Source organism: Miscanthus floridulus, chromosome 12, assembly GCF_019320115.1.
Source record: "Miscanthus floridulus cultivar M001 chromosome 12, ASM1932011v1, whole genome shotgun sequence".
Classification (NCBI taxonomy): Eukaryota; Viridiplantae; Streptophyta; class Magnoliopsida; order Poales; family Poaceae; genus Miscanthus; species Miscanthus floridulus.
In genome coordinates this window covers 38,711,313-38,783,401 of record NC_089591.1, presented here as the reverse complement: position 1 = coordinate 38,783,401, position 72,089 = coordinate 38,711,313, and the positions used below count along the sequence as shown (strand labels likewise).

Here is a 72,089-nt window from a genome sequence, read left to right as displayed (position 1 = left end):
TAGCCAATGATTACTACGAAACTATTAATCTATGGCAGTCGCCAATGAGGTACTTCCTCAATAGTTTACAATGTGATGAGACTTGTTTAGCTCCAATAATTGCTGTTACGTGGTTGACCCAGTGCAGATCCTATGTACATTATACTTTGGTCTTGATTCATTGTACTTTAACTGACAAGTCAGCTGTCAGCACGTAGAACGAATGAAACTGACTCGATATCATGGCTGGCTCCGACGACTAGGAATCCAATTGGTCATAGGATGCATAGACAAATTGGGGGCCATATATACACACATAATTGCACCTATAACAACTTGGCAAAGAACACATTATTCTGAGAACCTTCACATGCCTGTCAAGGCTGGCTCCGACGACTAGGAATCCAATTGGTCATAGGATGCATAGACAAATTGGGGGCCATATATACACACATAATTGCACCTATAACAACTTGGCAAAGAACACATTATTCTGAGAACCTTCACATGCCTTCAAGGCTTCAATAAACATAAAACATATATTTGCAGCCTACGGGCCTTTCTATCAGATGGTTGTTGGTGCACTTTGGAAAAGAAAATTTTAATGTTAGATCAAGATAATAAAAAAGAGGCACACACAGATATCTTAGAGCTAGTCTTGCCACTTGTCTTGTTTGGCATAGAGCCAAATAGTTGTGGCTCCTTGTTACAGTGCATGGAGGAGCCAGAGTTGGTGAAGCCAAAAATAGTGATTTTACTAACTTTTGAGATGAGAGAGAAAAATAGCTCCTTGCTACCATGCACAGAGGAGTCCGAGCCAGAGCCATCCGGAGCTCTAACAAAAGGGCCATAATCATAAGGTTTTAAATTTCAACCAATCTCCATGCAGAGTTAATTATTATGCAAGGGTACACATGTGTACAATTTTACTTTCCTAGACCTCACCTTGTGTGGGAGCTTTTGGCATTGGTTATGCTCTTTTAGTCTTTTTAATGTTGTTTGTACTGTGTTCACCCATCGATTTCAAAAAAACTATAGATTTTATGACAACTTGTTAGGGGAATGCCCCTCGTGCCACCACTACGCCTCCCCCTTGGCTGGGACGTGGCCCTCGCCAGCGCTAGTCACCAAGGATTCCCGATCACAACACCATGCCACCAAGCAGAGAGACCCTCGTTGCCCTCGCTTTCTGACCCATCACTACAACCTCCACCAGCAGTGGCCCAGAGGGCTCGAGCCTCCGAATACCTTCGCTAGGCTTGCTTGTGCCCTCACCCAGACCTCCTCGGTGAGGGTATTATGTCTCTTATATATCTTGCAAGACATAGGGATGACTGCGAAGCCATTCGGCGACAGTAACCCTCGGCGCTGACTATGACGTCCCTTGAGAAGCCCCATTGACGAGATCCTAACATAGGGGTATGTTAAGCCTCGAGATTAAAGGTTCCCAACCAAGAAACCCCCGATCGATCCCTCCAGGATCGCTCGGGGGCTCCGAGGGCTACACCCCTCAAGTGTGCTCGCATGCACCTTCCGGTTAAGGATTGGGCCGAGTTCGAGCACGCCCTCAGCGTCTGCTCAGGACTCGGGGACTCATCCGAGCCTCAGGCTCCCGATCGACCGGAGTCTGAACCCGATCCTTGGCCCCCTCCCGGCCTTTAGTGCTAGCCATGGCCCGAGCTAGAGATAGGCGCCCTAAGCATCCAAGGCTCGGGGGCTCCCCAGCGTTGCCCAACGGATGCGGCGCTGTCAACCACTCCTCCGACAAGGTCACGCACAGGGCATGACACAAAGGGACAAATCCCCTCGCTAGCTTTAGAGGTTCGGGGGCTTCTGGGCCCGCTCGTCGGCCCCTCAAGCTAGATGCCTTCACCGCCAAAAACCCTCCATAAGGTGCACCTGGTGGAGGCCGGTCCAAGCCGACAGAGCCTAACACTCAGTGTGTTAGAACAGAGGAGTCGGACGACACCCAGAGCTTCTTCGGCTCCACGACAATGCCAAGGTCCATCCACGCCGCTACAAGACCCTCCTGGACTCCGGTGCATGTAGACCATACACTAAACTCCCCTAAACCACCATGTACCCGACCTACCTCGATATATAAGGGGAGGTCGGATCCTAGAGAGGGGGAGGATGATTCTGATAAGATCATCGAGTCCTCACCGAACAACTCGAGCTTTGCACCGAGAGTAGAGAAACCTCGAGAGGAGTACCGAGAGCTCCTCCACTCTTCCATCGTCTTCCTCCTCTCTGACAAGGGGGACACCTCACTGTCACACCCAATATTTTAGTCTTTTGAAATAAGAAAATTCGATTTAATTATGTTATTATGTGAGCATTGAAATATAGGAAAGAAATAAATTTTGTGAAAATAAAATCAAATATAAGGTTAGTAACATGTTGATGCATTCATGTTGCTGCACATTTGTTTTTGTAATGATTGACTTTGACTAGAATTTGAATTGAATTCAAATTCCACTTGAAAATGAGATTGGAAAATGTATTTGGAAAAAAGAAAAGGAATTCTTTTCCCTCCCCTTCTTTTCTCCACTTTCGGCCCAGCACAGTTTTTCTCCCCGAGCCGGCCCGCTTGTTTTCCCCTTTCTTTCCCTGGCTTTTGGGCCCACAAGGCTTCTCCCTCCCGCTGGCCCAACCGGCTGCTGGCCCAACTCCTCCGCGCCAGCCAGCCTCGCGCGGCCCAGCAACACGTCGGGCAGCTCCGCAGCAACCACTGCCGCGCCTCCGCCCCGCGCCCAGCCGCTGCCATCCCGGCCCCGCCCGTCAGAGCCGCCCCCAACCTCCCGCTCGCCCCGCGCCCGGTCCAACGGGTCAAGCTGCGCCGAGGATCGCCAGGATCCGCTGTCCGCCCTCCGCGCATACCGCCGTCGACCCCATTTCTCCCCGCTGTGAGCCTCGCCGTACTCCCCTCTCTCCTCCCGTGCATTTTATTTCACGTTTCATGGCGTCTAGAGCCTTAGCCGCGTGCGCCAGTGTGCTCTTGCCGCCGGCCATGGCGACCACCGCGCCAACCGCGCCCTCCGGCCGCCTTCTCGGCCTGGACAGGTTCACGAGAACCCCTGCTACTCCCCGGTGCCCTCGGTTCTTCGAACCATGGCCCGTAGGCCCCTAACCGCGCGCGCCGGTGATCTCCACGCCGCCAGCCATGGAGCTTGCCGCCGGTGTCACTGTGCCGGCCGGACCCCCCCTTCTCTTCCTTCCCCAGAGCCGATCCAAGCCGTCCATCTCCAGATCAGCGGCCAGGATTAGAAGATACCCTTTCGCGTGTAAATTTGCTAAAGAGTCCCTCGGTTTCGGATGAATTGAACCCGCCGTCCCTAGCATAGTTTCCAGAGTACGCTTTCTCATTTTGAAAACGTAAAGTACACTGTTTTAGTCCAAAATACGTTTTCAGTATTTACAGAAATGCCACTAGAATTGTTTTGCTCATAAAAACTTTGTTTTAGCTCCGAATTGATCCGTTCAAATTGCGTTAGCTTTGTAATTTCATAATCTACGTGTTAGTACCACTGTTAATCAATTTTGCAACTTTTAAATTTTATGGTTAGGTTTAATTAAATAAAGTGCGATAGGAAACCCCGTTTAATTCATAACTTTCGTGTTTTAGCTCCGATTTTTGTGAACTTCGCGTTGACGTGATCGTAGTGAGACGTAGATTATTTTCATAAACATTTTATCTTGTTTTCTATACTGTTGGTGTACTATTCTAATTGTAGGATTGTTTGCTTTGCATGAATGTTCCTGGAATGTTGTGTGTTGCCGTGTTGGTCGTGTTCAGACGGTGAGGAGAACGTTGGAGACCAAGAGTTCTTCGACGACCAGCAGGGCCAGCAAGAGTTTGTGAACCAAGGCAAGTATAGCATGGGCCTACCTTGATGTCCTATTCACTTTAATCATTTACTCATGTGCATGTGTCTAATTTTGATAACCATAAGGACATTCTAGTCATTTGATGACTTGTTCCCTTGACTCCTATGGGTTAATTGCATATGGGTAGATTGCTAGTGCTCTAACTGAACATGATCTATACGATGGTGAATGGTTCTATGGAACTAAAAGTATAACATGATTTATAACAACTGATCCATAGGGCGATGGTGCAAATGACTTTTGATCATGTTGCTCCTGGCCCTCCATAACGACTTATCTGTCGGCAAAAGCTGGGACTGACAGTGCAACCGTGAGAGTCATATGGCTCTGACTTTAACTCAGTAATAGGACCTTTTCTAGCTTGTTAGAGGTTACCTTTATGGCGCAAGAGGGGCTTGCCACGTTGGGTATAGGGCTGCCTCTGTTCCTATGTGTATAGCCGCGATGGATATGTGCCATAGGAAAGGGGGGGTTCCTACATCTGCCTGCCGAGGAAACCTAGCGGCCCTAACTTGTTAGAGAAACCTATGAAATGGCTTCATAGTGTACCCTGCCCGCTCACCTTGGCAGTGACATGGGAGTAATTAACCCGGGCATATGGGAATCACGACTCGCGGTGAATGTGCACCACCTCTGTAGAGGATAACAAACTGTTATAACAGCCGTGCTCACGGTCACGAGCAGCCTAGAAAACTCACAGAATAATTGGATACTTATTGTGGTTCATTTACGATGGTATACAATGATAATATGATGCAAATGATTCTGATATCTGATTATGTGGGTATAAATGGGAGCTTAAGCATAACTTGATAATAATTGGTAATAAAATCCTGACTTACTAAAAGTGCTAACTGCAGTAAACCAGTGTCGTCCTTTTTGAGCTACATAACCCCATGTTATCTTGTTAAGTACGGGAAGTACTTACGCTTGTTTATTTTCTTTCACTACAAGAAATTTGGCTTTACGTGACGGTTTAATTGTGACCTAACAAATCATCACAGAATGTAGTCATCTATGACGGTCCAAATCCAAGGTGATGGATGTATGACGATTGGTTAAATTATCGTCATAACTGGACGTCACGGATCATTTTAGTCATCCATGACGGACTTATTGGAAGGTCATAGATACAACATCCAACGTGTCATTGTGATGTGAGCGTCCACATCGTTCCTACATGTCATGCTGAGTGGTAGGGGGGCTGGTGGGACCTACCTGTCGGTGAGAGATGTAAATCGGGAAGGTGGGAGGAAGGTAAATGGGGAAAAAATGCCGCTGCTAGGAATTGAACCTTGGACCTGTCGATCACAATAGCAGGACCTAACCACTTGGATACTGATTCATGTGTGTATACTAGTGATATGTTTATTCTTTTGGCCGGTGGCAAACAAATTAGGATAGTTCTGAAACAAATTAGAGACCGTGTCCAGGTCTCCGGACCACGCGACCGTGTCCAGACCACGACCCTGTCCTCGCCGGCCACCGGCCGCGCACCGCCCGCCGCCCCTGTCCTCGCCGGCCATCCCTCTCCGCGCGGGCTGCCCCTATCCTCGCCAGCCGCCGCTGTTAGTGCCAGCCTTGTGGTCCCTGTCCGTGCCGGCTGCCCCTATCCACGCCGGTCGTCCCGGTTGCTGTCAGCGGTGGCGCGGTGGCCGCGGTGAAGGCGATACCGAGAAGCAGCCACGGCGGTGGCTCCGTCAAGCCCCCCAGCAGGGGATCCATCGCCGCCCACCTCCAGAGATCTTGCCTCAACTGATTTCGATTGGTACGGATCTGACACTATTTTATTATTTCGATAGCTAAGAAAAAAATAACAGAAGAAAAAAAAGAGGCACCCTGAACAGAGGCGCGCGCCCTGGAAAAATTACGCGCGCGCTCTGAAAATTTCGCGGCGAGCGGCCTTCCCACCTCCAATATTTGGCTACGAATTTACCATTATGCCCCGCCATCCGTGCATCCCGCAAATGAAACGATGGGGATATTTTGGTAATATTGCAGCGCCATATATAATCTGGCTCCACCGTCTCGCAGGCAACGGCGCCACCAAATCCCCCCAAATCCTCCAATTCGCCCAGCCAACGCCGCCACCATCCCCCCAATCCATCCTGCAGCCTCCACCATCCCGCAGCTCCGCCGTCCATCAGCCCCGCTCCACTATCCCGCAGCCTCCAGATCCACCGATTCCTCCACCGCCGCTTCGCCATCCCGCTCCGCCGTCCAGCAGCCTACAAGCGCGGCCTCGATGGTGAAGGTGACGAGCGCGTCGAGCGCGACTGCCGCCATCCCGCAGGCACCACCGATGTCGCCGAAGAAGAGGGGCGGAAACCAGCGAAGGGGCCAGACGGGGAGAGCATGTTGAAGGTGAATGTCTCTCCTGCACCTTCTATTTTGGGCGATTTAATTTTGGCGGAGGGGGATGTGGTCGCATGTGCCCCATGAGATGGAGCTATCCCTCCTCTTCTCCGTGTTTCGGTGACGTACATTGCTGTAGAGTCAGTGTGCTATTGGGGCAGGGATGGACATATAGGAAATGGTTCACCACTGGCTAAACTCTTTCTGTACATTAGCGAAAATTGGGGGAAATCAGGGGAGGGATGTTTGCTAGGTTACCTCACTAGTATTTTCTCCTCTTGGTTTATTATGTGGAATTGTGGATGTGCTTGAAAAGCTTGGGATTGATGCCCTGAACTAAATTGCGACAAGATCCTCGTCAATTTCTGCTGCTACTACTAGCAGTGCCTTCTCAGAGTGATAACATTTGTGGGGTTCTTTAACCTGAACTGTTAATTTGTTATAGGTGCTGCTGCTGTGAATTCGAAAAGGCCACGGTAGGAAACCCAATTGAAGGTAAAGTGTCTCATGCAGCTTCTATTTTGGGTAAAGTGTCTCTCATGCAGCTTCTATTTTGGGTGATCTCTGTTTCTGGGAATCACCACTGTTTACTGTTCTGCACGAGAATATTTGATTGCAGTATCCTAAGGGTCACTACGGGACTTGGATCTACAGTATAAATTTGTATGATAATAGTAAAAGGATGGACAAGTCTACAGTAGTTTAAAAGCATCCCTAAGTTCCTATGCTGAAGGCCCTGCTTAATAAGAACAAAATTTAGAAAAGATAAATGGATCAATCAATCCTCAACTATGGAGAAAATGCTAAAACCTTCAGTTTATTCTTTGGTATAAATTATATGCACTATACCATAACAGAGGAGCACTGTAGCAGATATCTTAAGCTGTAACCACACCAGAAAGCAAAGATACCTTTTTCCTGTCCCCTATTTCTTTCAGGTCCTCGTCAATTAAATCATCAATATTTTTTTTCACTAGACTCTTTTGGTTTATTAGTGGACTCCTTTAGTTCATCAGCAGTTTCTTTTTGCACGGTCTGCTCAGAAACTGGAGGATCTTCCACACGTTGCTTCTTTTCTTTCGGTTCATCAGCAGTGACTGCTTGTTCCTCATTGTCCTTGCCCGCGGTAGAGGTATCAAGTACCTCCTGTTGGTTCTAAGATGGAGTGGTATTGTCCTTACTCGCGGTATTAGAGGTATCAAGCACCTCCTGTTGCTTCTTAGATGGAGCGGTTTCACCTTTCTCCACATCATTCCCAATCCCATTGTCGGCTTCCTCACCAGAGTGGTCTTCATCCTCATCATCTGAAGAATCAGAGTCCTCAAACTTTATCTTTTTGTTCAGTGGCTTGTCTGGAATGTTTTTAGGCTTCTCATCCGATCCTTTCCCATCAACCAGGTCTTCGTAGAACTTTAGAAACAACAATGCAACAAAAATCTGCTGTTGGTTGCTTGGTTTTCAAAATTATATCACTGCATACTAAACTTGGGGCTGCAAAATTAGTTATGCCACTAACACTAGAAAATCTAGAAAATGTTCTAACTTAGTTTGTTTAATGCCTTTTATCTGTGTTAGTAATACATAGAATCAGCAACAGTTTTTTAGAGTGTCCTTTTCTATTTTTTTCAGGCGGACAAGTACAAAAATGAACCACCAAATGCACTGGAACTATTGAAAGAGATACACTACAGCAAAAAGAAAGGATTTGCTCCTGCAGTTCAATCTCTTATTGTAAGGAAAATCATACTTAGTTCACAATCTGATGATACATTAGGTTCATATATCATGATCATTGACATATCTATGTCTCTTATGCTGCTAGGCTGAAATAGAGGAGAAGCTGAATGAACCTGTAGATGATGGTCTTCAACCAAAGGATGTGACTGATGTGGTCTCTCAGGCTCTTGTTCAGAAAACTAAGAAGAACAGGTTTCTTGTAAATGTCGGGCTCCAAAGCAATGCCACACGTGTTAGTGCTGAGCATGACCTAGAAGAGGAACTGGTGGTGGAGAAACAAACATCAAGTGATCTTAGGGAGGTTGTCAAGGCTCAACAACAGCAAATGGAAGAAATGATGAAGAAATTCTAGGAGGCAGAAGCAGCTAGGGCTAAGCAAGAAGAGGAGTTGAAGAAAAGGCAAGATGACATTGATGCACTGATCAAGACTTTGATGTCCATGGTTCCAGGATGCCAAGCAACACAGTAAGGTTGTCTTGGGTTATCGGCTGGTGCACTTTGCTGTTGGTTGCTTATTTTGGTGATGGATGCTGCGCTGTGAACAAGTGGATGCGTCTTTTGGTTGAATTGATGCATGGCTGTGAACTTATGTGCCTGTGAACGACTGCAGCATGGTCTTTGACCTGTGCATGCATGGCTTTTGGTGATGGATGTATGTTCTGTGAACTATATTTAGATGTATGTGTGAACTGCAGCTGTTCTGTGAACTACAGCATGGTCTTTGACCTGATGCATGCTTTGTTGTGCCAAACTTCATATGTAACTATATTTAGATGTATGTGTGACGATGGGACCTTGGCATATTTATGTTTATATGTGATGATATGTGGTCATCTATGGCGATGTGAATCATGTGAATTTAAATTTGAATGTGTCATCAATTTAAATGTGAAATTGATGTCCATTTAAATTTGAATTTGGTGTAATTTAAATTTGAATTTTTGCTGATATGTTATGGGCCACAATGGGCCAATTTTACTATGCAATTGGGCTAGCCCAATAGTGTGTACTAAAATATGGGCCCAACTAAATCTAAAAAAATACACAAAACATGGGCCTAATTGAAGAAAATAGGCCATAAAAAGCCTACTGATGATGTGGCAAGGTGGCAGCCTAATGACATGGCAACAGCTGAAGTGGCAGCAAAACCATGACGGTTCAGTTCATCACCATAGCCTCTTCCTATAGTTGCCCTCCGGTTTATCCATGACGATCCAAAAAACCAACCTGTGACGTTCTATTTTGGTCCAAAAAAATGTATGACGCGGGATAGGTGACGTTTCACTGGACCGTCATCGATAGTTAACTGTGACGCGTTTTCACTTGTCTGTGACTAAATCAAAACGTCACGTAAAGCCAAAATTTTTGTAGTGATAGCCGATTCCAGTATATTCATGAGAATTAGTCAGTTAGAGCTCATGGGGTCGTGTGAAGAGAATCTGTTATCATTCAGGATAAACATCATTTGAATGAATATTAATCAAGGGCAATAAGATATCAACGGTGATCGGTTCGTACTGAGCCCATGATTGTTAGTAACCAAACTCCTCTTTGTATAAAGAAACAATTCAACATCACTTAACCATTTAATAAGGATAAATATAATGAACATGTTAGATCTCATCTATCACCATAACAAGTGGGGCATGAGGCAGAATCATGCAGGCCGTAGAAACAACAATAGACTCGACGACCCTAACTCATTACTAATATCAGTGGGGCATGAGGCAGAATCATGCAGGCCGTAATACAATAATAAGATCATGGGGCTAACACATCTTTCAACTTATCTCTACTTCAATGGTCTCATGATGTGAACTGTTCGTGAAAGCATTCGATATCGGCTAAACAGTCAATTCAGGCATAGCGCACAGTTAAGGTCATGTCTTCTCAGGAACGGGTCTATCAACCAACGATCCCCACTCCACGGTGCCAACAGTGGGGTGAGAGGCAGAATCCCACAGGCCGTGATGACAGGCCATGAAACGGTTCTCGCTAACCGATAGATCTACTCAAGATCGAACATGCCTTAACCGCATGCTATGCACGATTAAGATTGACGCAAAACAACCGATAAAACATAACTCATCATTTAAGATGTAGATTAGATCAGTTTTAGATTAGCAAACAATGAGTTAAACAAGATATAAGGCCGATCCAGATCAATCTCAATCGGGCAGAGTGATATTGCTGTAATTAGATAAACAATAAAAGCAATAAGCAATATCGGTAACTTAATGAATCTACCAAAGACTGCCATACTAAGGTAGAGCCGATAACTTGACCTTGATCTAATTCAAGTAGTGGGGTGTGGGGCAGAATCACACAGGCCATACTTGAATTAGGCAAGAGTCGATAACTAGCTTATACTAGAGCCGCAGTGGGGGTCGACCGGATCGTTGCAGCTATACAAACATAGGTATAAACCATGACAGTACTTACAATAAGTAGTGGAGGTCGACCGGATCGATGTAGCCGTACTTGCCGAAGAACTCGTCGAGATCTACTCTACTCCTACTCCTAAGGGGTGGTCGGAGCCGAAAAAAGTAATTGACTTGTATTTGATTGATTGGTTGATCCCTTACAATAGCCGGGGTTTGGTATTTATACCCGGAGCCTAAACATGAATCCTACTCGAGCACGATTTGTTACAAACTTTGGCATAAAATGAAAACATTCCTAATTTAAGATAACTTGGACTCTAATCTTTCCCTCTTTTGTAGAGTCCGACATGTTTTCTTCCTGGCGTCGAGCGTAGCCTCTGTCGTTATCTGCTGGTGCTGTCCGAAGAAAGCCGATTCCTAGATTTTGCATCTAAATCAGCTATTTCCGATCTGCACGCAATTGATCCCTTGATGATACGATCCTGGGAGCTTTTGGGTCCCTGTGACTCTCCTTCCAAATTTTGGTGTAAACACATGCCCCCAATTTTGGGACAAAAGAAATTTTGTTCCAAAATTACCATGTCCATGCTCCCGATAGGCCCATGGTCATGGGTAAGGAATCTTGATCTAGGGTCTACTATTCGTCGCCGTCCATATCAACCCATGAGCCCATGCTTCAAAACTTTTTCAGAGCATTATTGCTTCTCGGGCATTTGGATTCATCCTTCCAAGCTGGCTATAAAAATGGCTATCCGACCCTGGTGAGAGCAAACTCAACAATTCAGCCATGTTTTGCTTTTATCTGCCTCCTCGGGTGTCCCCGATCCCACTGAATCCTCCATGGTTTATCCCTTTGCTATGTAGATCCTGAGCGGTTAGGAGAATTCTTGTGCATAAGGTGATTGTGTCGCTCATTCTAGCGCCTTGTCGAGCAAGAGAATCAGCTACTGCGGCTAGAAGAAGTCTTGTGATATCACCTGCGTCTTCTCACCATGCTCGCAGAGCTGTTCTAGTGTTTGCAAGGGCTAAAATGTGTGGACACCTTTCCCTCGTCCGTTCCGCTAAATGCTCACCAGGAAAGCTACCGGCTTCTTCCCCATAGTTTCCCGATTTACCGAGAAATCGGTTGATCACATGATGGGCGAGCGGTTTTCCCTCTTCTTGGGCACAACGGGCCGATGTTGATTCATGTCATGATGACCTTCGGCCCTACAGGGTTTAGGCTCCCTTCAATCCATAGAAGCCTTGATAGGTTGATCTCTGGTCAATCTTTGAATCTATTTCTGATATTTCGCAATTTTAGGGGAGCAATGGGTCTGAGTCTGCTATCTCTTCGTTATCCATCCCCTAAATTCCTAGGGGTGCCATTCTAGTGATTCGCTTGCATGACATTCCGGATCGCGTTAGGGAGGTCGCCCTCCATGGCGTTCGTCACGGTGCAGCTACAGCGTTGGTTGCTGCCCAAGTCAGTTCGGGCCAAGATCGCCGGGTCCTTCCCCATGACTTTCTGGATGCAGCGTATCCTGGGGAACATGAGCGCTTGGTTGAGGATTTTATGAATGTAGTTAATTCTGTAGCTTTCAATACTCTGGCTGATGATATAGTAAGCAAAGTATTCTCTGGCCCATAGCTTGTAATAGGCGATGTTTAGCAAATAACTTCCCCGTCTTGAGTGATTTTCTTTTGCTTCGTGATTTGTATACATCGCTCTGTCTATGTTTGCCTCGCTTCTATAGGCGATACATCGTATCGGCTCTTACCCCCTTGGGTCCATTTTTGTGCTGGAGGCGATACCATTCGACATCGGCTATTAAAAGTCATTGACCGAATCAAATCTCTTGTTAATTATTGATCCAAATGCTAGGATAATATTTCTTCAAATATTTCCCATTGATTGCTTGGCCAAATTCTTCCTTTCCTTTCAGTGTTTCCAAAATGTAAGCATTACTAGGCGCACAATGTTTGATTTGATAAGGTCCTTCCTAGTTGGGCGACCATTTGCCGAATTTATTATCCTTTGACCCGATCGACAATTTCACTTTCCAGACCAAGTCTTCTTTAGAGAATTGCTTAACCTTAACCTTTTTATTGTAATATTTTGCAACCCTCAACTTATTGGCTTCGATGTTTTCGAGAGCGCGCATCCGAAGGCAACTCAAGTCCTCCAAGTTGTCTATCATGAGATTCTTGTGTACTTCTGTCGACAAATCATTCTGTAGTGTGACGCGCCTTGATCCCGTCCAAACTTCCCAAGGAAGAACTGCATTATGGCCATACACAAGTTTGTAGGGTGATGCTTTAATTGACCCGTGGCAGGCCATCCTATATGCCCACAACACCTCACTTAGCGTCAAATGCCACTTCCTTGGCTCTTCCTCAATCGTCTTCTTGATCAACTTGATCATAATCTGGTTGGATGCCTCTACCTGGCCATTAGCCTGAGCATAGTAAGAGGAATTTAGTAGCTTGATACCCATACTGGTAGCAAAATCCCTGAATTCTTCTGATGTGAACATTGTCCCTTGATCGGTAGTTATAGTTTGAGGGATCCCAAAACGATATACAACGTGTTCCCTGACAAAATTGATCATGTCCTTTGAGGTTACCATCTTCAAAGGAATTGCCTCGACCCATTTGGAGAAGTAATTTGTTGCTACCAATATAAATTTATGTCCTTTGCTCGAAGGCAAAAAAATTTGGCCGATCAGATCAACTCCCTAACCTCGAAACGGTCATGGCTTAATTATTGGATTCATGGCCGATGCAGGCGATCTCTGGACATTGCTAAAGCGTTGACAATCCTAGCACCCCTTGTAATATTCAAAACAATCTTCCAGCATTGTTGGCCAAAAATATCCAGCTCTGCGGATAATCCATTTCATTTTATAAGTCGATTGATGAGCTCCACATATCCCTTCATGCACTTCTCCCATCAATACCTTAGCTTCTTCTTGGTTTAAGCATTTGAGCAACACTCCGTCGATTGTTTTATAATATAACTGCTCATCCAACAAAACATATTTAGTCGACTTATACTTTAGCTTCCTAGTAACTTTCTGAGACGGATCCCTAAGGTAATGGGCTATTTCAACTCTCCAATCATCAATTGAGGCTTCACTACTCAATATTTCCCAAAATACTCGATACCCTGATGCACTTTGAGCCAGACGGTTAGCTTCTTGGTTTTGCGCTCTCGGGATATGTTGGAAAGAGACATGAAGAAACCCCTTGATTAACTTTTGGCAGCCATCATAGTATTCTTTCAAAGTCTCTTCTTTGCACTCATATGGGCCGATCAACTGATTGATAATTAACTATGAATCTCCAAATATCTCAATTACTTCGGCCTTTACTTCGTGGAGAAGTTGAAGTCCTTTGAGAATAGCCTCATACTCCGCTTGATTGTTAGTAACCATTGGTTCAGTTGGGAAAGCAAACTCAAAGCTTGCCCTCCGAGGCGAAATGATAACAATACCAATGCCACCACCCTGCTTGCATGATAATCCATCAAAGAACAGTGCCTAGGGCATTGGCTCTGCATAACTAATGCTTGGCTTGTGATGCTGAGTGATAAAATTGGCCATTACCTGTCCTTTGACTGCTTTAGCCGATTCGTACTTCAAGTCGAATTCCGATAACGCAAGAATCCACTTTCCCATTCTTCCATTTAGTATTGGCATTGATAACATGTGCTTAACCACATCAGCCTTGGAAACAACCGTGCACTCGGCCGATAATAAGTAGTGTCGTAATTTAGTGCAAGAGAAATATAAACATAAGCATAACCTTTCGGTGGGAGAATATCTTGTTTCTGGATCCAGTAGCCTCCTACTTAGATAGAAAACAACCCTCTCTTTTCGTTCGATTTCTTGCATCAGGGCCGATCCAATTGTCTTGTCATCAGCCGATATGTACAACTTAAATGGCTTACCTTGCTGAGGAGGGACCAGCACGGGTGGACACTTCATATATTTTTTTATTTCTTCAAATGCCTTCTGTTGTATGTCACCCCACGTGAATTCTTGATTACTTTTCAATCTCAGCAAGGGAGAAAACGGCAGGATCCTTCCCAACAAATTTGAAATGAATCTTCTGATGAAATTAATCTTTCCTAGCAGAGACTATAACTCTGTTTTGGTGGTTGGGGGAACCGCTTCGTCAATTGCCTTTACACTTTTCTGACCAACTTCGATTCCTCTTTCATGAACCATGAATCCTAAAAATTGTCCGGCTGATACCCCAAAAGCACACTTGTTAGGATTCATCTTCAAACCATGCTTCCTCATGCATCCCAAGGTTTCTCGCAAGTTAGCTAGGTGTTATTTGTATCCCTTGGATTTTACCATCACATCATTTATGTAAATCTCAACAATCCTGCCAATCAACTTATGGAAAATGTAATTCATTGCCCTTTGATAAGTTGCACCGGCATTCTTCAAACCAAAGGTCATTACGACCCATTCAAATAGACCGATTGTGCCGGGGCACCTGAAAGCGGTCTTTGCTATGTCTTCCTCAGCCATGAAAATTTGGTTATATCCTGCATTACCGTCCATGAAGCTAATAACCTTATGTCCGGCTGCTGCATCCACTAACATATCAGCTACCAGCATTGGATAACCGTCCATAGGTGTGGCTCTATTCAGATCCCTAAAATCAATGCAAACCCTCAATTTCCCATTCTTCTTATATACAGGGACAACATTCGATATCCACTCCGCATATCGACACGGTTGGATAAATTTTGCTTCCAGCAACCTTTCAGTCTCCTTTTTTATATCATCAAGCATGTTTGGGTTGAATCTCCTTGGAGCTTGTTTAAACAGCCGATGTCCAGGTTTGATTGGCAACCGATGTTCGACAATCGATCGGTCCAAACCAGGCATCTCATAGTATTCCCAAGCAAAGCAATCTTTGAATTCCTTTAATAAATCAATCAATTCTCGTTTATACTCGGGATCTAACTTAGCACTTACGTACGTCGGCCTAGGTCTATCTCCAGAACCAATATCTATCTCTTCTAATTCATCGGCCAACATGAAGCACTGTCCTAGTTTGCCATTTGTGCCATCTATTGGATTATCCAAATTCTCAAAGCCGACTGCTTGGATCGGCTGTTGGCTTTTGCCACTGACTCTGAATTCTGACGGCAACAGAAAAACCATTTGGATATTAGCCGATGGTTGCTTTCTATCGGCTATTTGCTTGGTACGCCACACTTGAGTTTTATCAGGTGCCTAAGCCTGTTCCATCTCTCTGTTCCTTAGGCGCTGCACCCTCCTCTTTTGGCTTCTCGTCAAATCTCCTGGGCACCACTGGCCTTCCTACCATGTGTATCTTCTTTCAGTGCCTTCCTCTTCATGATCAGCTCAGTCCTGTTCAATGAATCTTTTTCCCAACCGATCATGAACACTTTCATTTTTTAAGCGCCAATCCATGTTGTTATGATGATTTGCATCTTGAGCATGGATAGACCGGCGGTTGGTTCGAGATTTCCTATACTCCCGATATTGATTGCTACATTCTGGACAGTCATGTCTGGTAGGCAACTTCAAACCTTCATTCCAGCAATGCCTAAAGAAGGGACGATTCCAATGTAATTTAGCTTGTTCCTTTTCATACCTCTCTTCTTCTAATTGATGCTGGTATGCTTGATCTTTTAACCAACATTGATAATCATTTTCCTTCTGCCGCTGCCATTTATTTAATAGAATCCGAGATGTGACCCGCGGCTTTGACGTCTCTGCTTTCGACGTCTTCCTCTGCTCGTATCAGCTCTTTTGTTCGGCACGATGTCTTCTAATCTCTCTGTACTCATCAGCCGATATTTGCATTTCAGGATCTACTGTCCTAGCTTCTCTCGATTTGGTCGATGTTAGGACCTTGGTTTTTCCTTTGAATGGCCCAGCATCAACCATGTTCTGATCTCCTGGGAAAGGATTATCATCGACTTTCATCTTCTGAGGTGTATCAAATTTAAGCCTCCCTTGCTGAATAGCTCTCTGTATATGTTGCCTGAAGATTCTGCATTCATTAGTGGAATGAGAAGTAGCATTATGGAATTTGCAGAACTTCTTATTCTTCAACTGATCAGGGGGTAACATAACATGATCTTCCGACAATTTGATCTGGCCCTTCTCAAGTAATAAGTCAAAGAGCTTGTCTGATTTTGTGACATCAAAGTCATAGCTCTCCTTAACTCCTCTTCCCCAAGGATTTGGCACCATTACTGCCATCTTGCCCCAATTCCATTCAGCTGCATCAACCTCTTCTTCTTCATCTTCATAGCCGTCATCGACTGAATATGGATCGTAAGCTTTGGCCACTGAGGTACTCTTCTGGAATTGGGTATCTCTGCGTATGCTCTAGAATTGGCTATTGAGCGCTGCTACTCATTGAGCCAATTGACCCAAGTTGTCAAATTCTTGTCCTAGCATCCTTTCTTTCCACATTGGCAGTATTCCTTGGACAGCTAAAGATGCTAGCTGATCATCGGCCAAGCTTAATGAGAAGCACAAATTCCTAGTCTCTCGGAATCTCTGAAGAAACTCAGTGCCCGATTCATTAGTCCTCTGTCTCATGGTTGTCAAATCGGTTATTTTCTTCTCTCTAGTTCCAGTGTAAAAATATGTATGAAACTTCTTCTCTAGGTTGGCCCAATTGGCAATGGAGTTGACTGGTAGTGACGAGAACCAAGTGAAGGCCAACCCTGATAGGGACAAGGAGAAGAAACAAACTCGATGGGCATTCTCAACTGATGCTTCGCCCAATTATGTAAGATACCGACTGACATGTTCTATTGTGCTTGTACCGTCTTGACTAGTGAACTTGGCGAACTCTATGAGCCTGTAATTTGTAGGAAGAGCGACCAAATCATACCATTCTGGATATGGGCATTTGTACGAAAAAACCATTCCTTTTGGCTTCAGACTGAACTGATTCTTCATCATCTCGGTCACTTTGAGCAGCAACTCGTCAGCTTGTGGATTTGGATTTCTCGGTACTTGCTGACCCATCTGTGGATTGAAATCCCGCGTGCCTTGATATCCTAGATTTGGTATCATGTGGAGGGTGTTATAATCCGTGCCATAGTGATAGCCTTGTGGAATCTCAATCTGTTGGGTCCTTTGCTGGCTTGCTGCTTGAAGTCTCTGATTATAGACATAAGGATCTATATCTCAACGGATCCTTTGAATTGATGGTGCTATCTTCTGAACTGACGATGGTATGTGGCCTAATGTGCCAAAATTGATCATCTAGTTTTGACTTTGCCCCGCCGGCTGCTGCACAAGCTGTACTGATGGTCCAGAATTGTACTATATCTAATTTGTAGCAGTACCCGGAGTTTGTTCAGATGAACCTTGAAGTGTCTAGACGCCACCATTACCAGTTGGTGCTGCTTCTTGATGACTGGTACCGACTTGATTAGTCCCTTGGGTCAACGGATCTGGAATATTATAACAAGTTGATCCAACCTGACCAACTGGAATTCCATGAATCGCCTCTTTCATGGCGTTGTGAAACACGTCAACGAAAGCTTCATTACAGCTTGATATGGCATCACGAACAGACTTGTCTATGGCTTTCGTAAAGAAACGCCTGTCTTCAGCTTCGACCGTATCTGTCTGCCCATGTAGTAGAACTCTTGGTAGTGGAAATTTCTGAATAATTGTGTTGTCACGTGTTTTGGTGTAGGACAACAAACACTTCTTCTGAAATTCTTCCATAGCTTTGTTGATGGTATCCTTATCTGAATCAGGCAGGTCTTCATAATGTACCATAAGGATGATGTCGTTGTTGTGAACCACCATGACGATTGTGGGGTCCCACCGAGCATGCCAGAGATGTGTGTCAACACAGAATTTCGTCCCGTGCCGAGGACACACGCAACAAGCCAGAAGGGTCCGCTTGATGGAGCAGATCCACCTAGCTTCAGCGCAGGGGTGGTCGATCCTGCGCAATCCTCCCGAGGCATGCTAGTCAATTTGACCTTGCAATTGACAAGGAGAGAAAGTGCATCAGTAATTAAGGGCAGAACTTGCCGGTGTTACCAGACAGTCCTGAATGTACGGCTATGAGAGCCGATATGAAAGGAAATCGGCTAAATAGCCGATTCCAGTATATTCATGAGAATAAGTTAGTTAGAGCTCATGGGGTCGTGTGAAGAGAATCGGTTATCATTCAGGATAAACATCATTTGAACGAATATTAATCAATGGCAATAAGATATCAACAGTGATCGGTTTGTACTGAGCCAATGATTATTAGTGCTGAACTCCTCTTTGTATAAAGAAACAATTCAACATCACTTAATCATTTAATAAGGATAAATCTAATGAACATGTTAGATCTCATCTATCACCATGACTAGTGGGGCATGAGGCAGAATCATGCAGGCCATAGAAACAACAATAGACTCGACGACCCTAACTCATTACTAATATTAGTGGGGCATGAGGCAGAATCATGTAGGCCGTAATACAATAACAAGATCATGGGGCTAACACATCTTTCAACTTATCTCTACTTCAATGGTCTCATGATGTGAACTATTCGTGAAAGCATTCGATATCGGCTAAAGAGCAGATTCAGGCATAGCGCACAATTAAGGTCATGTCTTCTCAGGAACGGGTCTATCAACCAACGATCCCCACTCCACGGTGCCAACAGTGGGGTGAGAGGCAGAATCCCATAGGTCATTATGATGGGCCATGAAACGGTTCTCGCTAACCGATAGATCTACTCAAGATCGAACATGCCTTAACCGCACGCTATGCACGATTAAGATTGACGCAAAACAACCGATAAAACATAACTCATCATTTAAGATGTAGATTAGATCAGTTTTAGATTAGCAAACAATGAGTTAAACAAGATATAAGGCCGATCCAGATCAATCTCAATCGGGCAGAGTGATATTGTTGAAATTAGATAAACAATGAAAGCAATAAGCAATATCGGTAACTTAATGAATCTACCAAAGACTGCCATACTAAGGTAAAGCCGATAACTTGACCTTGATCTAATTCAAGCAGTGGGGTGTGAGGCAGAATCACGTAGGCCATACTTGAATTAGGCAAGAGTCGATAACTAGCTTATACCAGAGCCGCAGTGGGGGTCGACCGGATCGATGCAGCCATACGAACAGAGGTATAAACCATGACGGTACTTACAACAAGCAGTGGAGGTCGACCGGATCGATGCAGCCGTACTTGTCAAAGAACTCACCGAGATCTACTCTACTCCTACTCCTAAGGGGTGGCCGGAGCCGAAAAAAGTAATTGACTTGTATTTGATTGATTGGTTGATCCCTTACAATAGCCGGGGTTTGGTATTTATACCCGGAGCCTAAACATGAATCCTACCCAAGCACGATTTGTTACAAACTTTGGCATAAAATGAAAACATTCCTAATTTAAGATAACTTGGACTCTAATCTTTCCCTCTTTTGTAGAGTCCGACACATTTTTTTTCTGACGTCGAGTGTAGCCTCTGTCGTTATCTGCTGGTGCTGTCCGAAGAAAGCCGATTCCTAGATTTTGCATCTGAATCAGTTGTTTCCGATCCGCCCGCAATTGATCCCTTGATGATACGATCCTGGGAGCTTCTGGGTCCCTGTGACTCTCCATCCAAATTTTGGTGTAAACATGCCCTCACAAATTTTAAGTGATTAATTATCCCGGTGAAGCTCCTACACTCGTGAGATGAGTTCCCTTCTCACACTCGACTTCTAATGTTGCTAAGCAAATAAGCAATTAAGCGTTCCAATCCCCGTTGATTAAATGGAAGGCTATAATTAATTAATGGGTAGTTCTAAGTTAATGGAGCAATATTAAGTGGTTCATCATATTCGAATGAAATGCATGACTCATGATGAAACAAGTAATAAGTATCCAAAATAGGGTTCATAGTAGTGGGGTGCCTGCGTGTTGGAAGAGCAAGGTCCCAATAGCTTGGAACATCACTTGATGTCTCTCCGATACCGTGTACCTATATGTATGCACATGTATGAGATACTTATGTATGCATGAAATTACATGAAGTATGAAAGAAAGGGATCAAAGTGCAACATGAGAGGGGCTTGTGTGGTTCAACTCCTATGAGTGCAAGGTGCAACAAATAAACATGATGCTTGATGAGTGCAATGCACAAGAATAGATGACATGACGTAATATGCATTGATGTTGTTTGATTAGAGCTTCATCATATATAGTATGTGTAGGTGGCATAGGGTATATGGTCTGTCAGGCTGGACTATCAGATGGTCCGGTCGGAAGCTCGGACGATCTGCAGGTTAAGGTACTTAGTGAAAATTAGACGGCCATGAACTGGCAGACCCTCCGGTGTAGGTCACGGACCCTCCACCAAGTTTAGGTGACCACTGGGTACTCTCGGGTTCTTGGTTTATAAATCAATGGACACTCCGATGGAAATTGGGTGTTCTCGGGTTGGCTAAACTTGTTTTATAAACTGGCGGACACTCCGTGAAATTTCACGAACACTCCGTTAACTCAAGTCTGTAGCTTCTAACTCTTTTGTCTTGGTGAATAAACTCACGGACACTCCGCCAAGGGTGGCGGACTCTTTGTTAGTTATTTAGTGTTTGGTTTTAAGTGTGTGAGGCATAAAGGACATGTCATATGCACAAATGAAATGATATGATGCACACAAAGGTGTCTTCTAGGTAGCACATGCTCAAAGGAAACTAACAAAACAAGTTCATAATTTTTTGAGACCTAGAGAACAAGTCATGGATTTTATAAATTAAAATGCATTATTTTAAGTCAAAACTAAAACATACTTTTTGGTGCCCAATTTATGTTTATATGATAGAGAATATTCTAAGGAACACAATAAAACTTGTTTCACAATTTTTGGAGTTCAAATGAATTTTACAAGTTGGGACTGTGTTGTTGTGAACTGACGGAACCTTCCGCGGGTGCCGCGGGACGGGAAAACCTATGCGCGCAGAACATTCCGCTGGGATGAACACCGTGTCGACAGACAGTCCGCGAAAATGATGGATAGTCTGGTAAAACCATAGACAGCTCGGGTGTAAAAATATCGAAAATGATTCCCGGGGCATCCGGACTCCGAATTGAGTGTGGTTTGTTTCTATGGCTTTCTAAGGAGGTAGGGAAGCTTCTCAAAGTGCTAGATGCGCCATGCATGTGCTGTGGGAAAGTCAAGCTCATCAATAAGGATGAAAACGGACGGAATCAAACGGAGAACTCCTCAACCGTTTTCTACTTTTACATTTGAATACGAAAACGAAAACGAAAGCGGACAAACCGAACACGAAAACGAACACGAACTTACGGAATATCGAGAATTTCGAAAACGAAACAATTCGAGCGGAATTATGTCGAACACGGTCGGTATACGAAAACTCAATACGGAATACCGACCCGTAGACCAAGTGCATGACTAAGTGCATACATGATCAAGTTCAAGTGCATATAATAATTAACAAGTGCATATTATAGAAACATGAACTCGAACTGAGTCAGAATAATTTTATTAATCTTTTTAGAATAGATGTAGTATTTTATTTTAAAGATTTATTCAGATTTTTCTTTTGAGTAACAAAGATTTATTCGGCTGATGCAAAAACTATCAAATGATTGACTTTGCAGGTGGGGGTTAAACCGATGAGCTTGATGGGCTATGGCCTAGGTGGGCTTTCGTGTAGATGCTGCCGGTTTCCTGACATTTAGCACCATCTCATGAGGTGAAGAGAGACGAGGCTGAGCGCCGTCTATAAGAGAGGGCAGCTGGCCACCAGTAGAAAGAACACAGCTGCGTGGTGAACAACCTGTAATTGGACTGTATGACCTGTGCAGTTGGCCAAATTCGATTTAAACCAAATTTTCAATTCGGAATATTTCAAATTAAAAGTAGAAAAGTAGAAAACGGTCGGAAAAATGTCTAAACCGTTTTCTACTTTTACATTTGAAATACGAAACATCTGAAATGCGAAAGCGAAAACGGTAAAGTCGGACAAGAAAATACGGATTCGATCGGATTAAATATAAAAAAACGATGCGGTTCGGTTCGGGATATTTCCGTTCCGTTTTCATCCTTACTCATCAATGGTGAAATTCGCCATTGGAGGCCATGAAGCTCATGGGGTGGGGGACTTGGATGGGGAACATGAAGATGGATGTTGTGGGGAGTTTCACCATGCCTTGGGGAACTTCCATCTACAGCAGCTCGGACTGGGAGGTCTTGGTGAAGGTGATCAATGCCGGACTTGCTCCATGAACGTGAGGAAGATGATGAAGGCTTGAGGGCCTCCTCCTCCAACTCCGGCGGGACGAGGACGTGGTGGAGCTCGTCGCCGGCATGCTCCAGCAGCGTGTGGGCGCCATCCCTCTTCTCCTTCTTCCTCCTCTCTTTCTCCTCTTCTTTCTCTTCTTTCTCTTCTCTCCCTTCCTGGTGTGTGCGTGTGTGAGAAATGAGAGGGAGTGGAGGGGCTGGTGGTGGCCTTGTGTGAGAGAGAGGGCTGATGGGTGGGGCCGGTGGGTGTGTGGTGTGGACACCTCATCCACTGCATGAGACAGGTGTCGACCGATTTTGACGGACAGTCCGCCATGAGCGACGGACGATTTGCCAATGCTTGATTGTCTGACTGACTATGGAAAGATTTTGACGAATGCTCCGCTATTTCTGGCAGACACTCCGCTAGGACTCGAAGTGAACTGACAAAGTCTAAGTTCTGTAGTTTGTGCAATTGATCTGATGGACACTCCGCCAACTCTGGCGGACACTCCACCAAACCAACAATGTTGCACAAGTTAATTTCTAATTTAAATTTACAATGCGCAACATGCTCAGCAAGCTTAGAAATAACATGCAAAAAATTTATTATAGGAATTTTTAGACGCACTTCATGCTCAAGGTGCTTGCAAAAAACTATAACGATTTTTGACTCGTTACATCAACCCTTCGTCGCCATCACGGACTTGACTAAGGGAGGCCACGAAGGGCTCAGGGCCTCCTGATGAGATCCTAACAATGGGGTACGTTAAGCTTCGGAATCAAAGGTTCCTGATCAAGAGACCCCACGACTGATCCCTCTAGGATCGACCGGAGGCTCAGAGGCTACACCACTCAGATGCGCTCGCATGCACCTTAAAGCTAAGGATTGGGCCAAGCCTGAGCATGCCCTCTGCCTCTGCTCGGGACTCGAGACTCGCCCAAGCCTCAGGCTCCTGATCGACCGGAGTCTGAACCTAATCCTTGGCCCCCTCTTGGCCTTCAGCGCTAGCCAAGGCCCGAGCTAGAGATAGGTGCCCTGAGCGTCCAAGGCTCGTGGGCTTCCCAGCGCTGCCCAACGGGCGCACGCTGTCAACCACTCCTCCAACAAGGTCACGCACGGTATGGGACACAAGGGGACAAACACCCTCGTTGGCTTTAGGGGATCAGGGGCTTTCGGGCCCGCTCATCAGCTCCTCAATCCAGATGCCTTCACCACCAAGAAGCCTCCAGAAGGTGCACCTGGTGGAGGCCGGTCCAAGCCGATAGAGCCTGACATTTAGCGTGTCAGAACAAAGGAGCAGGACGACGTCCAGAGTTTCTTCAGCTCCAAAACAACGCCAAGGTCCATCCACGCCGCTGCAAGACTCTCGTGGACTCCGACACATATAGATGATAGACTAAACTCCCCCAAACCACCATGTACCCAACCTACCTCAATATATATGGGGAGGTCAGATCCTAGAGACAGGGAGGACGATTCTGATCAGGTCATTTGAGTTCTCATCGAACAGCTTGAGCTCTGCACCAAGAGTAGAGCCACCCTAAGAGAAGTATCGAGAGCTCCTCCCCCTTCCATTGCCTTCCTCCTCTCCGATGAGGGGGAGACCTCACCAGTGACGAAGCTCAAGGATCAGCACCGAGCGATCCCCTGCCAAATCTTTCTCTTACACTCTGTTGTAACCCCACAATTTTGGGTGCTCTTGAATACAAGGATCATCTGCTGCTGGACATAGGGCCCCGATAGCCCAAACTAGGATAAACCATGCATTCTCTATATGTTCTTTATGTTCTTGAGTCCACCCGAGCCACTGGAGACACACACTCAGTGACACCCGACAAACAACAATGCTTGTTGCGGTTTTGACCCTGCGACACCTGTCAAGAAACGACACCCTTAGCTGCATCAAGAGGGTAGTTGGAAACACGGGGGTTAATGACCAGAATGCCCCTATTCCTTTGTAATAGTTCTCCCGGTCAACCCTAGGGTAGTTGTTTTTTCACCATGCCCCAGGTATGTCCTATAAATACCCGGGGCAAAACTATAGGGATGATGAATTAATGGTCATTTACTCCTAAATTTATTGCATTCACCTGCTCCATCTTTGCTCCTGCCTTGGGTCCCTCTTTTCTTTTTCGTGTGGGACACCCTCGGTCTCCTCCACGTGGCCTTAACCGCAATGGGTAGGAGGTGGAGCGAAGCCCCCACATTTGTTTTCATGAACTATAGGAATAAAAGAAGTTTATTTTTGATCATCCACTATTGTCAAAATCTGGTTTTGGCCATCGAACTCAAAAACTAGATATCACTACATGAAAAATAGTTTGTAGCAACGGGGCTTTTTTAGGGGCGGCTAGCATTGGAGTAGCCCCTACAGTGGCGTGCTCGGGCTCCAGCACAGCTGCCGCCCCTACAAATGGCACAGCAGGCGTGGCTGGTAATACGAGTCGCCCTTACAAATGCGCCGATTTATAGGGGCGGCTGGTATATAGAGGCGGCTATTACCAGGCACCCCTGTTGTGTCCATTTGTAGGGGCGGCTGAATCACCAGCCACCCCAACAAATGTCCGTTGTATATATAGCAGCCACTTTCTTCCACCTCGGACCACTCTCCAACCCTAGCAAAAAAGGTTGGGAGGCCTTGGGCTCCTCCCAAAAATTGCTCTACTAAGGGGGGGAGGTTTTGATCTCAAATACTTTGGTGGAGAGGTTCTACAAGGTAAGAAAATGCTATTCCAAGTCTTTATTTGTAGTTTTAATGGTTGGTTAGTGATCGTAATTAGAGTTTTGCTTTTCTCTCTCTTCTATGGTGCTTGAGCTTTGTATGAAGCAAATTAGACTCTAGTTCTGAAGCTATTAGTGTAAATTAGTTAGATAAATAAGATTACACCATTTATTAGTCGATCTTGCTTGATTTTAGTTGAGATTACACCCTAGTTTCATGTATGTTTCATGTACATGTAGATTTAGATCTAGATATAGGGTTTGTTTTTTTTTATTTTATTTTTGTAAATTTATGTTTCATGAAAGTGGAATAGGGTTTGCATGAAAGGTAGTGGGTAAAATATTAATTGTTGCAAACTGTTGTCTTTGAAATTATTTATTTTAATTAATAAATATATTTTTTAATTATTTATTGATAAATAGGCCATTAATTAATTACCCTCTACCATGGTGTGTGTTTGATATGCTTCATGTAATTTTATTTTATATTTATATTTATATATATATATATCTGAAGTATATAGAATTATTGTCAAGTAATTAATTATTAATTTGATTTCTTTACATATATATCTGAATTAGTAGTCCTTTAATGTATTTTCTTTGACTGTTGTGTTTTAAAAGATGGAGTACATGAAGTCTTGGTGTATGGTTCGTTAAGGTTCAAGGCAGGTTTCCGTGAAGAGGTGAACAAATTTATTGAAGCCGCAGAGAAGCATGCAACGACATTGATAGAGAATAAGGATACAATTATTTGTCCCAGCAAAGATTGCAAAAACCTTATGCTATGGACAGATGTGAGTATCATCAGAGAACATTTGATTGTGCGAGGATTTGTTGAGGACTACACAGTGTGGATTCATCATGGTAAAACAACGGTTGTTGATAATGATGACGATGAAGAAGAAGACGACGTCGAAACCCTAGAATACATGTCCCAATACTCAGAAGAGCTTGATGTACAAATGGATCCTGAGTTTGGCAATGAACAAGGTGGTGATGCTGGTGGTTGGGATGGTAACAACGAAGGTGGTGCCAATAATGATGGCGGAACACGTGTTGGTGATGAAGATGATTTTGATGATTTGGAGGAAATGATTCGGGTCCTTGGACCAGAGATTTTACTAAAGAGCCTGAAAGATCTAGAAAATTTGGAAAGGGTGACAAAAGCATCGAAGGAGACTGTGTATGGTGTTGAAAAGGGATGTCCAACACATTGGACATTGCTACGTTTTGTGCTTGAGCTACTCATCCTAAAGGCTAAATACGGCTGATAAGACTGTAGTTTCAATGATCTATTGTATCTCCTGTCATGGGTGCTGCCACAACCAAACTCAGTTCCCACCAACACATACCAAGCGAAGGTCCTAAGTCCATTGACAATGGGGGTTGAAAAAATCCATGCTTGCCCCAACCATTGTATCCTTTTTTGTGGCGAAACGTTCAAGTCACTGGATAAATGTCCCCGGTGTGGGGCCAGCCGATACAAGAACAATGACCTTTACGGTGGGGATGAAGCCTCCACAGGGAAAAAGATGAATAAGAAGGGTACAAAAAAGGTGGTACAAGAATCTCAGTGTAACACCTCTAGTCTTACGAGCTTGCTTAGCACCAAGGTTTAGACCTAAGAGGATTTACCAAAACGATTTTCTCATATTTTAAAATTTAACTTATGTTTAAAAGTATCAATTTTGGTGAATTATATTGAACAACGGGTTAATTTGTTCCTAGATGTTTTGTTTCTACGAGTTAGTATGACGTATGGACTAAACTAAATATCTGAGTTAATTCACTTAGTGCATAAAAGTATTTCAAAATGTTCGATGATGATTCTAGCAAGTAAATGGCGAATGGCTTGTTCGGTTGGATTGAGCATGAAAATAATTTTTATAAACAAAATTTGTTGAAAGTAAAATTTGCTAAATAATAAAACCTTAGAGTTTTAGTTATGCTTGTTAATGCATAAAGTTGTTTAGAAAATGAATTTTTGGAAGCTAAAATAATATAAAATATAAACAGTAAAAAATCATATCGTCAGCAGGATATGAACATCGTGAATATGTTCGAATGCTTGTTCGAGTGTTAATGTGATGTTTGTTAGTTTAAAAATAATAACGAAAGTGTCGCTGGCCACTCATCTAACCTACCTCACCGGTACGACGTGCGCGTTATGAGATAGGACCAAGCATGCTGGCCTTGCTGGCTGCTTGCTCTCCCTCCCTCTGCTGGCTTTGTCATATACATCTCTCTCCCGCTCTCTCGTCTGCTCGGCTTGGTGCCGCTGCTGCACTGGGCAAGCGCGGTAGGCGCCATGTGTGCATGCTCCCTCGTGTCCTTGTTCAGGAGCGCTTTGATGAATGATTTCCTGAGCTGGCTACCTTCGCGTCCCGCTAGGTTTGAGTCATCCCATCTATGCACTAGTTTGAGGGATGGTGGTGCCTCGTTATTTTCTCGCATGTACTCGGCCTCGACTTAACTAGCAGAGCACTCTTGCCTTGGCCACGTCTAGCTCTGGTCGGACCGCTACCGCTTTTCATGCTGCCCGTAGCACCGGGCCCACCTACGCCCCCGCATGCACTTCAAACGTCGATGCCCACGCGCGCTCTACACCCCGACGCGTCTGTTTGCCTGCGCCACTATCCTTCTCTCCCTTACTTGCGTCGTGTCTGAAATTTTTAATGGGAGCGCTAGTCGAGCCCTCCAAGCGGCAGTAGGCACTTTCTTCCTCGCCTACCGCTGCGATCGGCACCTTGGTGTTCGTGCCCCATGCCCCTACACGCCCGCACCACCATAGTGGCCACGCCCACCGTCGCCGCCCCTTCCACGCTCCTTCCCCACACCCCATAGCACCCTCGCCATCTTTCCCGGCCAGGACTAGCACACCGCCTCCCCTGCTCCCCTGCTCCTCCTCGTGTAGCACCGGTGCCCCTCCTCTTCTTCCCCGCGTCGCGTGCCCTCGTACTGCCAGCCAGCCGCAGCTGCTCGCCTCCACGGTCGCTGCTGGCCATGCCGCACCTCCTGCCCATCCGTGCCTGGCCACCATGCTATTGACGACCACCGCAGGGCTCCACCTTTAGCGCCTGCTCCTTCTACCTCCGCTCAGACAGCCCATGCTAATGCGCCTCGCTGTTGTCGACCACGACCAGCTCTTCCCGCCCTGGCCAGAGACCCCACCGGTGACGGCTCTTTTTCCCCTATCGCGGCCTCTACATGCCGCCATGGGCGTGGACGGCCGCTGCAAGCACCTGCGGCCCCACCATCGCTGGTCACCACGCACGCGAGCATGCCTGGGTTTGTGTTGCCCCGCACCGCTCCATCTCCATCGGTGCCACTCCACCGAGGTGGGCACGTTCGGTCGCCATGTAGCTCTACCACCGCACGTCGCCCCACTGTTGTGGGCCCCTCATCCCATGCTGTTGGCACCCTTGGATGCAGGTTGGTCCCACGCACCCTGCGGCTGGTGCTCTGCCACCGTCGTGCCTTCCCCATGCCGAATCGGCCGCCGACGATGGTTTTCCCCATGCGTACTTTGCTCTAGAGATGGTGAGGACATGAATGTGTAAATAGAAGTTTTTCCTGGGGAGCTAGGTGTATAACTGTGACTCATATGAACAGTAGTATACTAAACACATAGAAGTGTAGGCACATGTTTACAAAACCATCATCGTGCCAGTGGGCTCGTCCGCGCTGGGCCGGCTTGCCGCCGTCGCGCCTGCGCCGCGCGTGGGCCGTTGCTGGGCCGCTCGTGCCCTGTCCCTGCATTGGGCCACGCCCGCCGCGCCTGGGCCGCTCACGCCAGCACGCGTGCCCCGTCCCACTTGGGTCATGCGTCTGTGTGGGCCGTCGGCCTCCACTAGACCGCGAGCGCACGTTTCGCGTTGGGCCAAGGTCGTGGACGCCGGCCTTTTCGATTTGTAGAGCAATTTCTAATTTAGCTTATAAGGTAAATTTGTGAATTCAAAATAGAATTGTGTAGGTGTCTAAAAATTATGAAACTAATTTTGTTAAGTTTCTAAAATCATGATCTACCTGATAGTGTATTTTGTTCGCATAAGCCTATATGTTTTTAGGGTTGCTCTAATTATTTTAAAATGTTTAATATTGTTAAAATGTGAACTAATGGGAATTTTTGTGAGAAAAATGGTGATAGTGTTGACTCTAAAAATGTTATAGTAAATTACTAATATTATTAGTTGCTCCTTGTAATTTTTGTAGCTCTAGAATAATTAGTTTGCTAGATAGATAATAATGCCCTATTTCGAATAAAGATTAAATCAATAGAATGGGATAAAGAAAGAATTGTATAACTAAAACACTTGTTGGGAAATGACACCTTTCTCGATGATGTTGATACGTAGATTAGTACATTAGTTGTTTGAACTAGCTCGTTAACTTGAAAGGCGTAAATCGTATTTTACGAGTCACGGTTGCAGTTGATTAATTACGTCTTTGCATTGCATCGCATTGCATATCATAATATGGACGTCGATGGATCACGGAGTCATCGGGAGTTGCTGGAGAAATGCTACTTTTGGAGATCATGTCGCCATGATGGAAAGCTAACTTCTGATTAAATCTTACCCAGGCAAGCCCCGGTGCATAACCCCTACTTTTCTGCACTTTAAATTATATTTGTGCATTAAGTTTTAAGGAGTTGAATGAAACCCACTTGCATATATAAATCTTATTCCTATGAGTCTTACTTGTATGACAGAATCATGTAGATTGCTATGCTACAGGACTTCGATAGAAGTCGAGTGATTGCCTGTCACTCGCGAGAGATAGGAAATATATTATTGTTGTTACTATATTATTATCACTCATGATAAAATGGTGGAAAGAAAAAATGGAGACCAGACAGGGATATGGTTTGGGTATTGGTGGGTGTAAGAGGTTGTGCCCTACGGCCAACAGGGCATAGCTTGGTTACACTTTTTACCTGTCTGTGTCGGTTAAGGACCGGCCGTTGCAATGGACGCTAGGCAAGTCACAGATTTATTATCCCGAGCACATACTTGGGTATGGGCGCAGTGAAGACATGTTACTCTCTTGTCATGAGTTTCGGCTGTTTTTGGACTGACTTTCATGGTGGTTTTTGGGTGGAGGTCCTTGCACCGCTCTGAGTCTAGGACTTAGGGGTGGGGGCTTGGAGTCCAAGTTTGGATGGGGACCTAGACCCTATGACAGGAGGGTAGTGGGTTGGCCCTGCTTGTGCCTGGGGTACAAGCGAGGCATGTGTTTTCGAGGTACCTAGCTAGGCTCATTGATTCGTGAATCGCTGTTGTGTCGGTATGACTTGTCTAACTCTAGCATCGTAGTAAGAACTGGAAGATGAAAGATGGTAAAAGGAAATCTGATTGCTTACCATCTGCTTGAAAGTAGCACAGGAGCTTACATAGAATGGTTGGTTAATGAACTAATGATGACTGCTAATAAAATTGAATATAAGGACGCACGCTTAGTAATGCTTCCTACAGATGCAATAAACCCACAAGCCAGATAGCCTTGCATATCCTTGGAGTCTTTTCTTTTCTCCTGTCGGGTAATTCTTGATGAGTACAATTGAGTACTCAGGGTTTTATTTCCCCCTATTGCAGGTGACAGGTGGATGCTAGAGCTAACCCTTGTGTGTGGATTCCTCCTAGCGGGCTCAGAGAGGATTCCTTTATGCCACGATCATAGTTTTTATTTATAACTCTCTCTAAATGTCTTTCTAAATGGAAGTTTTATAATTTGTTGTCATAGTTTTTATATCAATGCTTCATCATATCATGAATAGATATTTATTTCCATTGTAACTTTGTTCACATGTTTATATTCCGCTGTTAAACTAAATTGTTCATAACTTTGATCATATGTTCATATTCCGCTGTTATAAATAATAAATATTATACTATGATGCTGCATGTAAAGTGATGTAAGAAATGATTTAAGAAAGTTGTAAGCTTTATTCTCTCATTTATGATCCTGATGGAAAAATATGCATTTTTGGGTTCTCCCTTGGGGGTGTGCTTGACAGAACCGTGTAATTTGGTGTCCTCCCTTGAGTACTTAGTGTCTAATAGAAGACAAGTACTCTTGGGAGGCATTAGATTAGGTGGTTCTGCCACAGATAGTATCAGAGCACGCAAATGAGGAAATAAAGCTTCGAAAACCTTTCCTAAAATAATATTTGACAACAAATTCTTTTCGAAAGAATAGGACATTTTATGTGAAGTTATATAAGTAGCCCTATTACTATGGTTATGTATCCAGGATAGATGGCACTCTACTGACTTAGATAGGCTTAATCAAGTTTCCTGCAGGTACACTGACCCGAGCATAGTCCGATAGTATCGACTAGCTACAGGGAGAGAACGATGTGCCAAAAATCTGAGAACGGTTGCCCTATATGTGGCAATAGTGGAAGGACGTATAGGATGTGCATTCATGCATATCCTGTTTGTGCATTGTAATGCCCGTATTGCTTGCAGATACGCCTCTCATAGGTGTCACGCGTGTCATATTATGCACGACTAACTCGTTCTTGTTCTGGAATTATTTCTGCACTGTGGCTTTGTGCTCCGCGTTCACCCGTGGTTCATATCGGTCATGACCCATGTCTCCCCATACCCTTTTCTATGCTCTGGTCAGACACTTGCCCTACAATCATACTAGTTAGTAATGGCCTCGGACCTCGCTCGCCACAAACACACACAAAATTTGGTCGATTCATTCATAGTGATCCCACATAGGAACCTTGGTGGACTACGCTAGGACCACTGACCGCTCTACCATTACAAGCAGGGCCCGACTTAGCCATTGGTACCACCACTCGGTGCACTTTAGCTAGTCTAGCTTTTCCTTTGAGCAAGCTTTTCGCTCAGTCCTTCCTCACAACCATCGCCAAAAATGGCAGCAGCCTAGGTTAGTAGTTACTGCCTAAACGTTGAGGGTTTTCCTAGAATCCAGCATGCCACCCTGCAAAAGCTCAGAGTCAAAGATCGTCCCAAGTATGAGGGCCATGAGTATGAGAAGCATGGCACCGAGCGGTGTGAGGTTACCGTCTACATTGGGAAGAGTGAAGAGTTCCCTGACATCACTGAAGCCTAGAATGTGACCGCAACTGGGTTTTGCTTCATTAACACCTACTAGGTTGTGGCTTGCAAAGCCTTGTGGTATCTTTGTCAGATCTATGAAGAGCCCATTGCCCGTACCCCCATGAGGTTCTTTCCACCTTTGGAAAAGAATCGACGGGCATGGAGGGCTCGCATGGAGGCTTTGCAAGGGCGAGATGCACAAGAAGATAGCCCTACCATGGTGCACTTGACCACGTATCTACTTACTCTGGATAAGAAGTATGACCAGCAAGCCTCGGAGCTGAGGAAGTACCTTTGTCGAGCTGAGGAAGTCAAGATCTTCTCCAGGATGCTCTAGGTGTAGCTTGCCGAACCACATGCTAGTGCGGCAGCTGCAGAGAGTCAAGAGACTACCATGACAGAAGCCTTAAAGGCGGTAGAAGATCGGCATGTCCATCAGTTGGGAGAGGCCTTCCTGGTCACCAGGGCCAAGCGAAGGATGCTGGCTGTGGAACGGTAGGATCCCTTGATCATGGAAGGAATCCCTATCCACCCACCAGAAAGAAGGAGAACCGGCATTGCGGTGCCACCAGCACCTCCACCCTAAGAAGTGTTAGAAGTAGAACCCTTGATTCCTCTCACTCAGCCATTGCCAAGAGAAGAGGCAGACCCATAGCCAGGGTGGTAGAAGAATCCGCCGAGCCAGGAATGAAGATGCGTGGTCCAGAGTAGATTAGTTGCCTTGGGAAGGCGTACCCGTAGTAGTAGTGCTTTTCGTCGCTGTTCTCCAGTACTATACTCTTGCTGTTGTTTTTCGTCCATTGTTGTTGAGATCGTCCGCCCGTAGGGAAGGTGAAGCATCTATCGAAAATGGGAGAGAGAGTGTCTATATGTTGCACCAGCCTAATGACGTTTGGAATATGCATTTTGTTATTTTGTTGTGTTATTACATTCATCTACCTTAAGTTTCGTTAGAAGTGCTTAGGGTATTCAAGGATGACATTAAGAGGGTTACAAGAGAGGTTACCATTTAGATGCCAGCAAACCAGCCGTGATTAGAGGACATAGGACACTGTATCGACTAATTATGGATATCCCAACAGAACACTTGAATCTCCTTAAATCAAATCTATCGTTGGATTTGAATTCCTTGTCCCTTGTTGTGAAGGGAACCCTTGTTGTTTAAATCTTCCCTTGCAATACCCCTCTTACTCTATGGTCTATGACCCCACCGCCTTCATGGCGTGTAAGTTGGTAATAGTTGCCTGGTTAATAGCTTATGGTGCCGCCATGAAACCAAGGGCCCCTATGGAATAGCTGCCACATGGTGACGCTACTCGGCATGCACTAGTATCGAGGTTGTTGACCAAGTACCTTTGCCAAGTTACACCGCCGTACCGCTTTTGCTACAAAATATTCTCCTTGGAAATGTTTAGGTGTTCAAACAGGAAATCCACAACGGGTTGATGAAATAGTGTTCTCTCAAAGTAAGCAAGAGAATGTGGTTTTGGAGGAAGAACGTATGACATGGTCATAGTCTACATGAAAGACGGATGTGGCCAAGGAGGGGAAGAAAAGAAGAGTAGCAAGGAAAGTAGCCGTGGGTAGTCTAGAGTAATTGTAAAAGCATGAGTGGACGTCATGTCTCAAGCCCTGTGTTTAGTTTGACCACACTACGCATGCCAGGTTATTTCGCTGCGTGCCCTGTGAATGCCATCTATGTCGGGCCCCTTAGCACCCCGTTCTCGCGTGGCCACGACATCGTGCCGCACTCACCATCCTTGTGCGCTTTTCCTTTTCCTGGCATCCGGTCGGCTGTCGACCCCACGCTCTCGTCCCCGTACCAGACCCCCCTTCCCCCTCCCTTCTTTCTTCTATTGGGCACACGGCTGCCCGCACGCCTCCCTCATCGAGCGACCCCCTCTCCACTCCTCTCCTTATCCTCCTCTTTGCCGCTCGCTCGCATAGGAAGTGCACCAGGGCTGACTTTATCCCCACTGTATGAACCGTCTCTGTATCTCATCCATGCCATCTCAACTTCCGGTGTGTTGTGCCCCACCTCCGTTCACCACTATAAGATGCTTTTGGTCCTTGCTTTTCTTCTTCATCCCCATTCCCCTCACATTCGGAGCAGAGCTACGAGGTCCAGTCGTCATTCGTGGGACTAGGCTCGTCAGTCTGAGGTGATGATGTAATCCGAGAAGAAAGGATCTGGTTTTCGAAGAAGTTCAAGTTCCCTTTGGTTAGTTGGTCTTAGGGTTCACGATGTTTGACTTCTCAGTCTCCTGTTTCTAGATCTGTTGGTCATATGCCATGTTTTGGATAATCATTATCTTGTTGTTTCTCCATTGCCCTCGTCTATTTCGACTTCTGGATTAAGCTTTGGTTGTACTAGGCTACTCTTAACCATGCATCCCTAAATCCCCGTGTGGTTTAGTATTCGAAGTCACGTAATCTTTCGTGTAATCTCTGTCTACGAAATGTAATCGTATTTCAGGATGAGATTCTTTTTAGGGGGTTTGGTTGTAACACCTTTGGTGTTACGAGCTTGCTTAGCACCGAGGTTTTGACCTAAGAGGATTTACCGAAATGATTTTCTCGGATTTTAAAATTTAACTTATGTTTAAAAGTGTCAATTTTGGCGAATTATATTGAACAATGGGTTAATTAGTTCCTAGATGTTTTGTTTCTACGAGTTAGTATGACGTATGGACTAAACTAAATATCTGAGTTAATTCATTTAGTGCGTAAAAATATTTAAAAATGTTCGATGATAATTCTAGCAAGTAAATGGCGAATGGCTTGTTCAGTTGGATTGAGCATGAAAATAATTTTTATAAACAAAATTTGTTGAAAGTAAAATTTGCTAAATAATAAAACCTTAGAGTTTTAGTTATGCTTGTTAATGCATAAAGTTGTTTAGAAAATGAATTTTTGGAAGCTAAAATAATATGGTCAAGTGCGAGAGCGCCTAGGCCCACGTTGCCTCGCACTGCTCCATCTCCGTGGGTGCCGCACCGCCGAGGTGGGCATGTCCGGTCACCATGCAGCTCCGCTATAACACCCTCAGTGTTACATTGTATAGTTTTTGCTAAAACACTGCATGAGCATCATACTTATGTGCAAAGGTGTGTAACATAAAGTATAAATTAATGTACGGTACTTGAAACATTTATCCGAAACAAGGAAACAAATCTTTCGTTTCATGTCGCTTTATATCGTTTAGTATTCTAAGCGAATTTTTATCGAATAAAAATGACGTGGAACGTTTATGCGAACTTTAATAAAGTTGTAGTACGTACTTCATAGGCGACGATGAAATATGTGCGGTCGAGGATGAGAATAGCTAGCTAGTACATCCAGTAGGTCGGAATTGGAATTCAACGCAAAACCGTTCAAAGTTACATCATTTCGCGTAAGTTTCAAAATGGGTCGACGAAGCCACTTTTGGTAATTTTTGTAGAGAGATCGGCTTAAGAAGTTGCGTGGTGTCGCAGCTTAGGTCGATAGCTCTACGTACCCACTGGAGTATGGAAGAAGTAGTTTGGCGTTTGGACCTTCGGGTAGGGTTTTGCGACCGCTTTAAACCGGGCACGATACCTATTTCGAACAAAACCCACGCTGACCACAGTCACCACCGCTGCTCGGCTTGGCGCCGCTGCTGGCTCGGCCAGCGCGTGCTGAAGCGTCGGTCGTGTCCTCACTGTCGTCCTATGCTAGCACGTCGCGTGCTTGGTCCTGGCGCTGCTGCCTTGGCTGCTTGCTGCCACGCGCTGGCGCGAGGTTCACAACACCATGGCTGAAGCGTTTGTCCGGACGTCGCCCGTGCCCTGCCCAGCATTGGTCAGAGGTGCACCGGGTCTCACGATGCTACTCGGGTGGACGCATCTTCCCGGCACTCACCACGCACGCAAGCGCACTGCATCCGGGCTTTGGCGGCTCTGCCTTGCCGTCGCATTGCACAGTACCCCCACTGCGGCTACACGCGCATGGGATAGCCGCCTGCTCCACCATCATTTCGGCGTCACGTTGCGCTAGTGCTTCCTTTGCCTAGCGCCGTTCGCTGTGACGCATCACCGAGCTTCGTCGGCTTGCGGGTTCAGCCAGGCGGACAGCCGCCTGGAGCATGCCTCGCTGTTCCCCGTCGTTATGTGCACGTGTACATTGCATTGACGGCCATGGCTGTGCCGAGGCATGCCGCGCCAGAACCCCTTGTCTCCGCTGTCGCCATAACCAGCGGGACCCCTTCCTTCGATTCACCGTGATAGCAGCACTATAATCCAATTCATCGCATCCTCGGCTCCGCTGGGTAGCTGGCCATGCAACCGTCCCCACCTCGCTGCGTGTACCGCCGCACAGAGCCTCAATTTGAAATCACCGCTCCGCCAGGTCCATAAGACCGGATGAGCATGCACCATCGGCAAGCCACCTATCCAGAGCACCCCATGGCGATTCCTTGCACCACCGGCCTCATCTCCCCCTCCTAAGTACCCTGCGCACCTCTGTCGTAACGCTACCATAGCCCATCATTCCCTGACACGGCCGTGCCATCGCCGTGCGCCGCCACACCACCTCGCGCGTACGTGGCTAGCTCGGCTCGGGCCATCTCCGAACAAATCATCGTCTCGAAGGGTTCCGCAGTGAGTCATAAGAGTTCACTAGCTACCTATTTTGCCGTGGCCTTGCTGACGTTCACCGGAACAGCACCGCCATAACTGCAGGACCTCCGCCACCATGGTCAGACCGCGCTACTGCAGCTTGGCTCACGCTTTCTTCACCCAGCACTTCGTGTTCGCTCCTAGGTAAGGGTCAGCTCGGTTGTTGTGGAGGGGAAGGTCTGTTGTGGCCGGCATAGGTCGCCGGTGCCAGCACCGTCGTGCCAGTGCGCGTGGGTGCCCGTAGGGGTGTCGCTGATGTGAGGATAGCATATTCCGAGGGCGTAGCTATAAAACCGTAGACTAGAGGAATAGTGCCTTAGAGCTCGCAGGGAATACAAAGTAGTCCGGGGGCGTTTCTGCATTTTTGCCGTCGCGTGCGGATCCTTCTCTCCGCGGGCCGTCGTCCGGCTGGGCCGTGCCCACGTGTGGGCCGCGCTGCGCTGACGCGCGCGTTGCGCCGTTGTGGGCCGAGCCGCGCGTGTTGGGCCATGGGTTAGAAATTGTTTTCTTCAATTTCCAGTAAAGTAGAAATGCTTATTCAATTTAGTTTTCAAGCTGAACTTTGATAATTTGTAGTAAATTATGTAGTGGTCCAAAAATAGTGAGACTAATTTTGTTAGGTTCGCAAAAATACCATCTACTTGTTAGTACAGTTAGACTGCAGTTAGTTGTGGCAAGTATTGGGTCATAAATTCAAAACTAGAGAGCTAATATTATGTAGATTAATATTTGTAGGAATATTTGTGGACAATTGGTGATAGCTATAGACATAAAAAATTTATAGTAGGTTCCCTAGGTCATTATGTACTTGCTGTAAATTTTGTAGCCATAGGATGAGTTGCTAAATAAAGTAGCTATTACCCTTGTTTTATCGTATATAGCGTAAATTAGCATTAGGAGTAAGAATACCTATAGTTGCTATAATAATAATGAATGTCATACTTCAAACTTGTTATCAGTAATAATAGATAGCTTAGTACCGTGGTCGATAGTACTAGCTTAGTAGTTAAACAGATGTACTTTTATTTTAAGAGTTGCTGTTGTCATGTTCTTAAGCATTGCATCATTATTTCATGTAGATCGCGAGCTGGTAGAATTCGTGCCCGTTGATGAACAGGACTACGACGAGGTGATTGAGGAGTACGAGGAGGAGATCCTCGTGTAGGAGGGAGCCCCAGAGCCTGTTGGTGCTGACCTTACAGACCCGTCGCCTACCCAAGGCAAGCCCTGGTGCATAACCTCTACTTTAATGATCACTGAATATATATATGTGATGTGCATTTAAGTTACAGGCATTATATGGAAACTACCTGCATAAATATATCTAACCATGAGTCCTACTAGTACAGATCGAGTAGCTGCTATGCTCAGGATATCGGTAGCGTGAGTAACCTGCCGTTACTCGCAAGTAGGTGATAAATATGACCACTCATGATAAAATGGTAAAGACAAATGGTGACCGGGCAGGGATATGGTTTGGGTATTGGTGGGTGTAAGGGGTTGTGTCCTACGGCCAACAGGGCATAGCTCGGTTACACTTTTTCCCTGTCTATGTCGATTAAGGATCGTTCATTGCATATGACTCTAGACAAGTCACAGATTTATTGTCCCGAGCGCATACTTGGGTATTGGCGTAGGGAAGACTTGCTGCTCTCTTGTCGTGGATTTGGCTCTTTCCGGACCGACTGATTGGAGGCGAAGATGGTGGAGGTCCTTGCACCAAACTGAGTCCGAGACTCAGGAGTGGGGGCTTGGAGTCCAAGTTTGGATGGGGACCTAGACACCTAGGATAGGAGAGTGATGGGTTAGTCCTGCTTGTGCCTAGGATACAAGCGGGGCGTGTGTTTTCGGGGCACCCAGCTGGGCACATTGATTCGCGAATCGCTAGGAAATCCGGTACGGCTTGTCTACGGTTTAGCACCGTAGTAAGAACTGAAAGTTGAAATGAAAAGAAATGGAACTGATTGCTCAACTCTTGCTTGAAGGTAGAACAGGTGCTTATATAGACTGGCTAGATGATAACTTAATATGGCTGATAATAATACATAAATAAGGACTCACTATTAGTATTGCTTTCTGCCAAAAGAAACCAGCAAGCCATAAAGCTTATCATATTCCTTAGAGTTAGGAAATTATTCCCACTAGTCGGATAAGTCTTGCGAGTACATTGTGTACTCAGGGTTTATTTACACCTGTTGCAGGTGATGCATGAGAAGTACCTTTGTGTGGAGGATCCTTCTGGTGGGCTCAGACGGAATCCTCGCTCCTATCGCTAGATGTTTATTTAAATTCCGTTTTTTATCATTCCGCACTCTAACATTTGGTAATGTAATAATGTACTTTTCAAGAATCTCTGATGTATGAAATGGACTTGTATTGTAACACGTTCTCATTATTGGATCCTTGGGGAAAATGTGGATCTTTCGGGTTCTCCCTCGGGGTGTGCCCGACGGATACCGCTTGTGTTAGCTTGCTTTTGGGGTGCTTAATGTCTGGTGGAAGACGAGTGCCTCCATAAGTGTGCTATTTCGGGTGGTTCTGCCACATCCGCCACCGCATGTTGCCCCATTGTTGTGGGCCCCTTCATCCCGTGTTGTTGGCACCCTTGGATGCGGGTTGGTCCCGCGCACCCCGCGGCCAGTCCTCCACCTTCGTCATGCCTTCCCCATGACGAATCGGCCGCTAGCGATGATTTTCCCCACGCATACTCTGCTCTGGAGAAGGTGAGGATGTGAATGTGTAAATAGAAGTTTTTTTTCCGAGGGGGCTAAGTGTATAACAGTGACTCATATGAACAGTAGTATACTAAAAAATAGAAGCATAGGGACGTGTTTGCAAAACCATCATCGCGCCTGCGGGCTCGTCCGCGCTGGTCTGGCCTACTGTCGTCGCGCCTGCACCACGCGTGGGCCGTTGCTGGGCTGCTCGCGCCCCGTCCCCGCGTTGGGTCACGCCCGCCGCGCGCCACCGGCCTCCACTGGACCGCGTGCGCACGTTTTGCGTTGGGCCGAGGTCGTGGACGCCAGCCTTTTCGATTTGTAGAGCAATTTCTAATTTAGCTTATAAGATAAATTTGTGAATTCCAAATAAAATTGTGTAGGTATCCAAAAATTATGAAACTAATTTTGTTAAGTTTCTAAAATCATGATCTACCTAATAGTGTATTTTGTTCGCATAAGCCTATATGTTTTTAGGGTTGCTCTAATTAATTTAAAATGTTTAATATTGTTAAAATGTGAACTTGTGGGAATTTTTGTGAGAAAATGGTGATAGTGTTGACTCTAAAACTTTTACAATAAATTACTAATATTATTAGTTGCTCCATGTAATTTTTGTAGCTCCAGAATAATTAGTTTGCTAGATAGATAACAATGCCCTATTTCGAATGAAGATTAAATCAATAGAATGGGATAAAGAAACACCTTGGAATTATATAACTAAAACACTTGTTGGGAAATGACACCTTTCTCAACGATGTTGATACATAGATTAGTACATTAGTCATTAGAACTAGCTCGTTAACTTGAAAGGCATAAATCGTATTTTACGAGTAACGGTTGCAGTTGATTAATTACGTCTTTGCATTGCATCGCATTGCATATCATAATAGGGACGTCGATCGATCGCGGATTCATCGGGAGTTGCTGGAGAAATGGTATTTTTGGAGATCATGTCGCCATGATGGAAAGCTAACTTTTGATTAAATCTTACCTAGGCAAGCCCCGGTGCATAACCCCTACTTTTCTGCACTTTAAATTTTATTTGTGCATTAAGTTTTAAGGAGTTGAATGAAACCCACTTGCATATATAAATCTTATTCCTATGAGTCTTACTAGTATGATAGGATCGTGTAGATTGCTATGCTATAGGACTCTGATAGAAGTTGAGTGATTGCCTGTCACTCGCGAGAGATAGTAAATATATTATTGTTGTTACTATATTATTATCACTCATGATAAAATGGTGGAAAGGAAAAATGGAGACCGGGCAGGGATATGGTTTGGGTATTGGTGGGTGTAAGAGGTTGTGTCTTGAGGCCAACGGGGCATAGCTTGGTTACACTTTTTCCTTGTCTGTGTTGGTTAAGGACCGGCCGTTGCAATGGACGCTAGGCAAGTCACAGATTTATTATCTCGAGCACATACTTGGGTATGGGCGCAAGGAAGACTTGTTACTCTCTTGTCATGGGTTCTGACTCTTTTCGGACCGACTTTCATGGTGGTTTTTGGGTGGAGGTCCTTGCACCACTCTGAGTCCGGGACTCAGGGGCGGGGGCTTGGAGTCTAAGTTTGGACGGGGACCTAGACCCCATGATAGGAGGGGAGTGGGTTGTTCCTGCTTGTGCCTGGGGTACAAGCGGGGCATGTGTTTTTGGGGTACCTAGCTAGGCTCATTGATTCATGAATCGCCATCGTGTCGATACGACTTGTCTAAACTCTAGCATCGTAGTAAGAACTGGAAGATGAAAGATGGTAAAAGGAAATCTGATTGCTTACCACCTGCTTGAAAGTAGCATAGGTGCTGACATAGAATGTTTGGTTAATGAACTAATGATGACTGCTAATAAAATTGAATATAAGGATGCACGCTTAGTAATGCTTCCTGCAGATGCAATAAACCCACAAGCCAGATAGCCTTGTATATCCTTGGAGTCTTTTCTTTTCTCCTATCGGGTAAGTCTTGATGAGTACAATTGAGTACTCAGGGTTTTATTTCCTCCTATTGCAGGTGATAGGTGGATGCTAGAGCTGACCCTTGTGTGTGGATTCCTCCTGGTGGGCACAGAGAGGATTCCTTTATGCTACGATCATAGTTTTTATTTATAACTCTCACTAAATGTCCTTCTAAATGGAAGTTTTATAATCTGTTGTCATACTTTTTATATCAATGCTTCATCATGTCATGAATAGATATTTATTTTCGTTGTAACTTTGTTCACATGTTTATATTCCGCTGTTAAATTAAATTGTTCATAACTCTGATCACATGTTCATATTCCGCTGTTATAAATAATAAATATTATACTCTGATGCTGCATGTAAAGTGATGTAAGAAATGATTTAAGAAAGTTGTAAGCTTTATTCTCTCATTTGTGATCCTGATGGAAAAATATGAATTTTTGCGTTCTCCCTTGGGGGTGTGCTCGACAGAACCGTCTAATTTGGTGTCCTCCCTTGAGTACTTAGTGTCTAATGGAAGACAAGTACTCTTGGGAGGCATTAGATTAGGTGGTTCTACCACACTCAACCCCTAGAGGACCGACCGCTTGAGATGTATCTTCCTAAACCCTAAAGAAGCCGCACTCATGACTTGGTGGGATGATGAGCGCAAGGTGGATGATGATAAGATTGCACACCCGGCTGATTGTAGTCAGTGGCAAAGGATAGATGAGAAGCATAAAGAATTCAGTGATGACCCAAGGAATGTATGGTTTGGCTTGAGCACCGATGGAATGAATCCCTTCAATGAGAGGATGAGCGACCACAGTACTTGGCCAGTGATTTTGACCATGTACAACATCCCAACGTGGTTGTGTCAGAAGAGAAAGTACCTTCTCCTCACTATTCTTATTTCTGGCCCAAAACAACCAGGCATTGGTATAGACGTGTTCCTCGAGCATTTGATGCAAGAAATGGAGAGGCTATGGAGGCATGGGGAGCCGATGTACGATGTGTTCCAAAAGGAGGACTTCATATGTAGAGCAATAATATTTGTTACTACCAATGATTACCCTGCGCTGTTTGCTTTGTCTAGACAGATCAAACGGAAGATAGGATGCTTAGTTTGCTTGGATGGTACTACATGGGTGTTCCTGAATGCATCCAAGAAGATAGTTTACCTAAGGAACCGGTGCTTTTTAAAGATAAGTCACAAGTACCGCAACAAATGGTTCTTTAGATTTTATGATAACACCCCGGAGATTGAACCCCCTCTAAAGAGACGTCATAATGGAGAACACGTGCACATAATGGTGAAAAACATACGCATCGTCTATGAAAAGAAGAATCTGGATGGGATGAACAGAGATAGAAGCACACCTCCTGTCAAAGGCGTATCTTTCAAGAAACAATCGATCTTCTTTCAATATCTGCCTTATTGGCCAGACTTGGAGGTCCCCCATGCCATTGATGCTATGCGCATGCAAAAGAATATCTTTGAGAGTCTCATTGCTACCTTGATGGACGCAGGCAAGTCAAAGGATGGTCTAAAATCATGGAAAGACATGGTGCAGCTAAACGTGATGCCACAGCTTCACCCAGTACCTGAGGCTAATGGAAAATGCCCGTGCATTGCAACAGGAAAACATAATACCACGATAACATATGTATGAGCGTGTGTTATGTTGTTATCTAAAATAGATACCGCAATCATAATGTTCCAATCAATATTACATAAGTCTTCACGAAAGATAGATAGTGAAAATATAACTCTAAATTTGAATGCAAAACTAAAATATCAACTTCAATTGTCACATCATTTCATGGCTACGATACGTGAAAGATAAGCTTGCACTTCTTTAGAAATCAAATGCTATGGAAAGATAATCATAACAAGTTTGTGTTTCACAATACATGTTTTAGAATCTATTCTACAATTAAGAATATAATCTCTCAATAGTTCGACTAAGAGAACGTGCTTTGCACGAATACCAAGTTGCAGCTGGTCACCAATCAAAGACAACCCAGAAGATTTTCAAGTCCAAGATGTGGCGTCTGACTTCTTGCAGCTGAAGCATACAGATGGCTGAAGCTGTAGTTAGAAATATCCTGCACATAAGTTGTTTGTTAATTTTTAAAGTTAAAGTACTATTGATATATCTTGAAAAATATGTATCGACGTGTAATGCATTACCTCTTTCATAGAGTTAGAATCTCTTTATATATAATATTCTTTGTGAATATATCATTTGTCGGTCTCTTCTTCCCCTTCCCTTTCCCTTTTCACTTGTTCACGTCCTTCTCAGCAGCTGGCATAGCCAAGATCCTAATGTTAGATCTTGTTGTAGCTCTTGATAGCGCCACATACAATTGGCCATGCGAGAATACAGGTTCCGGCAAGTATACTCCGATGTTAGGGATAGTCTGCCCCTGTGCCTTGTTAACAGTCATTGCGAAGCTAAGCCAAATAGGGAACTGCTTTCGCTTAAATTGAAAAGGGAACATCTCATCGTCCGACGGGCATAAGGGTATTCGAGGCAGAAAACCCTGCTTTCCAGCGTGTTGTCCCAACACAATTTCTGCGTCTATGGTATTCTTTTGGAACCCCTGTATGATAAACCTGGTACCATTACAAAGCCCATTCGCAGGGTCAATGTTCCTAAGCAATATGACCGGATAACCAATCTTCAGCTTCAACACATGTGGAGGTAGACCATTGGGTGTCAAAGTGTTAAGGAATTCCTCAGGGTAGTAGTTGTGTGGATCGTCCACCGCACAGTCAAAGCTATGGTACACCATCTCATCCCTGTGGAAATGAGCTATCATCTTCATATTAATCATATCAACCCATTCATTCCGCATAGATAATATCGCGCGAGAGGTGATATAATCTTTGCTTGACATATTTGCATTGAGGTTAGGGAATATGCAATCAATTAGAGTATCAAGATCACTATCTTCCCTGGTGTGCAGAACACATATATCATGAGGAAGACGGATTTCATCATCAACAGTCGCCTCCTTAGAACCTCCACCGACGCGCAACAAGTATTCTGCAAACCATGGGTCGCTCTTTGCCCTCATGTTGCGCACCAGTTTTTGATGCCGCATGGAATCCCAAAGGTACGACATCCGTAGTGAGGCACCAACTACCTGAGCCCTTGACCCTCTCCGAACAACGGGAAGAACCTGTCTGAAATCTCCACCGAACACCACGGTCTTTCCCCCAAACGGCAACTCTGGTCGGTCCATTATATCATGAAGGTTGTTGTCTAGTGCCTCAACACCTTGCCTCTTTATCATTGTCACCTTGTCCCAAATAATAAGGGATGCGGCCCGAAGCAGCTTGGTAGTACCACTCTATTTCGTGAAGGTGCAAAAGGCCCCATTATCGATGGTGAGGGAAATCTTGAAGCGCGAGTGGGCGGTTCTACCACCAGGCATTATTAAGGCCGCAACACTAGATGTAGTTGTTGCCACTGCAATCTTTTTCTGACTGCATATAGTAGCGAGAAGTGCTCTGTATAGATACGTCTTTTCGGTCTTGCCAGGACCATCCACAAAGAAGAGACCACCGTCGTCGGTATCAATCGAGGACATGATCTCATCGTATGCAACCCGCTGCTCCTTGTTAAGGGTGTCTGACAGAGCCACATCATCCTCGTTAGCCTCAATGCTAGCCACCTCAAAAATCTCTCTAGGAATATCACGGGAGACATCATATGTGTCGTCGATATTAGGAAGTGGGTACATCTTTATATCCTTCTGCATTGATTGTAGCAATTTTTGAATATCCATGAGGACCATCTGCTCCACCATGAAGATGGATTGATTATTGCGCTTGTAGTCCTCCGACATTGCCTCCTTGTGTTTCTCCCATAGTCCAAACACATCACTAGGCTCACAAAATACCAATATTGTTGCAAAGAGCCTTTGCAGCGCATATGGCATCATCCACCCGGTTGCCTCAGCGAGACTCTCGTTCAGCGTGTTGTCCTCTTCGATTAAGCCCCTTCTTACTGTAGCTTCACGGAAGGTCGGTAGGATTTTGCCATCCATGGTACTTAGACACTCAAACGAGGTTGCACCTGCCACGTGGTTCAGGAGAACCCTAAGATAGTAACGCTCCCCTCGGCTGGATTGGCAGACACGATTCTTCCAATCTATCGTAATGTATCACGACGTAAACTATTTTGCCAAACTTTGCCCGTGCTTGCCACGTATAGAACTCAGGAAAGTCCCGATACAATATACCTCGAGCTATTTCATCTATCCTGTTCTTCTTGAAGTATGTTGTAAGCATTGACTTGTCAGCACCTAGATGAGCAAGCACTCGTCAATTCCCCTAGCGCCGATGAAATGAAACCATGTGCATGTCTGGAAGATGTAGCTATAAGGACAAAACAGAAGGGTACCTATCACTCAAATCAAACTCGTATATCCTCCATAAGGCTTCTGGGGGTTACCCATCTAGCATCTCTGTACTGCTTGATTTCATCAATGTTCCCTTCACTATCCTCCTTGTCAGCCTCTCTCATAGCCACAGATGCCCGGTCATGACCCTTGTAAATGTACTTAAACAGATACTTGACTACCTTGATGCTCCCACATGCCTCAACATTGATGTGGCAGTTGAATAGATAGAGGAGATACGGGTTGTAAGGCATGACCCATCTGTTGTCAAGCTCGTGTCCGCGAACTTTTTCTTTTTGGCCATCTTCACGCCGCCTGTAAACTGGATATGGATCCTTGCCTTGTACTATGACATCGCAGAAAGGTCTAGGGTAACGGTTCTTGCAGGAATCACGACCCTTTGTGCATGGACAATCATGATTAAGCAGTCCACAAGGGCCATGCATCATATGTTTGGTAACCATCTTGTACAAGACTAGGTACTTCTTCTTGTTCGGGAGCTCAGCAGAGATGAGGCGATCATACTACTCTGGACACGTGATCTTGTACTTTCTATCCATGATTAGCAAAAAATGTGCATGCGACAGACCCCTCTTCTAGAACTCCACAACATAAACATGTGCTCGCACCTTTCCAAGGATATCCTTTTTTAGTAGTCTATCCTTCAGCTCTTGTAGTTTTGCTCTAAAGACCCGAACAACGAGATCTGGACGATCCTGTGGTGTCTGGCCAGGGTAGAGTTCACGCTTGATCTCATCCTAGTTTGGAATAACAAACCTATTTCTTCTTCTAACCCACTACGAGCCTTCTGTAGGGCATGATACTCGATGACTTCTTCCATACTAACTCCTTTCTTCGGAATATCCATGTGCCACCCAAGCTCACCCTTAGGGAAGAATAGAGGGTATGAAAGAGCATCATAACATCCATGATATGAGCAGATGCCGTCTCTGCTTCTATCTTTCCCATGCAGGACAACACTATTCTAGAACTGACCAAGGAGTTCGCTTCCCTCGATCCAAACAGCAGCCACCTCTAAAGTTGATGGTACATTGTATGTTCTCTGGTCCAACCTCTGGTCAAGGTTTAGTGTGACATGATAGTCCTCGAGGTGGTGAGCCTGGCCCACACTCCTAAGATGTTGTGAGTATGGGTTGTCACGAAGGATGACCACAAGCCTCTTAATGACTTCCTTGTCTTTTTGGCACTTCTCTTCACGATATCGTCGATAGCGGTGCTCAAGGCTTGGATCACCGTCGTAGAAGTAAAGCTCGAGATGTCTTGGCTCCTTACCCTCTTCTTTGCCAAATGACCTTATGTTGTGATAGATCTGGCCCTGTGCACGAAAAGTGTATATGCCATTGTTCTTCCAGCTTGCAGTAGCGCTATCAAGGCGACAATATAGAGAAGTAAAAGAGAAATGATTGAGGCAAGGGTGTGTTATCATTCGGGTATTCTTCAGCCATGCATTCACAATCATCAAACAGAGGTGCCATCAGTGTGGATGATGTAGCCTGAATGTTGGGTCCTACCCTTTCTATTAATCACAGAATTACCATGGATCGGTTAGGTATAATATGGTATGGTATATAGGACCCCTAAATGGGATAATGAGGCATCAGTATATACCTTTGTTGGTCACGACTAATTGAGGCAAGGGTGTGTTAGCACCCACTCGGTCTTCAGCCATGCAGTCACCATCTTTATTAGATGCCCTTGTGTTCGAACCAATGAGACGCTCAAACATCGTGTTACAACGCGTTAACAACGCATGTCTTTGTCCAGATGGAACATGTGATCTTTGTGTCATATGGCTAGACAGCAACTCATCGCATCCTTCATCATCGGCCTCCTCATGAGGTGGACACCAATAAAGAGGTGTTGCACTGGACTCTAGGATAACCCAATCACTGGATTTCACCATGGATCCATGAGCTCCAGATGCGCTTACAGTGGGCCACACAAGCTCAGGAAAAAATAATGGGTTCTCCTTGGCGATAGAATCCCAATGTAGGGTGTCCTTTTGCACCTCCCTTTGTCTTTTACTACCCGCTACTTTGACCTCCTTTCGCCCAGGCGCCCTATAACTTTTTCATTGTTGTTCGCGTCTAGCCTCCCTCTGTTCTGGTGCCATATTTACATATCGTTTCCTAAAGTACTGTTGACAGGATTTATCAAAAGTAGCAGGGGTACCACAATCATGACTCAAATTGGTGTCCACACAGTCTTTTGTACATGGTATTTTATTCAAGTCAATGATGCTACTGTTATCTACACTCGTCAACGAGCATTCACCTACATAAGAAATTTTGTTCATTATTATGAGGTGACACCATTATCCTAGACAACACAACATATATATATATATTGCAATATTGTGTTCTTACCAATTCGCACAGGTTGGTACGACTGGTTAATATGGAGCCAATCATTATTCTCGGTGTCAACTGTGTTTTCAATGTCGGTTGCAACGTCACCATCTACAAACAAGTTGCATGCTATTTTAGATTATTAATATTACACACACGGGCATTACAGGTAGTGTGACATAATAAAGCTAAGAATGTCACCTATAGATAGTTTATCGTTTTTAGAATTGGCTTTTTTCTTGTGATGTGCTTCACGTCGCTTTCTATTAATTTTGCTCCGTTGTTCTTCAATCATTGCCACATGACGCTCCTCAAGCCTTGCTCTGTCCCTTTGCCTTTTAAGTTCCCGAGGATCAGAGACTTGTGTAAGTGGATTAGATCCACTTTCAACGCCTGCTTTTTTTATATGGCAGAGTTAACATCATTAATTATCAGATGTTAAAATTTTCACATACATATACACATCGACATCAGTATTTACCTTCATTTATCTGGTTTGACAAGTCTCTCAATGGCATGCAACAACTGTGATTTTCATTAGGCTCCATGCAGGAAAGAGATCTAAAAATACATTAAGATAGTTTTTTTAAAAAAATAGTCTTTTAGATATAGAAATAATGATCTTCTAAAAATGTGATCGTTCTTACAGTTGTAAACAATAAACTGTGAAACCAAAGCGGCTATAAATTATTTCATGCTAGCAAGTTAAACAAAATGTTGACATATTTTCTCAAACGATAAACAAAATGATGATATACCCTATTTTGCTAAATTAGAAATAATATTTTATGCATGTACCTATGCACTCATATGTACATGTGATCAGTCTAAGAATTGTATAATACTTATAGGTTTAATACTGTACCTCTACACATTTGAAACACGTCTGCAAAGCCTCTAAAATTGGAATGCTATCATGTTCTAGGTGCAGATTCCGTTGATTGTGCCCTACATACCATCCTACTCAAATTTGTTGGAAGGCATGGTTAACAGCAGCGGTACCTGAACTGCTGACTTTTGTCACTCTTCTCCTAGAATGCCTCGGAGGTGGACTCCCCTTTCAATGCGACCCGGCGTCTTCCTCATTTGGTAGTACTGAGGAATCAACCAGGTTGACAAGACACTTAGAATTTAATCTACAAAGATGAAGTATAGTGAGTTTCTATTTATCAAGACAGTTATAAATTGAAAAATACAATATACTGTGTTCCTTTGAAGCTATCATACCTGTAGTTAAAAAGGGGTAATGATAGACCCATGTGTTTCGTTGAACTGAATTAGAGATAAGACGCTGAACAGAAAATGCCCGTGACCAACTAAAAGTCTATCTGCATCCCCTATACGGTGTGCTTGATGGGTAGCCTCCTCCTTGAAGTTTCGAAGCCATCTGTTGAAACAAGCCATCTTGGTGATGATATATTGATATCAGCATTGCACTTTTACTATTTCAGATAAAAAAAAGGGCAAGTGATGATATTGAAACAATCACAGCATAAGCAGAAAATGCACATATCTAAAAACATGGGCGTGTGCCTCTTTGTTGTAGGATTAAGCATATCAGGTGAGGTTAGTCGAATGATTTGCTTTCATGAGAAGAAATTTACAGGTCCATAATGGATTATTTGCAGTAAAGCAAAGGTAATTTAAACTACTACACACAAAAAATGACTAAATCGGGTCCATATGGTAGAATTCATGCATGCTATGTTTGAGAAATCAAAGCTGGTTTTCATATGCCAGAACAGATAGGCTCATATGTACAACTCCACTGTTACTGGAATCGATCAATGAACAAACTGAATGAACTTGGTCTGTCCAAGGACACCAAATGGGGCAACCACCATGTTTGAAAAGCAAGGAATAAAGAACCATGTTTCAAAATGTAGCCTCTCTGATGTAGCCAACCATTTATATATACATAATAGATTTTTTTTTCCAATGGAAGCTGGGCAGTTGTATAGACTATAATTCTTAGCTTACATGGAAACTTGACACAACGATAATGTAAAGAGGTGATACTAACTCATCTGAATTGAAAAATGGATATGATACATCTCTGCTGCAAAGCAATAAACCACTATTTTGTAAACGTTGGATTTCTCTAGGATGTAATCCCCAATAACTGAATCAGTAAGATGGTTCCCAAATGCATGATAAACCTAAAATCAATTTATGTGTTCAAAACAATATTAACTGCATTTCATCAAGCATTATGCAAGATCAACAATTCCTCAGAGCCACCATCATAAACCCACGGTAGAAGTAATACAGTGCCCCCATGTAACCTTGCTGTAGCGAAGTACCATAATCTCAGAGCTAATCACCCATAGGCACTTGCACAGCTTGGACGGGTCGAGCTGGGATACTGGGAGCGGGGGCGCTGGGGCTGGGGTGGTGGCCAGCCCAGCGATGAAAGGTCCTAGACCTTGATGATGGAGATCAGGGCGACGGTGTTTCCTTGAAGAAGAACGAGCGCGGTCGACTCGAGCGGCGGTGGACGGCGCTTGACCTGGGAGTCTAGGACCGCAGACCGGCACGGCGCGGCCTCCGATCAGCGAGGAGCGTCGGCAGCGGCGTCGCGGGGGATCGAGCGAACGAACGAGCTGTGGCGTGGGCGAGCGAGGGGATCAGGAGAGAGGGCGCGGTCGGCAATTTGAAGGGAGCGTCGACGATGGTGTGGGGACGTGATTGGAGGAGGCGATCGGTTGGTTTCCTATTCGTTTCCACAGCAGCGTGATTGCCGGAGATTGCGATCAGCGATTACACAAGTGCGGAGGTGCCGGGTGGAGCCATCGCGCTGATTTGGGATCACGGATGATGCCGGGTAGACACCGAGCGGGGGTGAGTCTCTAGCGGGAGGCACGGCTCGCCTCACAGCGCGGGAACTCGAATCCGCGTGCGCCGCCGGAGCCGAAGTCGAAGCCACTCTCGCTGCGGCGTCGGAGACACGCCTCACTCGCGTGCTGCTGCGGCTATAGATGCGCCTCGCCGGCGGAGCAGCAGCCGCTCGCCTCGGAGATGCCGCGCCGCTAGAGCCGCCGCTCACCTCGCATGGGTCTACCTGGAGTCCGCTCGCCTCGGATGCGCTGGAGCCGGAGCAAGCCAAGGCCATGCGCTGGAGCAGGCGCAAGCCAAGACCATTCGCATGGCTGCTGGATGCCTCTCTTCTGTCAGAGGAGCAGATGGAGACCGAGAACCATCGAGTCTTCCAGGACGGGCCATTTTTTTAATAGGATAGGAAATAGCGAGTTGGACGTTCGGTGTCGCATGTGAGTAAGGTTGGATGCCTCGGTTCGTTCTGGCTCGTTAAGATAATGAGTTAGCTTGGCTTGGTTTGTTATTCTAACGAGCTAGAAAGCTAGTTTGGTTCGACTCGTTAAAAGTTCGAGCTGACTCGTTAAGCTCGCGAGCCAGGTATAAAAAATACACAAAATATAATATTTACATTTATCTAAAGTTTGAGAATAATAATAATATAAAAGAAATGCATCTAGACCAGTTACCAGTCAATTTATAGGGTCTAGACCAGTTACCAGTCAATTGTAAAGTGCAATACATGAAGTAATACAAAAACTAATATAAGTTTTGATACTTTTTTCCTGGATGCTTGCTCGTTTAGCTCGCGAGCGGCTCGCGAGCTGGCTCGAGTTGGCTCGTTATAGCTAACGAGCTAAAATCTTAGCTCGGCTCGGCTCGTTATCATAACGAGCCGAGCCGAGCTGAGTCGAGCCAGCCACGAGCCGAGCGAGCTTCGAGTTTTTCGTCCAGCCTTACATGTGAGGCATGGGAACGAGCGACATTCGGTGTCGCATGTGGACGGAATACTTTTATATGTTTTAGTTATATAATATATAATATATATTTTTATATGTTTTAGTTGTAGAGATAGAGATGTGTTGTTTCGCGACTAGTACAAGGCTAATAATGGTAATCCTAACGTATTATGATCTACTAGCCACTACTAGAGAACAGACTTTAGAACGATGTCCTAATTTGGCATTAGCCTCGGTATTTTTTGCCCCGGGACTAGAAGGTCTTTAGTCTCGGTTGGTGTCTCTAACCGAGACTAAAGGTCCCTGTCCAACAGCTAAACCGGGACTAAAAGTCCTCCAACCTTTAGTCCCGGTTGGTAATAACAACCCAGACTAAAGGTCCCCGAATGGGTTAGTTCAAAAGGAAAACATCACATCCATTGTTAGATGTGTTATGTAGGTAGGGTGGTATGAGGTCTTGGGTTCAAATCTCACAGGGCGCAGCGGTGAGAGGCATTATTTTTTTTTAAAGCTAGGAGGATCTTTAGTCCTGGTTGTGGCAAACCAGGACTAAAGAACAACACCTTTAGCCTCGGATTGCTAGTCCCGGTTGGAAAACTGGAAATAGAGCTAGTTCCTAATCGGGACTAGATCTCATTTCTGTAGTAGTGAGCGTGCACTGTGCAACAGGTCACAGTCAAATGAAGTTACTACATACAGTAATGGGTACCAATGCATCTTCCTTGTACTGTTATCTGTAAACTTATTTGCGTAATATTACTCCAAATATAAAACATTGTTTTTTCCAGTGGTAAAATGGTCATTTTACCCTTAACACTGTCAAGTGGCAAAAACGGACGGAGAAGGAAGGGAATTTCGTTTTGATGCAAATTCAAATAAAAAAGAGTCATACAAAGAAGATGCATTTTTTCTGGGGCCATATAGGTAAAAAACTCTTCCCACTTACATGCTTGAGAGTTAGATGAATCAACTAGCCCTTTTAAAGCTATTCTAAAAAAAACAGCTCTTTCAAAGCTGTTTATTACAATATGGCAATTATCCCTGATGCTTTGGCACTTCAGCAAAATTAGGTGCACTAGTACAGAAACAGGCTTTACTCCTGGTTGGGAAACCCTTTCAGTCCTGGTTTCCTAACCGGGAGTATGAATTCGGGACTAAAGGGTCCCTCCTTTAGTCTCGGTTTCTCGCCTGGGACTAAAGGTTTTCTTTTTTTTCCTTTTTTTTGTTTCTATTTTCAATTGATGATTCGTTTTGGTTTTTTAATAGGTTTTCGAATACGCATTCTACGCTGCTAATAATATACGTATTCTACACGTTTATAATGTTCGAACATTTTGTACAAACTAAAGTATGAAACTAACGTATATATTACATGCATATATATATATTGTACGTTATTTTATGTACATATAATATGTATATATATATATATATATATTACAAATAAAGCTTGCATTGTATATTCTATCATATCCTTGGGATAACAAATTCACTCCATCTGGTTTGGCTTCCATGTTTCGTTCATGTCATTGTAGAACTCGCTGGCGGGGTTTAGGACCTGGTCATTAAGAAATTCTGCTATGGTCTCTTGAATTGCTTTCAGTTGGTCACGTCGTATGACTTTTTCCTTCAACCATAGAGGCTTCAATAAAAGTTAAAAGGAAAAGTATTAATATATATACATATATATATATGTGTGTGTGTTGGTCATGTGATTACTTATATATATGAGCAATAAAAGAAATTATTAATATATGAATATATTTATATAACGTACTTTGATGATCTCTTCAGGAGTTCTTTTTTAGTACACCATGATGAACTCGCAAACATAGTATCCGCAGTAGTTGTTCCCCTGTTCTTGCCTCAGAACCCACTTTTACGAGAAAAAATATCCGGTGAATTGAAAGCATGCATGGTATTAATTGAATTATATATATATAAATGTAGCTAGTACTTACTTTGTGTGCGATTACATCCAGTGGCGCTTTGCAATGTTTCATGTGGTGTTCCTCAATGAAACTTTTCCAAACACTACGCCCAATAAAATAAAAAATTAATTTAGCCTTTAATAATTATTGCAGTTAAGTGATCGGGGTATATATAGTTGCTAGAGAGACCAAATTATCCTTGGATAATATCTATCATGTCTTGGTACTCTGTTTGCTCTTTTCTTAACGAGTCTAAGATGCTCAACCGACTATTGGCCATATCGATGATCATCAATATCCAGTGATTACTGCATATGTTTTTATACACAAATATGATCGACATTAACTAGAGTCAACATATATATATATATGGGAGATAGCTTAGCTAGTAAGCAAATAATTGAACAAATGTCCATATGATCGACATTAATTATTTAACACTCACTTGAAGTTGTAGGGGAAGAGTATGTCCTTGTTTTGTTGGTTCACTAAGAACCTCATGAGATTTTTCTCGAGTTCAGCTTTCCATTGAGGCGGGGATTAGGGTGTTTGAATACGACATTTGGATCAACGAAACCAACATATTTTTCCTTTCTCTTTCTGAGTTCTGTCATCTCATATCTGCATATATAAAAATATAGTGTGAGGATATATAATTTATATATATACATGTAGCTTTATATATATACACTTTAATAGTAGAAAATAATCACACTTACAGACAACAGCAGCTAATGAGACTTTTGTCGAGAGAGTCTAGATGGCATAGTTGGTGTAATTCTAAAAACTCGACATATATAACGTCATCACCACGGAAGTAATGTTGGTTTCTAACTCTGATAGAAACAAAGGTCTCTCCCCGTTCACACGCCGTCATGTACCACTTGTTTAGCAGGTACATTTACGTACCCAGTTCACCTAAGGCCTCAGGGTTGTATAGACTCTTTCCATGTTCAAATTTCTTCCAAGGATCCACTTTTAGAGCAGATGGTCCTTCAACGAGCACTTGGGCAAGGTCCAAACTAGTATCCTCGTAAAACTGAACCAGGTCCTCAAAATCGACATCCAGTAAGTCTAAGTTTGAACCATATTCATTACGAATGACAAGAGGGGGAACGGATTATTATGATTGTTGTTCGAGTTGTGCAACACCTTTCCCTGCTCTAGTCTCTTTTGGAATATGTAGCTCACATGATGTAAACGGTGCAGTGATGTCATCCACGGGGAAACGTAGCATTGCGTCATCTTGATTTGGCAACTCCGTGGAAGCGCAGCTGCTTTTCAACTAATCAGGGGGGGCTAATATTAATGTTGATTCCTGGATCTGATGCCTGCCTTTGGGCACTCATTGCTATTTGCACTTGCTTTATGATTTCATCCTACATTCTAGCTTGCATGTCTTTTCGCGCTCATGTGCTTGAAGCAACGCCTCCCGTGGCTCACTAACATATTCCTCTAACCTGCTGATCCGCGCTGCTTCATCATCCTTCCTTCTCTGCCGGCTTCTGTAGGTATCTCTGTCGTTAGGGAAACCATGCTCCCAAGAAATGTTCCGTCCTAAACCTCTCGTTCGGCCACTGTGTTCAGCAGTCCCGATGGCATACGTCAGTTCATCCTTCTCTCTATTGGGCCTGAACGCACCAATAGCTTTAGCTTATAGAGCATAAGAAAATCTTTGTGTTGCTCTTTCGAGTTTTGGGCCATGAACCAGCTTCCCGGTCTCTAGGTCCAGTCTTCCCCCATGAGCGAAAAACCAATTCTTCGCGCGTTTGGGCCAATTGAGTGATTCTGGTGTGATACCCTTGACAAGAATGTCCGCTTCCATTTTTTCCCACTTGGGAATGGCAGTCGCGTAGCCACTTGATCCCATGCCATGGTGGTATACCTTTTGTCGGGTATTTTCTTGGTTCCTTCTCATCCGTTCATCACCCTCTTCCGATGTCTTGTACTGTACAAAATCATTCCAGTAGGGCCTCAACTTCACGAGCGGGCCCCTAGTATTGAAATTAGGCGTTAGGTTCTTCTTGACGTATTTCGTGTATAGGGATTTCTTCCAAGTCTGCAATTGTGTGGCCATCTTCTTCATAGCCCACTTTCGAACTAGCTCCTTCAATTCATCATCGTTGATATCATCGTAATCATCCGCTTGCAACGTGAAATGTTGAATGGTATCATCCCAAATTAAATTCTTATCAAGATCAGAGACAAAACTAACATGAGGCTCGTTGATCTTTTGCTTCCATTCACGGGCACTGATCTGAAGTCTATCCCTTACAAGGTACCCACAGTGTTGCACGAATTTCCTTGCATGTGGACCAAGTGGTTCACCTGTCTCGATATTGAATTCCGATATTATGTAGCGCCCCTCCAATGGCTTTTTCAGGCCTCGAATATTTTTGCTTTTCGTCGTTGTGGTCGTCGATCCAGAGGGCTACGTATAAAAAAAGAATAAATAAATATCATGTGTACACATAATAGGTGATAGATATTCAAATATATATATAATATTCAAATATATATATAAATATATATACATCGCCAGTATTTTCTTGCACAATATTTTCTTGATTATTTTCAAGAGCCAGGTATTCAGTCCCGTCATCTACATCCTTCTGGTCACCATCAGCAAATTGAGTGCCAGTGTTGATAATATCCATCATTTCTTCATCCATGTTGTCTCTCGGGGCAGCCATCTAGCTTTTACACCACTAGATATATCTATAAAAAATAAAAATCATATATCTATAAAATGGATCGAGTCATGTGCTTAAAATTAATTAAATAACTACACTCGAAATTCAAGTCTCCAAAGCATAACTTTGATTTCTTATTTTCTAGAAATATTTATTGGCAAGTGATATATATAACAAATTTAGATATATAACAATATAAATTAATTATATAAATTAATTATGTAACCCTATTTTTTATATAACTTTGATTTCTCTAATTTGCTTTCCAGTTACAAACTATTTGTCACTCTTACCTATTCTGTTGCTACTTTGTGTAGTATATATAGCTAGATGATTTCATATCTTTGTGTAGTAATTAACATTGTGTTTTGTCTGCACAATTTAGGAACTATCAATCATTCATTTTGTTTGCTAAACTTGTTAATTCTGCTCGAATATAGCATTCTCAGGGTTGAAGTTCTCCACTAATATTTCTATTTTAATAGCACATGTTGGTTTGTACCCAATATTTTATGGACCACATGGGAACTTGGATGTTAGCATATCTAATGTGTTGATGTTACTTCAATGGACAGCATGCTTTCTCAGAAGCTGAACATGAGCTACGAGGAGGCCCGGGATCGTGAAGTTGGACAACATTTCCGACGCTCGTTTCCGACGTTCGGGGCGGGCTATGACTACGGCCATGGCGCAGCAGGCAGAAGAGCCGGCTCGATGGCTCAGCGCAAAATCGCGCAACAAAAATCGAAGAGCCATATCCCATTACAAGATTGCCGGCACGAGGGCTCGGCACACGCATCCATCCGATTACAAAAGGGGTAATAAGAAGAAAAGGCGGTCACCGTGGTGACTGTGCGGCTGGACAGCCGGAGACGAGAGCCACAGAGGCGCACGCGCTCTCCGGTGTGGATGAGGACGAGCGAGGCGGCGACGGCATCAGCGGAGAGCACTCCCGACCCGGACACGGCAGTGGCGGCGAGCTTTTGGGCCTTTGCCCTAAATATTGATCACGGATGCGCATTGCACAAGGGTAGCTTTGACAAACCAAATCTGGCCATCCCAAAAAGAAAACACTCGGACCAAACAAACTTATCTACTTTGACAGCTGACAATTGCTGGGAGAAGCCCGCACCTTTTGCATTGAACAGCTCCCCAACAGCTTACCAGAACATCTGCCAACAATCCGTTGCCCAAAACGATATGAGATTTCACGAAAATGAAATGTGTGCAGTGCATTCAGATCCACCGGAAATAGCAGCAAACCTCGATCAATTAGGGGGGAGTAATAAATAAAAAAACTCCGTCTAATCTCAACAACCTACTAATGACGATGGCGGCGTCCTCCTCGGGCGTGAAGGGCCGGCGCTCCGGTGACGACGAGCGAGGTGGGCCGGGGACGAGGACGACGCACGCTCCAGCGAGGACGAGCGACGCGAGCTGCGGCGACGATGGACGAGGATGAGCGAGGCGTGCGCTGGCTGGCCAGAGAAGAAGCGCGCATGCGCGTGGGGCCAGTGACAAAGCGTGCGCGCGTGACTAGGCGAGGCTAGGGTGGTCGCCTGGGGGCAGCGGCGCTGCTGCATCGGATCTGGTGGAGAAGATGAGGCGACGGCGTGGCTTGGCGGAGACAGAGAGGAAGAGAACTGGAGAAGGGAGAAGGACGTGGTTTATAAAGGGGACATTTAGTCTCGGGTGTAGCCAGGGCCCGGGACTAAAGGACCTTTAGTCCCGGGTGTAGCCACGGCCCGAGAGTAAAGTTATTTTTTGGCGGGCCGTGAAAACGTAGCCCACCTTTAGTCCCGGGTGGTTGATCCACCCGGGAGTAAAGGTGGGCTGCAGTTGGCTTTCTGCCAGTTTCCAGAAGTTTTTCCTTTTTATATATATTTCTTTTATATAAATATGCAGAGAGTTATTAATTGCCTAATAAATAAAATATTATCCAAAAAATTATAAAAAAATTCCTGGACTTGGTTTTGCATTATTATACACAACAAAAATTTGTAACCTAAACTCTTTTGTTTTACTGTATAAATATTTAACATAGTGTAAATAATAATTACAATTTACACCATGCAAAAATATACTACTTGATTAAAATCATTAAAACTATTGCTTTTCGATAGGAAATTAGTTTTCACATCTTATTAACGTTGATCATTTGGTTTTTCATCACACATTCTCCACGGGAAATCCACCGTCAAGCAGAAAATTCATTTAAACCATAGAAAATATGAAAACACGACAAAAAATCTGAAGTCACAATTATTACATAATAGGTCTAATACATTACTATATCAAGCCAGGACTAAAACAATTTTTTCACTAATTTTTTCACATCAGATGCATTGCTTTTGCTTTTTGCTTTGTGCGACATGGAAATCCCACCATCAAACACAAATTTAATCTGAACATAAAAAAATGAAACACCTAATAAACATCTCTGAATTTATAATTATTACATAATACCTCTAATAAATACTATTAAACATCACTATATATATCAAGCGGGCACAGTAGTGAACTTCTTTTTAACGTATATCCCTTGGTTATGATCGCGCCGTAACCATGGAGTGTCCTCATTATTTAGCTGGATGCTTGGGTCTTTGTTCACTGTGAAGGGTGGAATTCAGTCATCCTTTTCATAATCTTCTGATATGTCTGACTTGTCTTCAATTCCGACGATGTTTCTTTTCCCTGAAAGAACTATGTGGCGCTTTAGCTCATTGATTGGGTCGTTGTTGTTTTTCCCTCTCTTCGGTTTTATAGACATGTCCTTGACATAGAACATCTGATTCACATCCTTGGCAAGGACGAACGGTTCGTCTTTGTACCCAATATTGTTGAGGTCCACGGTTATCATTCCATACTGGTTGTCGACTGCTACCCCGCCTCCAGTCGCCTTTACCCATTGGCCCTTGAACAAAGGTACCTTAAAAGTAGGTGCATAGTTTAGTTCACATATCTCCTCTATGCGGCCATAATATGTTTGCTTATTTCCATTAGGGTCGGTGGCATCTATGCGAACACCACTGTTTTGGTTGGTGCTCCTTTTATCTTGGGCTACTGTGTAAAATGTATTCCCATTTATCTTATACCCTTTGTATGTAAGGATATGACACGATTGCTGTCTAGCCAACAAATACAGTTGCTCATCAATACTCTCATCACCCTAACATTCTTTTCGCAACCAGTCGCTGAAAGTTTCCATGTGTTACGCGTAATCCAAGCTTCAGACTTCCCTGAAAACTCGGATCGGAGCAACTATTTATGTGTCTCGATATACGGATCCACCAAGGAGAAGTTTTGCAGAACTGTGTAGTGTGCTTTATTAAAATAATTGTCCTGCGTACCAATATATGGTTTCTTCCCTAGTGTTCCCTTTCCACTTAGTCTCCCCTCGTGTCACGATTCAGGAACACCAATCGGGTCAAGGTCGGAAATAAAGTCAACACAAAACTCAATGACCTCCTCTGTTCCATAGCCCTTAGCGATGCTTCCTTCTGGCCGAGCACGGTTGTGAACATATTTCTTTAGGACTCCCATGAACCTCTCAAAGGGGAACATGTTGTGCAGGAACACAGAACCGAGAATGCTAACTCCTTGACCAGGTGAACTAGGAGGTGTGTCACGATATTAAAGAAGGAAGGAGGGAACACCAACTCAAAGCTGACAAGACAATGAACCACATCATTCTGTAGTTTAGCTAGATCCATTGGATCGATTGCCTTCTGAGAAATTGCATTGAGGAATGCACATAGCTTCACGGTGGCTAGACGTACATTTGGAGGTAGAATTCCTCTTAATGCAACTAGAAGCAATTGCGTCATGAGCACGTGGCAGTCATGGGACTTTAAGTTTAGGAATTTCTTCTCTGGCACATTTATTATACCCTTTATATTCGAGGAGAATCCAGATGGTACCTTGATGCTTGCTAGGCATTCAAACATGCTTTCCTTCTCTTCTTTGCTAAGAGTGTAGCTGGCAGGACTTAAGTAATGGCGTCCATCATCTGTCTTCTTTGGATGCAGGTTGTCTCGTTCTTTCAAACACCGTAGGTCTTGTCATGCTTCAAGTGTGTCCTTAGGCTTCCTATACACACCCATGAAGCCTAGCAGATTCATACAAAGATTGTTCTTCTCCTTTTCACTTTCGCATTCTCTTTGTGCGTCACGAATGGCCTGACCAAGATCATCAGCGGGCTCATCTTCTGCCCCTACCTCTTCTTCAGCTTCCCCCATTGCAGTATCATTGAAGGCACCATATTCAGCAATAATGTCATCATCGTCCCTTTGTTCTTCTTCACCTTCTTCCATTATAACCCTAGTTTCTCCGTGCTTCGTCCAACAAATATAGTTTGGCATGAAACCCGACTTTAATAAGTGTGAATGAAGACTCCTTGAGCTAGCATATTCCTTCAAATTCTTACATATGGCATATGGGCAGCACATGAAACCATCATGTTTGTTTGCCTCGGCCACACATAAGAAAGAATGCATGCCCTCAATGAACTCTTGGGAGCGGCGATCAGCATTGTACATCCAATGATGGCTAATCTGCATTACATGACATACATACCATATTAAAACCTAGAACATAATTAGTTAATTATACGACATGCATGCCACCACACAAGGTATTAATTTATGAAAGTCTCGCTACAATGTAGACAATCCCAACTACCACTAAAAAAACTAAAGCTAAAATGCACTTCAGCAGCATAAGGATTTCGCGACCAATCCCAACTAAAACAGACAGATCATGCATTTGTTCAATATCTATGGGCTTCTTCCGCAGGATCACTGCCTCATCAGCCGCCGTAGCGGCCTGTGCAAGAGAGTTTTGCACGTGTTCAACATACTCTTTCTCCCAGTACCAGCATGAACATCCAGTGCCATCCCACTGAAATTAAAACAAAAAATTAGAACTTTAATCACAATCATCATGAAAATAAGTATAAATTAACCATAATCATCAAATGCGACAAAATAACTCACATTGCGATCCGGACACTTGTAGAAGATACGGCCCTTGTTGGGACACTCCTTCCTCACCCGGTACTCCATCACAATCTTCTCCTCACACTTGCCGCATGCAATGAGAGGGAGGTCCGGCCTCAGTCGCTTTGGAACCCAATGAGAGGCCGAGGACCCATAAGCAGTTGTCATCTACTCTCTATACTCATTTTTAATATAATATAAATTTCTCATTTTATAAACAAATAAAAATAAAAATAAACTCTAAAATTCTCTATATCTCTAAACCATGAAGTGTGCTATGCATGCTAGAAATGAAAGCTGAATACTAGTTTTGAATAACTACTTTAACCTTCCTTCATCCAAATATGCAAACTTTAAAGTGATTTTGAGCTTAAATGGCTTACAAATAAAAAAAAAATCCACCATAAAAAACCACATATATCTAGTCCACAAAATGAGATATGCTACTGATGAAACATGAGAGTATAAAGTTGGTAACCTTTAGAACCAAAGAATCGATGGAGGAATCGAAAGAAATCTTGTGATTACCGGCGATGAGGAAGAAGAGAGGCCGACGATGAAGCAAGAACACTGAGGTCGAAGTGACTCGGGCTCGGGGAGGAAGAAGGGGTATATAGGAGGGGACCTTTAGTCCCGGTTGGAGACACCAACCGGGACTAAAGGTCCCTTTCTAATCCCGGACGGAGCCTCCAGCTGAGAGTAGACTTTTACTCCCGGTTGGAGGGACCAACAGAGAGTAAAAGTTAACCTTTAGTCCCGGTTGGTAGCTCCAACCGGGACTAAAGGTCCCCTGCAAGAAAAGCCTGCCACAGTAGCCGTTGGGCAGGGACCTTTAGTCCCGGTTGAAGCTACAAACCGGGACTAAAGGTCTCTCTAGTCCCGGGCGCAAAAAATACCGGGACTAAAGCCAAATTTTGAAGTGGATCAAAAGTCGTTTCTCTACTAGTGGTGAAACTAGGAAATAAGTTGAACTATTAGAACATCAAAAAACAATAAATCTGATTAGTTGGAATCTTTCTCTTGACCGGCTAACCCTGGAGAATGCTACCTTGACGACTTGGTTTTCTGGAAGTAAGAATAAATCTGATTAGTTGGAATCTTTCTCTTGACCGGCTAACCCTGGAGAATGCTACCTTGACGACTTGGTTTTCTGGAAGTAAGAATCTGAAATAATTTACGAAATCATTGTCACTCATTGTAGCATAATCGTCCTCGTTCTGCTTCAACCTTTTCTTTTTCTTTTCCTTGATAGGAGTCCCTTCGCTCAAAAAATACAACTATAGCACAGTGTCATATGCCAAATCATCTTAAATTCAATCAAATTTATAAAAAAATTAATATTTATCATACAAAAATAATATTATTGAATGCACTGTGGAATATGTAATTTTATAGTATACTCATTTAGAGTCATAAATGTTGATACTATTATCATAGCGTTTGGTTCGCAGAAATGTAACGGGATACGATTACATGGGTAACGAGTTGCATTGTTGAGTGTTTGTTTCAGCCCCCTGCGGTATGAAATATGGACTAGAAGACAGCTGATAGAGGTGCTGATCATGCAGCGTGTGGGCTACACCAAGGGTCTATCAGCGACATCCGCTTTAGAGCTGGAGGCCTTCGACAAGATCTTTGATAGCAACATGACTGCGTCCAACGTAAAAGCACTGGACGCGCTCTTCCCAGGCGGTGGAAAGGGCTCGTCTAGGCAGGCGTGAAGGCGCAAGACCATCTCCTAGGTCGTACCGCTGCGTCGGTTTAGTATAACACCCAAAATTTTTCATTTTTTTTAGGTAAATTTGATTTAATTATGTCATAAAGTGTGCATTCAATTATAGGAAATTAATAATTTTTGGGGGAAATTAAAATCAATTATGAGATTTGAAACTTTTGATGCATACATGCTGCTGCAACATTTATTCATGGGATGATTGTTCATGAATTAGAGTTCAAATGAATTCAAAAAAAAATTATTTGAAAATGCTTTTGGGAAAATTTGTTTGGAAAATAAAAAGGAAAAAAAATGAACATCTTCCCTCTCTCTCTCATTTCGGCCTGCTGGCCCAGCTCCCCGACGGCCTGCTCCCCTCTCTTCCTTCCACTCCTCCCATTCTCCTATAAAAAGGAAAAAAAATGAACATCTTCCCTCCCTCTCTCATTTCGGCCTGCTGGCCCAGCTCCCCGATGGCCCGCTCCCCTCTCTTCCTTCCACTCCTCCCATTCTCCTTCCTGGGCCGGCCCAGTTCAGGCGGAACCGCTGCCCCCGTGCCAGCCCAGCACCGCGCCCTTTCCCCGCGCGTCAGTCGCTGCCTAAGCGGGCCCGCTTGTCAGCTCTTTCCCCCACCTCCTCCTGCACGCCCCGCCCAGTCAGGCAACTGCCGCTGCGCAACCGCCGCCCCGTGCCCGCTCCTCGCGACGTGGGCGCGTCGCCCCGCTCCACGGCCTCGTTAAAAGGGAGCCGAGACCCTCCGTGCACCCCTGCTGCCTTTTCCCCGCTCTCCTTTCGCACTTGCTCGGGCCGAAGAAGCCGCAACAACCGCCGCAGCACTCGCCAGATCCACCGTGCGCGAGCAGCCGTTCCCGTCGCCTCGTCGTCGCGTCTGGCCCTCAGCCGAGCTTTGCCGTGATGTAACGAACCACTTGCCGCCTTTGTCTTCTCGTTTTTCCCCTTCAATCGCTAACTCTTGGTCGTCGGTCTTCACAGAACGCCGCCGTCCGCTGCTCACCGTGGTCCGCCATCCTCGCTTCATCACCGCCTTCGATTTTCGCCGTGGTGAGCTCGCTTTGCTCCCCTCTTTTCCCCCGTGCGGTTATTCACGTGTTTCGTGGTCATTTGAGCCTTATCCGCGTGCGCCATGAAGCTCCACGCCGCCGGCAATGGCAGAGCCGCCGCGGCTGCACTATTCCCCGCCGGCGTTTTCTTCTTCCCCCCCCCCCTCATCTAATCCAAGCCCTTCATCGTCTGATCAACGGCCCTGGATGGCCGATACCCCTTCGGGGGTAAAATTGCTAAAGAGCCCTCCTGTTTTCGCGTAATAGAACCCGCCGTCCTTAACGTATTTCCTCGAGTACGCATTCTCGTTTTGAAAGCATAAAGTTCACTGTTTAAGTCAAAAGTACGCTTTCAGTATTTACAGAAATGCCATTCAAACTGTTTCGCTTATAAAATTGTCGTTTTAACTCCGAATTGACCCATTCAAATCGCGTTAGCTTCGTAATTCCATAAGCTACATGATGGCGCTACTGTTAGTCAAGTTTAGAACTTTTTAATTTTATGATTAGAATTAATTAAATATAGGGCTATAGAAAAACCCGTTTTAATCACAACTTTCGCATTTTAGCTCCGTTTTTCGTGAACTTCGCGTTGACGTGATCGTAGAGAAACGTAGATTAGTTTTACAAACATTTTATTTTGTTTTCAATACTGTTGGTGTACTGTTCTAATGATAGGAATGTTTTCTTTGCATGAATGCTTTTGGAATGTTGTATGTTGCCGTGTTGGTCGCGTTCAGACGGTGAGGAAAACGTTGGAGACCAAGAACTCTTCGACGACCAGCAGGACCAGCACGAGTTTGTGAACCAAGGCAAGTATAACATGGGCCTTCCTTGATGTCCTATTTCATTTTAATCAATTACTCATTTGCATGTGTCTAATTTTGATAACCGTAAGGACATCCTAGTGATTGTTATCCTGTTCCTTGTCTCCTATGGGTTAAATGCATATGGGTAGATTGCTAGTGCTCTAACTGAACATTGATATACTTATAGATGAATGATACTATGGAACAAAGTGAGTAACATGAATTATAACAACTGTTCCATAGGGCGAAAGTGCAAATGACCTTTGTTCATGTTGCTCCCGGCCCTCCATAAGGACTTATCTGTCGGCAAAAGCTGGGACTGACAGTGCAACCGGGAGAGTCATATGGCTCTGACTTTAGCTCAATAATAGGACCTTTCCTAGCTGGTTAGAGGTTACCTTTTTGGCGCAAATGGGGCTTGCCACTTTGGGTATAGGGCTGCCTCTGTTCCTATGAGTATAGCCGCGATGGATTTGTGCCATAGGAAAGGGGGGGTCCCTACATCTGCCTGCCAAGGAAACCTAGCGGCCCTAACCTGTTAGGGAAACCTATGAAATGGCTTCATAGTGTACCCTGCCCGCTCACCTTGGTAGTGACATGGGAGTAATTAACCCGGGCGTATGGGGATCACGACTCGCGGTGAATGTGCACCACCTCTGTAGAGGGTAACAAACTGTTATAACAGCCGTGCTCACAGTTATGAGCGGCCCGGAAAACTCACAGAATAACTGGTTAATTGTTGATGATCATTTAAAGTTATTCAATGATGATATATGGTACACCTGACCCCGATATTTGTTCTTATGGGAATTAAATGGGACCTTAAGCATAACTTGATAATACTGGAGAATAAAAGTTTGACCTATTAAAAATGCTAACTGCAGTAAACCAGAGTCTATCCTTTTTGAGCTTCATAACCCCATGTTAGCTTGCTAAGTACGGAATGTACTTACACTTGTTTATTTTCTTTACTTGGATAAAAATCCCGGATGGGTAACAGATGACAACGGGTATGTGGATTTCCCGGAGGATTTTTAGGCTTGTGGTCAACCAGTTGACTTTCCCTGTGATGACGGCCACGAGAGTTCATTCTATTTTTATTATTCCGCTGTGATGTGTGAGACTAAGTTCTATTATAACTCTGATGTATGAGACACTGTGATGATACTATTGTAATTTGTCAGCTTATGTGTGTGATTGATTCCTGGGCACACCCGAGTTTAGTGCATTCAATTTTATCCTTAAAATTGGGTGTGACAAATTGGTATCAAAGCCAGGTTGACTGTAGGACGCAAGCCTAGTTAGAAAATGGTCGTTTTAGCAGCTTTGCTCCTCTGGTTTCTTGCTTACTGACTTATTCTTGTTATTTTATTAAAACATTTATGCTTTTCATACCTTAATCTATTATTTAAAATTGTTGATTCTAATTTCTATCTCACTTTAAATCTATAGATGTCTCATAATCCGAAGACTGCTCGACTCAGCACCGCCGGTTATCGTGCCATGTTCACCCCGCGTGCCCCACCAGCGGAGAGGGAGATTGTGAACATCTCCGACGACGAGGAGATGGCTACACCGACGCCTACACCTACTCCTACACCAGTCGCTGTGCCCGTCTACCCTGTGGTAGCTACACCTGAGGAGTCGACGGCTACTTCCCCTACACCTGTACCCTCCCCAGCTGCCCCCGTGGAGGACGATGAGATTGGCTGGAAGTGCAAGTACTACTTCAAGCCAGCTCCAGAGACAGCCTACTACCACACTCTTCTCACCCACGTGCTGGACGACTACTTCCCCGACTTGCACGCCTCCATCAGCTACCACTGCGCCGAGTACAAGCACCCACTAGAGGCTACCTTCTAGAAGGTAGAGCTGGTGGTCACCGCATGGAATGATATCATCAATGGACATGAGGTGGAGACTGTCCACAGTGCCCCTGCCAGGAGAGCTCATGCTTTGGATGGCATGGAGGATGCGGCACAGAATGCCTACATCCACTACCATGGTCGTCGCTTCAAGGCCATGAGGGAGGATCGCTTCAGGTTCCTTCCTCGAAATGATCATGAGGGTGTTTGGCAGGTTTTGGCTCCACCAGAGAATGACCCCACTTTGGAGGCAACGGTGCAGCATGTCCACGCTATGCAGGGAGTGGACGATGAGGTCAAAGGAGAACTACGTGCATCTCAGAGGGCGTAGAGACGTCTTCAGAAACAAGTGGATGAACTTCGAGCACAGCTGGGACAGCCTTCCATCTACAAGAAGAAGCGCCGTTCCTTCACCATGATTGACACCGCTCCATAGGTGTTAGGTGCCTTGATCTAGATTATCACGTCGTTAGTTCGTGTCCTTATTTAGTCTTATTGGTCTTGTGAACTTGGTTGATTAGATGTTTGATTTGTGAACTTGGTTGAGTTGGTATTTTGCTTGATTGCTGGAAATTTGTGGGCATGTCCACAACTTCTTTAGATTGGAACTTTAAATTTAGAATGAAATCTTAATGTAGAAGTATCGTTTTATCTTATCTCTGCTGTACTGATTTCTGGAGCAGCCTGTGTTCTTTATCTGGTAACTCGAAATCTGGGATGATAAAAATTCTGAAATTTGTGTGGAGATAACTAGACCTCTGTATCTTTCAAGTGTCTTTGGAATCACGTCAATAGCTATTCAGGTTTGGGAGATCTAATTGGCACAAGTTGATGTTCCTGCGCTGTCTGGAACTCAGAACAGTTTCGGTTTAGCTCTATTTTTGACTATGTGTGAGTTCGAATCTGTAAAAGTGGTCTAAATGAAAGTTGTAGCTGATGTCCTAAGCTTTCTAACGAATCTTGGTGCACCTCTGTTGGATCTCTGAAACTCGAGTTATAACAGTTTTACTGAACTGCTGAATTTGAGTCTTGCCCAGAAAAATTTCAGCATTGTTTCATATCTCTTGCAAGTTCTCTATAATTGGAAAAATCTCTAAATTTTGCACATTTGTTGGAAAACAGATGGCCGCAAGAGGAGGAAGAGGCAGAGGCCGTGGTCGTGGGCGTGATGCTCTTATGAATCCACCACCGCCACCTGTGACCATGGAGCAGATCTTGGGTATGCAAGCGTAGCTGATGCAAGCTATGATGCAGCATTTGGACAATGAACCTGCAAGAGGTCCACCGCCTGTCCAGGTTAGGGATAAGCGTGGAGAGTTTATGAAAGGTCATCCACCGGTGTTCACACATGCCACAGACCCTATGGAGGCCGATGACTGGTTGCGTGCTGTGGAGAAACAACTGAACATAGCACAATGCAACGACCTGGAGAAAGTGTTGTATGCTTCCGGGCAACTCCAAGGAGCTGCTCAGGATTGGTGGGAATCATTCCAGTTTGGACGTCCCAACAATGCTCCTGATATCACTTGGCAGGAATTTAAGGATAGTTTCAGATCATACCATATTCCTGATGGACTAGTGGAACTGAAGCAGGAAGAATTCAGATCTCTCAAGCAAGGATCAATGACTGTGGCAGAATATCGGGACAAGTTTGCACAACTATCTCGCTACGCTCCTAATGATGTGGCAGATGACAAGGATAAGCAACGCCGTTTCCTCAAGGGACTCTATGATGGACTGCAGCTCCAGCTGATGTCTAATACTTATCCTAACTTCCAGTCTTTGGTGAATCGCGCAATCGTGATTGATGATAAGCGCAAGGAGATGGAAGCTAAGAAGAGAAGGCTCCAAGGGCAAGCTTCTGGAAGCAACACTCGCCCACGTGTTTTTCCCCAGCAAGGTTTCCAGCAGAGGAATCAAGGACCAACTCATCAGGGAAACCGTGGTCAGTATCCTCAGCAGAACCAGTTCCAGCAACGCCCTCAGTATCAGCAACAGTTTGGAAATCAGCGTCCCCCGCAACAGACTACCAATCCTGCAACATGCCAGGGGGTGCCTAACAATGCTCCTGTGAAGAGTGGCGCACCCAACAATCCCAATGCCTGTTACTGATGTGGAGAAGTAGGTCACTATGCTCATCAGTGTCCTAAGAAGAAGAACCAGCAAGCACCTTAGAATCAGGCCAACAATCAGAAGTTCAACGCCCGACCACCTCTCACAGCGAAGGTGAACTATGTGTCATCTGATGCAGCTCAGGAGACGCCTGAGGTCATGTTGGGTACGTTCAGTGTCAACTCTATTTCTGCTACCGTACTTTTTGATTCTGGTGCTTCGCATTCTTTTATCTCCCAAGCTTTTGTTAGAATGCATAGCATACCTTTGTGTGCCATGAAAAACCCAATACTAGTGAATTCCCCGGGAGGTAGTATGCCCGCTTCTTATTGGAGCCCCTCAACTAGCATTTCCTTAAGGGGGGTAGACTTCAAGGTGAAGCCTATTGTGTTGAGAACAGCGGGAATTGACCTTATCCTGGGAATGGATTGGATGAAACAACACCGGGCAGTGATACAGTGTCAGGAGAAATCTGTGGTTGTGACATCACTCAATGGGGATAGAATCTGTGTAGAAGTAGTAGTGCAAGCTCAGCCTACAGCCACAGTGAATCAGCTAGATGGTGAAATCAATGAACAAGATCGTGTCATGGAGGAATTTCCGGATGTCTTCCCCGATGACTTGCCAGGTATGCCACCTGACCGAGACATTGAATTCATTATTGAATTATTACCTGGAACTGCACCAATAGCTAAACGTCCATATAGAATGGGAGTTAATAAATTAGAAGAGCTTAAGAAACAACTAAAAGAGTTGCAAGAAAAAGGTTTCATACGCCCCAGTTCTTCCCCGTGGGGGGCACCTGTGATCTTTGTGGATAAGAAGGATGGTAGTCAACGGATGTGTGTGGATTACCGCTCACTTAATGAGGTTACCATCAAGAATAAATACCCTTTGCCTAGGATAGATGATTTGTTTGATCAGTTGAGAGGAGCTCATGTGTTCTCCAAGATTGATCTCCGATCTGGTTATCATCAGCTTAAGATTCGAAACTCGGATATACCTAAGACAGCATTCACTACACGGTATGGATTATATGAGTACACCGTTATGTCTTTTGGATTGACCAATGCACCTGCATACTTCATGTATTTGATGAATAAGGTGTTCATGGAGTTTCTGGATAAATTTGTGGTAGTATTCATAGATGACATACTAATATTCTCCAAGACTGAAGAAGAACATGCGGAACACATAAGGATGGTCTTACAAAAGCTTAGAGAACATAAGTTGTACGCTAAGCGGAGCAAGTGTGAGTTTTGGTTAAAGGAAGTCTCTTTTCTGGGTCATGTTGTCTCCAATGGTGGAATAGCAGTGGATCCAGGCAAAATGCAAGATGTACTGAATTGGAAACCACCAACCACTGCAAGTGAGATTCGAAGCTTTTTGGGATTGGCTGGTTATTACCGAAGGTTCATTGAAGGCTTTTCCAAGCTAGCCAAGCCTATGACAGCTTTGTTGGAAAAGAATGCTAAGTATGTATGGTCGGATAAATGCCAGGCAAACTTTGAAGAGCTAAAGAAGAGATTGACTACAGCTCCAGTATTAATTTTGCCCGATTTAAACAAGAACTTCTCTATATATTGTGATGCATCCCATTTGGGTCTTGGATGTGTGCTTATGCAAGAAGGAAGAGTGGTTGCATATGCATCCAGACAACTAAGGAAGCATGAGTTGAATTATCCTACTCATGACTTGGAATTGGCAGCTGTGGTTCATGCTTTGAAGATCTGGAGACATTATCTGATTGGACATAAGAGTGATATCTATACTGATCATAAGAGTTTGAAGTATATCTTCACCCAATCAGATCTGAATCTAAGACAACGTCGTTGGTTGGAATTGATCAAAGACTATGATTTGGAAGTGCATTATCACCCGGGAAAGGCAAACGTAGTAGCTGATGCACTTAGTAGAAAGAGCTATGCCAATGGAATTCAGACAACACCTATGTCAGCAGAGTTGTGTGCTGAAATGGAGTATCTCAACTTGAGCCTGGTCACTAATGCAATGGAATTGGTAATAGAGCCTACACTAGAACAGGAGATACGCAAAGGTCAATTGGAGGATGAAAAACTTAAAGAGATAGCAGAGAATGTAGTGCTTGAAAGGCACCCGGATTCAGAATGGATGAGAATGGAACTCTTTGGTTCGGGAAAAGGATATGTGTACCAGAAGTGAAAGCTATCCGTGATGCAATTCTGCAAGAGGCCCATGAGTCTGCTTATTCTATACATCCCGGAAGTACCAAGATGTACTTGGATCTCAAAGAAAAGTATTGGTGGTATGGTTTGAAGAGAGATGTGGCAGAATATGTGGCTTTGTGTGACACTTGTCAAAGAGTGAAAGCTGAGCATCAAAGACCTGCAGGGTTACTACAACCAATGAAGATCCCTGAATGGAAATGGGAAGAAGTTGGCATGGATTTTATTGTAGGATTACCTCGCACTCAAAGAGGTTATGATTCAATATGGGTAATAGTGGATCGACTCACTAAGGTCGCTCACTTTTTACCAGTCAAGACTACTTATAATGGTGCAAGATTAGCAGAGTTATACATGGAACGAATAGTGTGCTTACATGGTGTTCCCAAGAAAATTGTGTCGGATAGAGGCACCCAATTTACATCGCAATTCTAGCATAAAGTACATA

The 72,089-nt window shown here is 44.4% G+C and overlaps 2 protein-coding genes across 5 annotated transcripts; both read right to left on the bottom strand.

Moving 5' to 3' along the window:
* Positions 1–43,983: 43,983 nt before the first annotated feature.
* On the bottom strand, positions 43,984–44,832 carry LOC136495734 (uncharacterized). The gene has a single exon (XM_066491585.1). It carries the CDS (start codon positions 44,830–44,832, stop codon positions 43,984–43,986), a length of 849 nt encoding a protein of 282 aa, XP_066347682.1.
* A 3,353-nt stretch (positions 44,833–48,185) lies between these two features.
* On the bottom strand, positions 48,186–51,579 carry LOC136498415 (uncharacterized). Of its 4 annotated transcripts, none has more exons than XM_066494347.1 (7): positions 50,768–51,579; positions 49,710–49,869; positions 49,485–49,618; positions 48,964–49,043; positions 48,684–48,875; positions 48,501–48,593; positions 48,186–48,408 (listed from the first exon to the last, which is right to left on the bottom strand). In XM_066494347.1, exons 4-7 carry the CDS (start codon positions 49,028–49,030, stop codon positions 48,206–48,208), a joined length of 555 nt encoding a protein of 184 aa, XP_066350444.1. In that variant the 5' UTR covers positions 49,031–49,043; positions 49,485–49,618; positions 49,710–49,869; positions 50,768–51,579; the 3' UTR covers positions 48,186–48,205. The 4 variants fall into 4 exon arrangements, with proteins under 4 accessions (XP_066350444.1, XP_066350447.1, XP_066350445.1 ...); XM_066494350.1 differs by having other exon boundaries at positions 49,485–49,577; XM_066494348.1 differs by having other exon boundaries at positions 50,786–51,579.
* Positions 51,580–72,089: the final 20,510 nt, after the last annotated feature.

What these genes read in the sequence shown, in the direction of transcription:
- LOC136498415 (XM_066494347.1), bottom strand. Translation starts at nt 49,030, where the DNA reads ATGGAGCCTAATGAAAATCACAGTTGTTGCATGCCATTGAGAGACTTG. An exon ending in GTCAAACCAGATAAATGAAG is followed by an intron (nt 48,876 to 48,963) that starts GTAAATACTGAT and finishes TAAAAAAAGCAG; the next exon opens with GCGTTGAAAGTGGATCTAAT. An exon ending in AAACGATAAACTATCTATAG is followed by an intron (nt 48,594 to 48,683) that starts GTGACATTCTTA and finishes ACTTGTTTGTAG; the next exon opens with ATGGTGACGTTGCAACCGAC.
- LOC136495734 (XM_066491585.1), bottom strand. Translation starts at nt 44,832, where the DNA reads ATGTCGTACCTTTGGGATTCCATGCGGCATCAAAAACTGGTGCGCAAC.